Raw genomic sequence first — 60,382 nt, 5'->3', positions numbered from 1 at the left:
GGCATGTGCACTGACTGGGAATCGAACCGGCAACCCTGTGTTCACAGGCCAGAGCACAACCCACTGAACCACACCAGCCAGGGTGCTGTGTACATTTCTATAGGATGTGGTGCCTGCTGAATAACACCTGCTATAATGCTCCATGCAGGACATAGTGCCTACTCTATGCACTTTTTGCAGGGCACAATGCCTGCTGCATGTGCACCCTGCATGACACTGTGGCTGGTGTTTGGGGAATGAGGCACCTCTAGGGGGTATGCAATTGTCCACTTTGTGACATCCCTGGACCAGGCCTGATTTATTTCTGATGACCCACCAGGCCCCAGTCCATAGCCTTGTAAGTAATCAATGCTCAGAAGAGGATGCCTGCTTTCTCTGTCCCCCCTCCCTCCCCTGCCATCCTCTCTCCAGCAGGCTTAACCTCATCAAGGTCATGACTGCCTCCATCAATGATAATCCTTTGGGCCACTGGTCCACATCCTTTATCTTGCCCACACAGGCCATACCTCCCTCCTCCCAGAAGCCCTGTGTAATCTCTGGCACTCTACACCCATCTTTTCTCCCTCTGCCCTTTTCTGTCCACACTCACGCCCTGTGACCTCATCCATGACACTGAACACCCCCATGTGCCGAGGACACCCACATATCCACCTCTACCTAGACATGACTCCTTGGACTTCTGGCCTCTTCTGGGGACCCACAGACGTCTCACCCTACAGTGGTTCAGAAATGACTGCTGAACACACCCTCCCCCACCAGCCTGCCCCCTCAGTAAGTGAGGCACCTCCCTTCACCAGACACTCAGGCCAAGTTCCTGCCTCACGGTCTTCCCAACTCTTCCCCCGAGGGATCCATCAACAACTCCGGCAGACTCCACTCCCCAACAGCTAGGAGCCGCCCCCTGCTCTCACTTCCACCCACACTCCAGTTTAGCCCCTGCCCAGAACACCCGATGCTGCCTCTCACTGCCTGCTCGGCCCCACGCCTGCCCCCACAGCAGCCAGGGAGAGCTTTTCCGAAGCTAGAGCACCCTCTTCCACCTTCCTTGGCTCCTTCCCCGCCTCTGTCCTCATCCCTGCCCGACTCAGGCCACTTGCTCCACCTACTCCATCCCCTGACTCTTTATACTCTCTTAGTCCAGCCTCAGGACCTTTGCACTTGCTGTGTCCTTTGCCTGGGCTGCCCTTCCCACCACCTCCTGTGGTGATCATCTCCTCACTGAGGGCCTCCCTGATGTTTCTCCCGTCCGCAGTGGGCCTGGGCTGTTTCCTCTGAGCACCTGATCACAAGGTGACGTTATACCTGCCCAGGGGCTGCCTCCCTCCCTCACTAGCCTGATTGGCTGAGTGTTTCACCACTGTATTGGCACATATTTGTAATAAGTTCTCAATAAACATTGAAGAAATAAATGGCACTGGGTGGCTCTGTTCTGAGCTGCTCTAGGCTGGAGTGCAGACAGATCCGGTCCAGCAACCTCTCACTCCCTGTGGTCAGGGCTGGAGACCCATGGTAGGCTTCCAGGAGGAGGAGGCACTCAAGCTGAGCCTGGCTGAGGAGCAGTCCACCCATTGCCTTCTTGGTGCTCCATCTCCTCAACCTGCTTACCAGGGAGCACCTTAGGTGACAGTGAGGAAGGAGTGAGCAGAGGACGCCTGCTGCGTCCCCGTGTAGGCGGGGGACTGGGTGGCGGCCGGCTGGAAAGGGTTCGGTGGTGAGAGCCCTGGGGTAACCCTGATCTCGCCAGTCCGCGCAAAGAGCTGAAGTCTGTCTGAAAGAGTCGCGGTGGCCCCCTTGCCCAATTGGGGAAATTGAGGTAGGAGAGGGTGGGGCCACGGCCACGCAGAATTGAGACCTCTGGACTCGGGTCTGGCTCCAAAGCCGCTCACAGTCCGGGGGCCTGGCAGGGAGGGCAGGAGGCGGGGTGGGGCGCGTCCTCTGGTGACAGCGGCGCCCGGAAATGCGCTGGCCGGGAGTGGGCTCTCCGCCCCTTACGCCCAACTCCTAGGGCTGAGCGTTTCCCCAGTGCGCTGGGGGCCCTGTGCTTGGGGTGGCCGGGACCTGAAGCGGAAACCCCAGGATTGGAACTCAGGCGCGCAGGTCTCTGAGTAGGCTGACCCTGAGGGAAGGACCAGAGAAGGGGATAGTGGCTGGGAAGGGAGACCCTCGCGGGGACACTATCTGGACGTTAGTGGACAGGGAGCAGCGCCCCGGACTCCCGGAACCGGGGCAGGACGACCTCGGTTCTCTAACATTCCCGGGCCCTGAGCGAGGCGCCCGGAATAGCAGCCCCGGGGTGGGGTTAAAGACGGCCAGTCCCCTCGCCGTTCTCCCGCCCTGGGCTTCCCAAGGTCACCGGGACATGGACTCTCAGACACCAGACCGCAGTTCTGGGGTGCCGGGATCCGCGCGAAGCAGTCTCCTGCGGCAGATCCGCTGGGAAGCGCTCCACGGCCGCGTGAGGGCGCAAGGGGCCGCCGCCTCTCTGGACCCCGACCTGGGCGCGCCCTGGGAGGCCGGGTGGAAGGAGCCTCCCTCGGCTCCCCCCGCCCCTCCCCACGGGCACCGCAGCTTCGTCTCGCCCTGGGGCCGACCAGAGAGCCGGGACGCACCGCCAGAGCTCTAAGTCGCCGGTAAGCCCCTTTTCCTATTCACCCACTATCCGAGGCCATGTCTGCTCCTCCTCCCTGGGTCCAGTAGGGCTGTGGAGGGGTGGGGGCAGGGGGACAGTGAGGCAGCAATCCCCCAGGGGGAGAAAAAGCTCATCCCCACTTCCTCCCGGGGAGACTGAGGCCCAGGGGCGTGGCTTACCCTGTGATCACACCCACAGTCAGAAGTTCAACCAAAACCCGGTGTGAGTGTCCTGCTCTTTCAGAAGGGGGCTCTTGGAAGTGGGATGGTGGTCCTTCTAGCCCAGGGTGTCAAACTCATTTTCACTGGGAGCCACATCAGCCTGGTGGTTGCCTTCAAAGCACGCAATGTAATTTTAGGACTGTATAAATGTAACTACTCCTTAACTAAGAGCAAGAGCTCGGTGCTGCCCTGGGTAGAAACAAGGTGTTAGGCCGGATAAAACAAGGTGGAGGGCCAGACTCGGCCTGCAGGCCTTGTGTTTGCCACCTGTGCTCTAGCCCCTTATTTTCCATCACCTAGATTCCCACCTCATAGCCAGGGCTGAGTCAGGAGCGGGTGTTAGAAGGCCAACCCTTCTTCCCGCATCTTTGCTCTTCCCTCCAAATTCCTGCTTCATGGGCCAGCCAGGACCCTGGCTTCAGAGAGGATCTGAAATGCACCTGGCAGCACAGCTCTGGTCAGAAAGAGGAACCCCAGCTGGTGGTCTTCCAGGTTTTCAGCACCTGCAGCCACCTCAGCACCAGACCCCTGGTGCCCCAGGTCCAAGCGTCAGAGCCAGGACAACCTGAGATACAGGGAAAATGAGGCTCAGGAAGGGCCATGGGTCCGGCCAGGGCTCAGCCTCCCCCCACCCAGTGCCCAGGAGCTTGTCCTGCATGTCCTTTGGGTACTGCTGACTGCTGGGCTCCCTGGCTGTGGCCCAAGTAAGGACTCAAGGTTGACACTTCCCTCCTCCTTTCTCTGCCAATGTCATGATCACACAGAGGGTGTGGATGGCAAGTGGCTCTATTTTTCTCCTTACAGATGGGAAAACTGAGGCCCGTGTAAGGCAAAGTTGCCAGCCCAAACTGTCTCCCTCTTTTCTGCATCATCCTCATCAGGGGTCCCTTTCCCTTCACAGACCACCCTGGTGCTCCATTCCACACCCTCTGCTCATGAGGCCATGAGGCACCAGCTGGCCTAGGGTCAGGTCACCCCTCCTTGCCCCTCCCCAGTCCAGGGATTCCCTGCTGCCAAGGGTCTGGGAGCAGAGAAGGCACTGGAGGGACCCAGTCCCTGACCCAGCCCCCATTGGCTGCACCCTCTGCAAGGTCTCAGTGTCCTGGACTGACCCCAGATGATTCCCACTGCACAGATGGGGCAACTGAGGCCTGGGGAAGCGGAGTGGCTGGCCCCTGGCCACACTGGAAGGTAGAAGCAATGATGGAGAGAGCGGTGAGGGGCCCTGACCCTGGAGACACTTGTACACTGTCCTGGAATGATTTGTTCTGTCATTAGACACTGATTAAGCACCTACTGTGTGCATCACAAGACAATAACCAATAATAATGATAATGATAATATAACAATAACAATAATAATATTCTTTGAGCTCTTCATCTCCATTCCAGGCTCTGTGCCTCCTATTTTTCTTACCTGATCTGAAGGACCCCTCAAAACTTTCCTCTGAGGGGGCTGTATTTTTCAGAGATGAGAAGGGAGGCCCGGAGAGATTAAGTTACTGCCCCAAATCTCACAGTCAGGGCAGAGCTGGGGTTCAGCCCCCTGGCCTGCTGAACCTTTACTGCAGCACCATCCTCTGCTTCCCCAGACCCCTCACCCTATGGAAACTCCTGCTCCTGCTGTGGACCCTCCTGAACTGTGGTTTGGAGAGCAGTGCTCAGGTAAGGGAAGATATGAGCCCAGGGGACACTGGGCATGGGGACCCAGAAGCCATGTGGGGTTTGCCAGCCTCCCTTTCAGGCTGACCATGCTTCTCTCTCTCCAAGTAGGGGCCAGGAGAGTGGACACTATGGGGTTCCTGGAGCCGCTGTTCCAGCTCCTGTGGGCGGGGGCTCTCCGTACGCAGCCGGCGCTGCATCCGGTGAGCAGGATACAGCGTCTGAGCATGTTCGAAGGGGTTCCTGCCCCTCCTTCCCTGCCAGCCAGGCCTAGCCCCTGACCACACCCTTCACCTGCCCACACTTGCTGTGCCTTTTAATCCCACTGATCCACTGGAATGTGGGTAGGGTTGGGGGGTGGGGAGTGTGTGTGTGGAGGTTGTGCAGGCGGGCTCTGGGGAGGGGGTTACTAGGGGACCTGACCATACTCTGGCCACCCTGCTCCTCATAGGTTTCCCAGGGAGGAGCTGTGCTGGGGGGACACCCATGAGTACCGCCTCTGCCAGTTGCCAGTAAGCTCCGTCCATGTCCCATACCCTTGAGTCTGTCTTAAAGCCTTCTGCTTCCCCACTTATGGCCTCAGATATGTTTGCCACCCTGCCAGCTTCTCTGGGCTTCCCTGAGGCTGTCCCAGACTCTGACCCACCCATCCATGTCCCCAGGACTGTCCCCCAGGGGCCATGGCCTTCCGAGACATCCAGTGTGCCCTCTACAATGGCCAGCCTGTCCTCAGCCTCCAGAAGACTTACCAATGGATACCCTTCTATGGCGGTGAGTAGCCTGCCCTCCTGTTGGTCCAGGGGGAACAACTCAGAGCTGGCAGAGAGAAATAGCTGCTAGGAAAGAAAGGGGACTTGGAGGGTAGTAAGGAGAGTAAGCATCGGCACTTAGGGTTTGAAGGATAAATAGAAGTTGGTGAAGTGAAGGGAAAAAAGCACAGGTGAGGTGTAAAGCAGAGGCAGAGGGAGGCAGGGTCTGTTCTGCACGGGGTTGAACACCAGGCTGCAGATTTACTTAGAGCCATATCCAGAGGCCAACAGTTCTCAAACTTATGCCGGTAGCAGGAAATGTAGCCTGTATTGAGCTGAAAATAGCAAGTTATATAACTGTGTGCCTGAGGCAGTGTGCCTCCAGGTTTAAGACAGGCAGCTTTAGATGCCATGATGGGGGCAGACACAGATAAGAAAAGCTTAGAACGGAGAAAGGTCCATCTGTAACCTCATGGGTATTTTTTTTTTTTCCTTTGCTTTAAGAATTGGCCCACCAGGGCCAGCTCAGGCTCCATTCCAGGCAGGGTCAGCCAGACTCAGGGAGGTGGGAGATTGAGTGGGAGGAGCAGGAGTCAGGGTTATGAGCCCACATTTGAGAGTGGACTGCCCCTTGTCCCCCCTGCCAGGTAGAGGGGGAAACTGAGTACTAGGGAAGGCCAAAGATACACCCGGGCTATGTGCGACCCAGTCAGCACTGAACAAACACTTTTTATTGGGCACCTACTGGGTGCAATTCTGCTCAACGCTGAGCCTAGAAACGTGTCTGGAAAATAGTAGGTGTTCAGTGAGTATTTGAGGAAGGAATGAATGAATGCATGCATGCATGCATACATGCATGAAGGTCCAAGATACTTGCATGGGAGAGTCCCAGGGAGCTGGAGGCAGAATGCCTAAGTTCAGTCCTGGCTCTGCTTCAACCTTGATGTGTAGTATTGGCTGAGACTCTGGGCCTTAACTGCTCAAGAGGATGGATTTCTGGGGGAGCCTAGAAGGAAGAGGGCTGTAACTGGGATAGAAGACCCCTGATTTACCCTCTCCTTCTGCCCCCAGCGCCCAACCAGTGTGACCTCAACTGCCTGGCCCTGGGGCATGCCTTCTACCATAGCTTTGGCCGCGTCCTGGATGGCACTCCCTGCAGCCCGGGTAGCCAGGGACTCTGCGTTGGGGGACGCTGCCTAGTAAGGATTCTCCAGGCCCCGCCCACCTCCCATTGAGGCTCCGCCCTCAAAGCTCATTTATTTAGTTCTAGATCCAGTCCTCCCTCCTAGCGCTGTCCCTGAAGGGCCCTGCCCCCCCCATAGGCTCCTCCCCAAGCTTCCCGCCAATGCCCGTCCTTTTACTCTCAGGTCCCGCCCAGGCCCCACTCCTTTTGTTCCTTAGTCCCTCCACCTTCCACAGGCCCAGGTCCCGCCCAGGCCCCACTCCTTTTGTTCCTTAGTCCCTCCACCTTCCACAGGCCGTGCGCTTCCTTAGGCCCCACCTCAGACTTCTACCTCTGGACCCAGCCATTTACTCTCAGATTCCTTTCTTTTATTTCAGGCTCCACCATTGTCTCTAGGCTCCTCCTCCTAGTTCTCAGAGCCCTGCCCCCTACCAGCAGGCTGAGGCACCGAGTAGGGCTTGGGGCTCTCTGTGACGTGTGTCCTCCTCACTCCTTTAGAGCGCCGGCTGTGATGGTTTGATGGGTTCAGACGCCCGCGAGGACCACTGTGGACGCTGTGGCGGCGCCAACGACTCGTGCCTCTTCGTGCAGCGCGTGTTTCGTGACGCCGGTGACCACTAACCCCGTCCTCTCTAGTACAGCGGGCTGTTTAAGAACCTGTGGGCACGGAAGTAAAGTTTCGTGCTGATTGGGCAGTCTGCGGCCCTGCCCTTTTTCTTCATTCTGATTGGTCAATGCGAGATTGTCACGCCCTGACCAGAGTAGATGAGATTCTAACTGCTTCACTTAATCGATAATAATCGTTAACTCCAAACGTTTACGGAGTGTTTTGGGGATACCAAGGCCAAGACTAACCTCCGAAGTTGTAGCATCTCATTTAATTCTCAAAGCATCCTTCATACATCCCGTCTGCACTACAACACCCTTTTCCTCCTGCCCAGGAGCCTATGCCGGGTACTGGAATGTGACCCTGATCCCAGAGGGCGCCAGACACATCTACGCCGCCCATCGGAGCCGCAACTACTTGGGTATCGCAGAATCCGAGGGGGAGCGGGGAGGCGCCCTGCTGGCCGTCCGGGTGCAGCAGGAAGACTGAGGCTGGAGGAGCGGGACTCAAGGGTCAGGAGGCGGGAGGGGCGGGTTCCGGAGAGCCCAGGTTGACCCTTCCCTTGCAGCGCTGATTGGGGGCGACGGGCGCTACGTGCTCAACGGCAAGTGGGAGATCAGCCCACCCGGGACCTACGACGTGGCAGGCACCCGCGTAGTCTACACCCGCGCCACAGGGCCAGAGGAGACACTGCGTGCGGCGGGACCCACCACCCAAGACCTGCTTCTGCAGGTGCGTGCCTGGCCTTCAGGGGGCGGCTGGGTACGTGGTGGTGGGGGGGATTAAAGGATTTAGGGGAGACTAGGGGCAGAGCAGGGGAGGCCGGAGAGAGAGTGGGGAAGCTAGGAACAGAGGGTCAGAGGGATAAGAAGGTCAGAGGGGCCAGGCTAGGGCAGACAGTCAGAGGAGGGAGACTAGGGTAGAGAAACAGAGGGGCAAGGCAGGAGTGGAGAGCCAGAGCAGGGAGGATGGGCTATCAGTTCCGATTTCCACTCCTTAGCACCTGACCCTCCCCGCAGGTCCTCCTGCAGGAGCCCAATCCCGGCATTGAGTTCGAGTTCTGGCTCCCTCGGGAACTCTATGGCCCCTTCCAGGAGCAGACACAGGCCCTGAGCCTGTCCCTGAGGCAGCCACAGCCTCTGGAGGTGGAACCCCAGTCTTCTGAGCCCAACAAAGCCCCGGCTTTCCCCACACGGACCCCAAACCCCACCCCAGGTGAGGGGGAAACAACCACAACCAGGATGGGAGCAAGCAGGGAGGTGAGGCTTGTGCCCTAATGCTCCATCTCACAGATCCCTGCCCACCCTGTCCCGACACCCGCGGTCGTGCCCACCGGTTGCTCCACTATTGCGGCAGTGACTTTGGTGAGAGACTCTTTCCCCAACCCTCATCTGGCCCCTAACTGACCTGCACTTGGCTCCTTTCCTGCCCACATCTGACCCTGATTTGACTTTACCCTTGACTCCTTGACCTGACTCCAACTTGACCCCTTTTTCTGGCCCTAATTTGACTCCTTGATCTGACTCATTGCTCTAATTTGACCTCTAAGTCCTCATTGATCCTGACCCCAGTACCCTCTCCACAGTCTCTACTGGGCCCCCATGTCCCACCTGACCTCCAGTCCCTCATATGGCAATGGGGTGCATGGATGGGTGTTTAGGCTGGCCCATCCAATTGGCCTTAGCACCATTCTGCCCACAGTGTTCCGAGCTCGAGTGCTGGGCCACCTCCGCCAGGCCCAGGAGACCCGCTATGAGGTGCGTGTGCAACTTGTCTACAAGAACCGCTCACCACTGCAGGCCCTTGAGTATGTATGGGCACCAGGTCGCTGCCCCTGCCCACCAATGTCCCTCCATCGAGAGTACCTGCTGGCTGCCCAGCGCCTCGTCAGTCCCGATGGCACTCAGGACCGGCTGCTGCTGCCCCACGCAGGCTATGCCCGGCCCTGGAGCCCCGCCGAGGACAGCCGTGTACGCCTGGCTGCTAGACACTGCCCTGTCTGAGCCGCTAGACAGGGTCTCACCCACACAGCAAGGAAGTTGTGCCTGACCAGGCTCAAACTCAGCTTATTTCCCCTCTTGCCCTGGCTTCCAGGGAGCTCAGAAATATCTCCCACCACAACTCTGTGACTCTCCATCATATATACTTATACACCTTCACATGCAGTTAGATCCACTGTTGTGAGTAGGCAGGCAATGATGAAAACACATTGAGTTGCTTCTTTAACTCTTATTTCCTCTCTCATCATGGCTTTCAGGAAACTCATAGCTATCTTATACTCAAGAACTTTATGTCTGCTTTTATTCCCCTTGCCTCACCTTCATTTGCTTAGAGAAGCTCTCATAAGCAAGCAGGGCCCAGAAGACATACCTAAGCAGACACTGTGATGTACCGGCTTCCCTCCTTGCTTTGTCTGCCAGGAAAGTCATCACTGTATAACTCCCTGACACTCTACTCTCTCTCCTCACTGCCATTTGCCCACACACGCTAATATGCTCCGAGACATTGTCACAGACACGCCCCCTGGAAGACATGCCTAACCGGGCACTGTACTGTACTAACTTCCCCCGATGCGCTGAGTACCAGGAAGTTCAAAGATAACCTATTTTTTTTCTTTCAATTTTATTTTGTATTGATTTCAGGTGCACAGCTTAGTGGTTAGACATCGCATACTTTAGAAAGTGTTCCCATCCATATTTCCAGTACTCAACTGGCACCATACATAGTTATCACAATATTATTGACTATATTCCCTATGCTTTACTTTATATGCCCATGACTATTTATTAAGAGATGATCTTGACAGCCTCAGCAGTTCTGGCTGGGTTTCCTCTAGGCCATGCTGCTGTTCAATCCTTTTATATTTTATTTAATTTTTACAAGCACTCCTTTTTTTAACAAGGGCACCCCACTTACACATAGATGGCCACAAAGGTGAGGAGAAGCACTGGTAGTCCCATTCCCCAACTGTGCTCTTAGAGCACGCACATGTGTGACCTCTCAAACTCCATCCCCTAGTCCATCCCCCACCTCCCTTCAGCATGCCTGACCTTGTGTGGGAGATGAGGACATGGAATATATGAAGATGGGGGACAAGTGGAGGGTAAATGTGGCTTTTATAGGCCCCAAGCACCTTCTCTGTGCCTCCTTGGGGGCCACACATTCATCTCAGGTCACCCAGGGGACCCCTCCCCAGCAGAGGAGGCAGGCAGAGCCCTACCCTCAACTTATCCCCATCTTCATGTGACATCCTGGATAGATTCTCCTCATCCTTCTGGAGCAAGAAGCAGACCGGGGTGGTGTGAGAATTAAGGGTGTCTGTGCGGTGGCCCAGCAAACCCCATGAGGGGACCCTGGGGGGCTGCCTTCTGCCTCCCCACTCTGGATAGGAAGGCTCACTGTTGTCTGGGGACAATCTTGCTCTTCTGTACCATGTGGTCGTGGTTTTCCCTGGAGTGCGGGTGCTGCCAGTGGGCAAGGGGCACACAGCGTGCAGGTCTCAAGTGGATGGGCTCAGCCCCTGATCTTGTGGTGACCTTAGGCCAGGCCCTTACCCTCTCTGAGCCTTAATTTTCCATCTGCAAGTACCCTTCTAGCCCTCTGACCATGGGAATCACACTACTCTGGATTCCTTCTCCAGCCCCTCCATTCATTCATGCATTGCTGCAGTGTGTCTTTATTGAGCACCTACAGTATGCCAGGGGTTCAGCAGTGCCTGCACCTCCCAGGCCTGACTCTGTCATCTGCAACAAGTGCCTAAGCTGGAGAATCCTCGGAACCCCAACTCCTGCAGGCAAAGTGGGGTGTAGTTCTGGAGGGACGTGCGGGGCTTGGGTGCCCCCTGGTGGCAGGATGGGGAAACGATGGTTAAGGCGCCGGGTTACCTGCAGCCAGTTTGTACCTCTACAACCCCTTTGCTCATCTGCGCTTGCCTTCCTCAGTGTCAAGAGTGTAGTTCGTGATAGTCTTTCCTATAAGTTAGTCAGGTGATTGCTTGGCTAGCTGTCTGCTGAGCTGCTGGACGCCAAGCAATAGACAAGAGTCACACACAGTAACTATGTTATTCACTCAGCTTTTATTGAATACAGGTTCACTCAAAGTAGAACATCAACATACATTAATATCCTACTCACACTAACAATCTAAGAGAATTATAACACACACACAGCAATCAATGGGGGATAATGAGCCCGAGGCCCCAGAGTCTCAGTCTACAGGTCCAGGAGACAGCACGGTGGGCCAGGGAGTTGTCAGCCTCTTGCAAGGAAGGATTTCTGGAGCCAGGTGGGTTGCAAGGCAGACAAAGTCCTTCATCTGGCAGGGGAGAGCCTCTGGCAGCTAATGTCAAGGGAGATCAGTATGGAGCAGCACTCTGGTGTGTAAAGCTCGGCTGTCTCAGCAGTGGTCTGGAAACTGCCTCAGTTATACCTTGAAAATGGTGTACTCCACCCCTCTGGGTCTTTTTGATAAATGTCTTGGCACCCCTGATGGCAAGTGTGGAATTTCCCCGGGAGCCTATCTGTGGGTGGTTCCACTCTACAGACGTGGCTCTTCTAATCACATGTGCAGATATCTTGGGAGTGTCTTCTTGCCAGATGTGTCTAGCATGACTTAGGTAGTTTCCCTCTTGAACCAAAGTGTTGGCTACCAGTCAGCCATCTTGGTTGACATGAGTGACTCCATTTTGTTTTACATACTTTATGCTATCTTAACCAGACCAATGCCATTTTATTGGTCCTGCTCTCCACCCTCAGGAATGCCTCTCTCTACCCACCAGCCTCCTTACACCAGCACCCACCTATGGCTCCATTCCTCCTGCCATTAAGCCAAAGTTGTCCCCTCTGCCTCCCTGCAGCGTGTGGGTATGTCAGGGAATGAGTCTGGGGCCCTCTCATCCCCAGAGCTCTGACTCCCAAATCATCTGGACCCACTGGCATGAGGCACTTGCTCCAGAGAGGGGACAGCACAGAACCGTCTTCGACAGGCAGGATGGCCTGTGGGAGCAGTGACTTTCCCTTTACAGTCCTCACCAATATTCATTGTTTCTGGTAATGATCTTGTAACATATTCCCAGCAAACATCACATTGTTTTGGTTTGTTTTTTAGCTTTAAAACAATCTAACCATTCTAAAGATGCTTCTTTAGAATGCATTTAAAGGTGCATTCAAAAAATTCAGCAACTTTGTGGTTCAGGGCAGAACTACCATTTGCACTTGCCAAGCAAAAATATCACACTGTTTCACTGTTTTACATGGAAACACTAATAACTCCAGGGGACTACACAGAATGACAGAAAGTGACTTGTGTTTTTCCCTCTTTACAGTCCCCTGGCTCTTTTTTATTAGTTACTGTGTCCCCTCAGGGATGCACCATGCCCATCTGGGTTAGAGATCCACACATGGGGAAAGTGACCACAAATGGCTACCGGCAGAGACTTCCTCTTGAAGGAAACACATGGGGCGTGTGTCCTTGCTTGTCCAGAACCTGGGAATTCTCCAAACTGACTTCCCACAAATGGCAATGTTTATTAAAAGAGAAATAATTAAAACAGGCACATTTGAAACGTGCACCCATATTAGTAAAAAGAAAAAATTATAATTATTTCATTAGCCCCACAAAAAATTGTTTTCAACAATATTTCCAAACGCCAGCTCTGGGGGTCACTCATGCTTTTCATTTCTAATTCTGTGCAGAGGGCACCACCCTGTTGTCTGCCCTTCTCTCACTGACCCTATACCAGCCAGCTGACCCACGGGAAGACACATGTCCACTCAGAGGCCTGCGGAAGGCCCTGGACTGTGACAGCCTACAGGGTTAGGTGTGGGTGTGCAGGTGAGGTTGGCAGACTGCTTTGGAAAACAGTTTGGCTGTGTCTGCTATAGATAAATGCAAATCACGATAGTGAGTTAAATAGATACGTCCATGTCCCAACCCCCAGAACCTGTGAATGGGATCTTATTTGAAGAAAGGGTCTTTGCAGATGTGATTAAGGGTCTCAAGATGAGATCATTCTGGATTATCTGGATGGGTACTAAAACCAGTAACAAGCGCCTTTGTAAGAGACATGCAGTGGAGAGACAGAGAAGATGGCCATGGGGATGCCAATGGAGGCAGAAACGAGTGATAAGGCCACAAGCCAAGGGAGTCTGGAGCCCCCAGAAGCCCTAACAGATAGGAAGGACCCTCTGCTGGAATCTCAGGAGAGAGTGTGGCCCTGTAACTGACTCTGGCCTTCAGAATGGGAGAGACTAAATCTTTGTTATTTTAAGCTCCCCCCTCCAATATGTGGTAATGTGTTATGGTCATCCTACTCTCCAATCTCTGACAGGTCTATACCCCAGAGAAATGAAAGCTGTGCTCGCCGAAGGCCAGTTCTAGAATATTCCTAGTAGCTTTAATCACACTAACCCCAAACAGGAAACTACTCAAATGCCCATCAGCAATGGAATGGGGCAAGTAAACTCTGGCCTACCCACTGAATGGCACGCTATCCACCGATGAAAAACAGCAAACTACCAGCAGGCAATTCTCACAGTGGGCTGAGTCTGACTGCCACAGCTCTGAATCGGGCAGGAAAGGATGGAAGGCACTGTTGGGTCTGGGGAGTGCCTGGGAGGGGCTGGCCCTGTCACCCTACTATCTCTGAGTCACTGGTTACACTATTCTGTATGTTCAAATTAATCCAAGTCTGAGGGACTAAAGGTCAATATTTCCACACGGGAAGACAGGTATGTGCCTTCCCCACTTGTGTTCTCCCCACTTGTGCTCCCTGATGAGCTGACCAGGGCTGGGCCAGGGATACCTTTGGGCACCTGTTTTTCTCCCCCCCGGGGGTGACGGGGTGTGGTTGGTGCCAGGTGCAGAGTGAGGCCAGCACTGCCATCCCCTGACCCCAGACCAAAGCCAAACACCACATTCTTCAAACAGCTTGGCCAGTGATATAAGCAGATTATGAGATCCCTGTCCCCAATGCCCATGTAGACTTCTTGGCAAGATGGGGGTTCATTAATGATGACCTTCAATCTTCCCTTCCTCCCCCTTGACTAATCTTATGTCCCCAAGGAAAAGCCTTCTGGGTACCAGCATGGTCCACCCCCAGACTCACCTCCTCTCTTCCCCTCGCTCACTCAGCTCCAGCCATACGGTCCTCCCTGTTCTTCCTCTGTCCTGCCAGACACAGGCCTGGCTCTGGGCCAGGCTTTGTACAGGCTCTTCTCTCCGCCTGGACCACCCCTGCCCTGATTCCCACAAGATTCATGCCTTTACCTTCCCTTCTTCATGTCTCTACTCAAATGTCACTTCCTTAAACAGGCCTTTCCTTTGACCCTGACATTACAGCCCTGGCCTCCTCACCTCCCAGCTGCATTTTCCCCCCATCATTCATCTCCCTCTAACATGTCATACATTTATCATGCCAATTGTTGCCTCCCCAAACTCCCAGGAGTGGGGATTTTTTATCTCTCTAGATCAATACTGTCACCTCGGCTCCTGGATCAGGGCCTGGCATAGAGTAAGCGTTCAGTATCTGTTGAGTGATGGAATGAATGACTTGAACCCACTGCTCAGTGGTAACTCAGCACTTCCACCTCCCTTGTTAGAGTTCTCAAGGATGAGGACATGGGGTGGTGGTGTTGGTGGCTGCACAGGGCTGCCTCCTCTTTTTAGAGGAAGGGGAAACTCTTTTAGAAGAAGCCACCAGCAGCTGGGGACAAGCAGGGCCTGCTAAGGGGTGAGGGGCATGACATGTCAAAGGATTTTGAGACTCTGCTGATGTGTTTAGGCAGAAACTGGAAGTGTCTCCAGAAAACATTGCCCAACACCTCTGACACAAAATTGCCCCCAGCTGAGAATCACCAAGTTACTGCCTTGGGAGCACTTGCAGGGTGAGGGTTTGTGGCTCATTCTGCCAAACCTTCTCTTGTGTTTCTACCAGAAGTTGTGGCCCACTAGAGCCAAGGAGAAGCATAGCTTGGGATGGCAGGTGAGTGGTCAGAGGGGTGGACTGAAGGACACTGTGGGCCCCAGGTCCTCCCCAGCTGCAACTGCAGATGCCTTGGGGTTACAGCCCCCTCCCCAGGGTACAAAATCTGGCCCCTGGGGCTAAAGATCAAGCTCATTGTGTGTGCAGTTCAGGTTCCAGGCACCCCTGCCCCCGCTGAGAGCACCTCTTGATTCAGCTCCTCTCCTACCCCACCATACCCCCCAGCTTCCAGCTGAGGATCCGCCTCCAGGAACTTATACTTGCACAGGAGTGTTCTATACTTTGTATATTGTTGGATTGCATTTGCTATTCTTTGGATTTTTTTTTTCTTCTTTGCATCTATATCTGCACCAGGCTTGTCACCTTCCTTACATGTTCCATCTCTGCCTCATTTCATGATCAGGGTCATGCTGGCCTCACAAAGGAACCCTAGTGCAGGCTGTAGGAGGCCCCATCAGTGTCCACACATCTCCCCTCTCCCACTTTTCATGATGCCAGTCTGACATTGGCTGCCAGCCCCCAGGCCTCTTTGCTGCCTGCAGAGGGATAGTGGGTGGAATGAATGGCCACTCCTCTCCCAGTCACCAACAGATGGTGGATAGTCTGGCTCCCTGAGCACCTGGGCACAGTCTCAGGTGTGCATTGGGCACAGACTCCTGGAGCTCCAGGTGCCCACAGTTGTTCCAGGCTTGGCCATACCCACTTCTTTGGCTCCTTCTCCTACAGATCCCTACTGGAGCTTCCTGGGATCCCCTTCCAGAAGAAAAACGTGGACTTCTCACCTCTGATTCATCTTGGCCACTTGACCTCTATTCTGGTCCTTGTTTTCCTCATCTGTAAAGTGGGGCTTTTACCTTCTCATCTCTGATTAGATAGGATGGTCCCCCCAAAGACCCCCTTGTCCCTTCCCCCCTGGACAGATGGTCAGAGGAGGCTTGGCCAGATGTGCTTTATTGAGCCCTCCCCTAGCAGGCCAGGTGTTTCATCCGCCAGCAGTGTAGGTACTGGAGCCAGGGGCAGTGGTGGGGCCAGCTGCAGGTGACTTCAGTGGTGGACTCTGAGGTGAAATCCAGAGAGGACTCAGATTGGCAGGCGACAGGAAGCTCAGGAACGGAGGTGCTGGTTGGGGCTTGCGTTGGGGACCCTTTCTGCTGATGATCGCTAGACTTGGAGGCCTTGGGGGCCAGCTCCTCTGGTCCATTGGAGGTCTTTTGGGGGAGCTGCATGGAGATGTTGGTACCACTGGGACACGGCACAGTGGGGGTGCCCTGACTGGAGGGGGTGCTGGGCTGCTGCGAGGAGCCTGGTGATTGCTGCGGGGAGCCTGGTGATCGCTGCGAGGAGCCTGGTGATCGCTTTGAGGAGACTGATAATCGCTTTGAGGAGCCTGATAATCGGTGGGCTGGCTGGGAGGGCCCCAAGGAAGAGACAGATGGCCGGGAGTGCTGCTGGCCAGGGGCCTGGGGCTGGCTGGAGGAATTGGCTTTTAACCCAGGCTGGGCCTGGGACTTGCCAGGCAGCTTGGAGCCACTGGCAGCACCTGTGGCCCGGGACTGGCCCAAGGTGGTACGTGAGGTGCTCCCAGGAGCTGACGGAACAGTGGCGGTCTGTGCTGCAGAGTTAGTCGAGGGATCCGTGGAGGACTTGGGATGCAATGTGCCTTTTAGTTGTCTGTTCAGCAGGCCTGCTCGAGGGCTGGGCAGGGACTTCACTTGTCCTGCTGGAGCTGGGTTACGCTTACTTTGGCTGCAGAGAAAGAGCCTTGGGGTGAGGTAGATCTGGCCAGGCTCTCAGGCCCTGGGGTTGTGCTCAACTGCTGGAGAGTGGGATGAAGGCTGCTGGGAGACACGGTGGGGTCAGCAGCCAACCTTGGCAGGGACAGTCATCTAGGTGCACTCACACACATGCAGGTACTTATGCATGCACTCACACACAAATGAACTCATATAATGCACACACAAACCCACACATACACAGGCACACACACATGCACTCACACACACATACGTATGCATGCATGCACACACACAGGCCCTAGTTCCTAGGGATGGAGGTTACCTATGGTTGGCTCTGAGGGCACTGGGGGGCCCTCCACCACAGCTACTGGAGTGATGAGAGCCTGGCTGTGGGCCAGGGCCTGCAGGACTGGTTCCCGAGAGCATAGGAGAGAGAGGTGGACAGTGAGAGGGGCAGGCAGAATGCTTGATGCCAGCTGCCAAGATGCCAGATGGAGGCCAGAGTCAGGAGGAGGGGAGGCAGTAGTGAAGGTGAGTGGGGGCAACTAAGCTGGAAGATGGACAGACAGACTGAGACTGGGACAGATGGACACCCCCATGCCCTACAAGCACACACCGTCCCGGGTTATTCCTGCTGCCACGTCCAGGGCTCGCCCGCTGAGGTCTCTCATAATGCTGTCCACGGCCTCGTGATGTTTTAGAAACAGCGGACGTATGACGCGGCGATACAACATGCGAGCCCCGTTCCACGGCCCGGGAATCATGCAGAACAACAGGAAGGCGCACTGCAGGCATGGGCGGCCGTTATGCTTGGCTCCCCTGACCTGGGCTCCATGAGGAGGGGTTAGACCTCTCGCTGGGCTATGTGGACCTAGGCCAGCCCCATCAGACGCCCCTTAAGATGGGCCTGGCCACCCCCATCAGATGCCCCTTGGGATGGGCCTGGGCCATCCCCATCAGACCCCCCAGGAAGCAGCAGGGCAGGCCCCTCAGACCCCCCAGTCTCTGGTTATCTGCCTGCTCCCAGGAGGCCCTGTCGTGTGTGTGTTGCAGTGGTGCCCACCTTGCCCACGTAGTAGAAAGGGAACCAGGACAGGAGTAGATCGCTGAAGAATTCGGCAAGCCCGAATAGGCTGTACACTACCCAGTAGGTGAGCCATACAGTGTCGTCCTCCTTGCTTGGACTCTCGATTGCTTTGATCCTGGGGGGAGGTGTGGCAGGGTCAGGGGCTGCCCAGAGCCCCCAGACACCCCCCACCTGGATAGCCTGCAGGCACTCACGAAGCATATGCGGGGTACACAAAGCCGATGAGATTGCACAGTAGAGATGCCCCGTAACCGAACAGAAGATACAGGCTTAGCAGAGTGATGGCTCCTGCAGAAAAAAGGGGTGTGGGTAGAGGTCTGGCTCACTCCATGCCCAGCCTGCAGGGCACTCAGCTTCCTCTTGGCCTGGTAGATGCACCACACAGAGTGGCACGAGCCTCAGTGACCCCTCTAGGATGTTTGTTGTCTCACAGCACCTGGGAGACCCCCACTGTGGCCCTGAACCATGAGTCTTATGTCTGCAATTATTTAACATGGCCATCCCCTCTACAGTACTGTGATCTCAAAGGCGGGCAGGGTCCTTGGCCCTGATGGGTACAGAGTAGCTGCCCAATAAACATTTGTTGAATGAATAAGTAATCATCTGCAATTTTAACCACCTCACTCTGGGACCTAAAGGAGGAACTGGGCACATGATGCCAGTATTTTAATATAAGTAACAGAAAAAACCCTAAAATTGAAGCCATTCTGTTGTTAAGACGTGACTGCTGGTGAGCAGGCAAAGGCAACACAATTTAAAATTTCATCTTAGTGTGGGTGGGGTTTCTCAGTCTTGACTGACATGCAGGCCAAGTCATTCTCTTCGGGGGCCTGTCCTGGGCACTGTGGGATGTTGAGTAGCCTCCCTGGTCCCCACCTGCTCAATGCCAGAAGCACCCCCAGTCGTGACACCACAGATGTCCCCAGACACTACCCAGTGTGTTAATGGAGGCAGTATGGCCCTATTTGAGACCCCTTGCCTTAGCAGGAAGCAGCAAAGGGCAGTATAGTCTCTCAGACCTTGGGGAGCCCTCTGCTCTTCCATTCACTCACCATGCGACACTGAACAAGTCTCTACCTGCTTGGAGATTCAGTTCTCTCATTTGTCAATGGGGTGGTATTGGCCCTGCCTCTTAGGGTTGTTGTGGGGTTAGCTAAACACATTCCACAGAGTGCACTCGTCCTTTCCACACATTACTGAGAGACTTCTGGTCAGGAAAACACTCCCAGCAATGAAGCTCAGAGAATAGTGTGGGGGTGTGGGGAACCAGGAGCATTAGCCACTCTGAAAACAATTATGGTAACTGTCACATTTATTAAGTGCTTCTTGTTTGCTTCCCTGTTCTGTCTCATGCAATGGCCAGAACTAAGCTGTTGGGGAGAAGGGCTCGCCCAGGGTCACTCAGGAGCATTTACAGCCTCCCACCTCCCTCTCTGAGGCGATAATCTGCAGAGAGAGATAGAAACCACTCTGGACCAAAGGGCAGAGTCAACCTCACCCTTCCCTCCACTGCATTAGCTGTTATCCCAGAGTCTAGGGTCAAGAGTGGAGAAGAGGCTCCCTAGCTGACTCCTCTGGGTTTCCCTGTTACTTGGGGTTGGAGATTTGGCCATCTGGGGCAGGTAGAGCCCAAGAGTTCCCACATCTGGGTGAGGGGATAGGGGATAGTTCCCACCTCTTTCCCAGAAATTGCAAGTCGGGGAGCACTGGCTCTCTCCCAGGGCAAGCCTCCCCTCAATCCCTATTCCTGCAGCCTCAGCAATATGAGGATGACCTTGGACATGGGCTGAGGAGGGCATGGCCTGAGATCAACAACAGATGGGCCCAGGGAAGTGGGGAGGGGTGGATATTCCAGACAAGGCAGGTAGCAGGGGCGTCCTCCCACACAGCCCTTGCCTCTCTGGGCCTTAGTTTCCTCCCTGTAACTGCCAGCCTCCCTATCAGGCCCCACCTGGGCCCCTCCCCATTGCTCTATTACCAAAATTGCCCAACCACTGGTACCAGGGATGAAATCCAGGCAGGAGGTCAATGGCTTGTTCCCAAGAGCAGGTCCCTGGCTGAACAAAAATGAGTTGGGCACCAGGAATCTGGGGAGAAATTTTGGACCCTCTTTGGGCTGCCTGGCGTGAGGATCTCTCAGCTGGTGGAAAATGGGAGGAAAGTGGACTCGCAGCATCTGCACACAGAAGGTGCTCTCAATACACCTGGCACTGTCCTCACCCAGAGCCCACCCCCCACCAACGTCCTTGTGATTCACTCCAGGGGGGTCTTCCTAAAAGAGGAGGCAGAATGGATGGGCCTGGAACACTGCAAAAGAGGGAAGGAAGGCATTTAACAGCTTACTAAACAGTTTCTGAAAGTGGCAGGAGCCACCCCAGGTCATTGAGAAGGAAAGAGAGATTAGGATGGAAGTTACAGTCAGAGATGGACAGAGCCCCTTCTCCCTGGACTTCCAAACAACCCAACTCCAACTCCATTCGTTTACAGTAGACCAAAGCCATTGATCGGTGAGAGGAGAAGGCAGGCCAAGGGGATGGTACTAGGAGGTGGGAGTGACCCTCCTTCCTGGCAGGAAGCAGGTCTTCTGAAAAAAAGAAGATCTCTACACTTGCTTTCAGGCTGGGGGACATCTGGGAAGGGGTGAAGAGACATTCAGGAAATTGGCTGCCTCTCTGCCCCCTCCTCCTCTTCCCTACCCTTGGGGCCAGCAGGGCAACTGGAAGAACCGGACTTCGGCCCGGGCACCCAGTGCCCCAAGGGAGGGGGCAGAGGAAGGCCTCCAGACCAGAGGGCTAGAGTGGGGGTACTGCAGGAGCTGAGAGAGGGATTGGCCCTCCATCAAGGTGGCACGGCGGGGACAGGGGGAGGGGCTACGGGCTCATCCGAGGTCGCAGTCCACCACCCTTCCCCAGCCAGGATCTTGGTCTCCCTGCTGGACAATGGGGCGTGCCTCTCCATACAGCCCGGACCCTGCAGTCGGGGCAGGCCGGAGTGGAGCAGTGCTGAGGCTCAGGTGCCCCAAGGTTTCATTGCGCCCGTCGGTGAAACGGGGCGACAGCCCCGAGCGCCCCCGGACCGCTCACCCGCGGCTAAGTACCGCTTGTCGACACCGGTCTTTGCTTCGAGCGCCCCTAGTGCTTCCGTGGCCAAGTTCCTCTGTTCCAGAAGGCGCTCGAAGCGCTGACGCAGGCCGTCCATGGCACCGGCGGGCTGGGGGCTGGCAGCCCGAGCTGGACTTCAGTGCAGCGCACCGGCCCCGCCGAGCGCGTGCAGCCTTCGCCCTGAGAGAGCCGCACCGCTTGGCTCGCGGGCTGGTCTCTGCCCCCTGGCTGGTCTCCGCCCCCTGCCCCCGGCCCCGGCCAATGGGAGGGCAGGGCGGACAAAGGAGGTGGGGCCTGCCCCGTCTCCCCCGCCGCATTGCCCTCTGGCCAGCAGCGGCCGCTGCAGGGGAGACTTTAAAGGAGGGGGCGGGGCGCGGTGGCCGAGCGCACAGATTAGCCGCACAGTAGTGGGACGTAGCTGATTGGAGGGGCGGGGTCAAGGACAAGGATTATTGGCTGAGCGGTTGTGTAAGTGGAGCAGGGAGAGGAAAGCGGCGTGCCGAGGTAGGCGGAGCTTGTGGGAGGGGCCGGAGAAAGACCAGAGGTGATTGGAGAAAAGGGAAAGAATTAATTGGCAAGAACAGAGGAGGGGCGGGGCACATTATTCAGAGGAGGGACGGAATCTGAAAGGTGGGTATGGGGCGGAACTAAACTGAGGAGGTGGAATCTCTCTAAAGAACAATTCTGGTTGGACGGGAGGGGAGGCAGGGCTGTTTCTAGAGGGAGTGGTGTGCACGAAGGGGCGGTGCTAAATAAAGGGGCGGGGTCAGTCATTACAACAGTGAACTCACTCCTCTGGGTCAGAAGAACTGGGTCCTTGTACAAGTATGGCGACTGAAGTTCCCGAGAGTTTGGGTCTGCGTGTGTCCATCCTCCCATTTCTGTCGGATCTTTTCGCTCCTCAAGGGGAGTCGCAAGGGCCCCTGGGAGTTGAGGCTTTTCAGGGGTTGCTATGGCACCGGGAGCAGGGCGAGCGCTTAGGCTGACACGGCGGTTTGGCCAGGGGGTGGGGCTTTTGGAGGCCCCGCCCCCACCGCCATGCGGCCCATTCGGACTGCCCTTTGGCGGTGCCTGGTCTTGCCCCTGTGCCTGGCCCTCGTTTGCCCCCTCTCTGTGGGGTTGGTCTCGGCCCGGGCCCCCATCTATGTCAGCAGCTGGGCCGTCCGGGTGTCTCAGGGTTACCGGGAGGCCGAGCGTCTGGCGCGCAAATTCGGCTTCGTCAACTTGGGGCAGGTGGGTGGGACCCGGATGGACGGGAGGGGGCGGGGACTGGACGACCCAACACCCCAGACCCCGACAGGCGGGAGGTGGTCCATCAGGTACTCTAGATATCAAGAAACCCCAACCAACCCCTCCCTCGATCAACTTCAGATTCTGGCACCCTCAGAGGACACCTGAAACCCACAGCTGGGCACCTGGTTGGGGGAGGATACAAGCAAGGGGGCTGTCCCCACTCCGACCTAGGCTCCATCAGGGGAGTCGGGTCTCAGCGATGCGACTGCACCCCACATTCCCAGATCTTCCCTGACGGGCAGTACTTCCACCTGCGGCACCGGGGCGTGGTCCAGCAGTCCCTGACCCCGCATTGGGGCCACCGCCTGCGCCTGAAGAAAGACCCTAAGGTGAGCCTGGCCTTGAGGCTGCCTCCTGGGGGTCTTAGCCATTGCCCTGTTATTCTCCCCTACAGACACCGTTATTCTTGTGATTGTTATGAATGGCTGTGACCTTTGACAACTCACCTGCTCTCTCTGAGTCTTAGTTTCCACTTGGCTCTCCAGTCTAAACAGTGGGGACCCTGATGGGGAAGATCCATGAAGAGCAAGAGATCACACATGTGTGCGCAGTGCACATTTCAGGGCCTAGCACACTATCAGCATTCCTTGTCAAAACCCTACCTTCCCTACTCTATCTCATCCTGAAAGATTAAGGTTCCCAGGTACCCCATAAAGAGGGGTAGTTAACATTCTAGCTCATGGGATGGAAGGAGGGGAACTGTCCCATTTTGTGACAAAGGAAACTGTTCCAAAGAGGAGGACTCCTGTCTGCAGTCGCACAATGAGACTGTGGCTGAATTGGGACCAAGCACCCTATCTCCAGGCACTCAAAGAGATGACAGCGAAAAGGCCTTAGATGCCAAGCTGAGATTTTGAGGCTGAGTCTGTCAAGCCCTTAGGAGCCATAAAGGGGTATGAACTGGGCTAGGTGGCTGACTGGCAAGGAGGCAAGAAGCCTGACTGTTCGAAACCCTCCTGGAGCATTGGCAACAGGGAACACCGGCCAGTTGGAGATGCGGTTGCAAGAGAGAACCTAGGGCTTGCCAATGGATGAGACGCACAGGACAGAGGGAGAGAAATCAGGGCCAGCTCCAAGACTGGAGCAGAGCAAATGGGAAAACGATGGTCCTGATTGCTGAGATGGGGTGGTGAACATGAGCTGGCTTTGGAGGTGGGGTGGGAGGTAGGAGATCAATGAGGAAGAAGGAAGAGTGAAGATCTGAGGAACAGCAGCCTGGGCAGGCAGAACAACCTGTGCAAAGGTCCTGAATGAGGCAGCCACTGTGGCAGCAGCAGACGGAGACTAGTAGGGGCCAGACAAGCAAGGGCCTTGTGGGTCCTGGAGAAGGCAGGGTGGCAGGGAGCCATGGAAGGTTTCAACAGAGAGTGCTGCTGCTGTGTGTTGAGAGTGGGTTGGGGGTAGTGGGGGGCGGGGGGCTCAGCTAGAGGACCAGAGAGTGGTAGAGAGAAGTGGCTACTGCAGAGGGAAGATGGGCAGGTCTTTGGCAGAGAAATCTAGAACAGGGACAGGGAAAGGGATAGAGCTGGGATCCCAGAACCCCCAGTCATCCGAGGCTGTGGCCAATTGTCTGTGGGCCCTGGGGACAGGTGCTCCAAGTGCCTCAGCCCCCTCTGAAGGCAGAGCCCCAGGCATGTGGCAACCCTGAAGGGCAGCCCCAGAAAACAAAGGGTCCCAGGCCCTGCTCCACACTAGAAGGGCCCCAGGACAAGCAGTGGACAACCCAGGCCCACATTCCACTCCAACCACAGCCTCACAGACAATTGCCCTTTGGTGGACCCTGAGAAGAGGTCTGGGAAGACTAGGCACAGGCTTGGGTCCTTTAACCAGGAATTGGTGAGGAGGGCTCAGATGAGCAGGTCTTCTTCGTCCATGGGACAAGGCCCTCTAAAGTGCATATGGGTGTGAGAGCAGGATAGCTGAGGGGAGGGGAGGCTAGCCCCGTTGGCCCAGCCCCCCTCTTGGCACATGTCCCCCTCCAGGTGCAGTGGTTTGAGCAGCAGACTCTGCAGTGGCGGGTGAAGCGCTCAGTGGTGCCCACGGACCCCTGGTTCTCCAAGCAGTGGTACATGGTGAGCAGGCTGGGCCATGTGGCTGGGCTGGGCCATTCGGGAGCCCCACTAATTCTAGCCCATCTGGCACAGAACAGTGAAGTGCAGCCAGACCTAAACATCTTGCAAGTCTGGAGCCAGGGGCTGTCAGGCCAGGGTATCGTGGTCTCTATCCTGGACGATGGCATTGAGAAGGACCATCCGGATCTCTGGGCCAACTATGTGAGCCCGTGGTGGACTGGGGCAGGGGCTGCTCCACCCCACCCCCTACAGTCCCATGGCCCACTCCTACTTCCTCACATCCCCACCCCACCCCCAGGACCCTCTGGCCAGCTACGACTTCAACGACTATGACCCAGACCCCCAGCCACGATACACACCCAGTGATGAGAACCGGTGAGCCATGTGTCCCACATGACCTGGGGATGGCCCTTGTGCCCTGTGGGGGGCTGGGTGAGCTGTAACGAGCACCTGTCTCTACCCTGGCACCAGGCACGGGACCCGCTGTGCTGGGGAAGTGGCAGCCATAGCTAACAACAGGTTCTGTGGTATAGGCGTCGCCTACAACGCCCGAATAGGAGGTACTCCAGCCTACTAGGGAGGGAGGCTGGACCAGGTGGCACTGGGTAGAGGGTAATGCCAGGGACGGTTAGCAAATCCAGCAGGGGAGGAAGCTTTTTGGTATCCATGCCCTTGATGTTCAGCAATTCAGGAGCCCTAGACTCAGGGTAGGGACTGCCAAATGTCCCCACTCCCTGGGAACAGAGATAGGAGCTGGCCAGGGCATCTGGAGCTGGCTTGGACAGGCAGGGGCACTGTCAGGGCTGTCTGCAGAGGACTGACTGCTGCCTGTGCAGGTGTGCGCATGCTGGATGGCACCATCACCGATGTCATCGAGGCCCAGTCACTGAGCCTGCAGCCACAGCACATCCACATCTACAGTGCCAGCTGGGGTCCCGAGGATGATGGCCGTACAGTGGATGGTCCTGGCATCCTAACCCAAGAGGCCTTCAGGCACGGCGTGACCAAGGTGAGTGGGGGACCTGGGGCTTTGGAGGGTTTGTGTCTGCACGAAAGGCTGATGGCCCCATCCCCATCCTTTGTCCCATCTCCATCTGCAGGGCCGAGGTGGGCTAGGCACGCTCTTCATCTGGGCATCCGGCAATGGTGGCCTGCACTATGACAACTGCAACTGTGACGGGTACACCAACAGCATCCACACTCTCTCCATCGGCAGCACCACCCAGCACGGTCATGTGCCCTGGTACAGTGAGGCCTGTGCTTCCACCCTCACCACCACCTACAGTAGTGGCATTGTTACTGACCCCCAGATTGTGAGTGGGCCCCACCACCATGCTCGCCCTGCCTGGCCAAGCCTGCTTTCCCACCTTCCCTCTTACCTCACCCATCTTTTCTCCAGTCCCCGTCATCTTCTCTCCTATCCCCCTGCCTTCTTTCTAGTCTCCCACCTTCCTTCCTGTTCCCCCCACCTTCCCTCCAGTCCCCCTACCTTACCTCCTGTGCCCCAACCTTGCCTCTTGTGTCCCCACTTCCCTCCTGTGTCCCTACTTTCCCTCTGGTCCCCCACCTTCCCTCCTGACCCCTCACCCACTTTTCTGTCCCCTCATTTTCCCTCCTGTTCCCCCATCTTCCCTCCATCCAGGGATTGCTCCTGCAGTGCTGGAACATGGACATGGGTCCCAGGCCCTGCCCCACTGTTGTCCCCTTATACCCCCGGCCTGTGTTTCTGGGGTGTGGACGTGGGCAGCACTCAGGCCCCTCCTCTGGTGTAATGTTCTGTGATGCCTTCTTGAGTCCCTGGTTCCATGTGAACAAGGGCTGGGTTTTCGTGTGCACCAGGCCCCCTGAGTCCCCATCTCTGCCCCCAGGTCACCACGGACCTGCACCACCAGTGCACTGACAAGCACACAGGCACGTCGGCCTCTGCCCCTCTAGCTGCAGGCATAATTGCTCTGGCTCTGGAGGCCAAGTAGGTGACAGTGGGGGACCCTACCTAGCACTGTGGGCCACACCCTACCTACCACCGTGGCCTTCCAGTTGTAGTCCCAGCTTACCCTCTCACCTGCCTCTAGCCCATTCTTGACATGGAGGGACATGCAGCACTTGGTGGTTCGAGCATCCAGGCAGGCACATCTCCAGGCTGAGGACTGGAGGACCAATGGTGTGGGGCGCCAAGGTGCGGCAGGGCTGGGTGGAGGTGGGGACACCATGCCCACAGGGCGTATGACGGCCCTTCTCCATGCAGTGAGCCACCACTATGGCTACGGATTGCTGGATGCCGGGCTGCTGGTGGACTTGGCTCGAGCATGGCTGCCCACACAGCCCCAGAAGAAATGCATCATTCGGGTCTTGCACACCCCCACGTGAGCACCCTCTTCATTCCCCACCACTGTGGACACCTACCATCCCCTCATTACTTCTCCATGTCTGTCACCACTCCAGCCCACTCCCACGCCTATTAGTAACACCCAGGGGGCATACACGAGGGAGGCAGGCCCTGAGGCCTCAGTAATCCCAGAGAGTGGGCCCCATGACCTGAGCTCAGATCCTGCCAGCTGGCTGCCATGCCCCCAGCAGGCCAGCAGGAGGGACCCTGATGCCCCCCATGACACCCCTAGCCCCATCCTGCCACTGATGCACGTGAGGAAGAAAGTGTTGGCTTGTGCTGGTCGTGCCAACTACATCCGCTCACTGGAGCATGTGCAGGTGCAGCTGTCCCTGTCCTACAGCCGCCGGGGGGACCTGGAGATTTCGCTGACCAGCCCTATGGGCACCCGCTCCACACTTGTTGCCATCAGGTACAAGGGCAGGGACTCAGCCCCATGGTTTCACACAGGGAGGGGCTAGTACAGTGTGGGGTCTGGTGGGGTCTGCACAGGGAGGGGCCAGCTCCATGGGGGCCGGCCCTCCATCCAGCATTTGGCATTGCAGTCAGATACTTGCTGTGGCTCAGTGGCCCCTTCATGACTGTGGTTCCAGAGCCTCTCTTTTGCCCTACCCACACCTGTCTGTCCCAGACCCTTTGACATCAGTGGCCAAGGCTACAACAACTGGATCTTTATGTCCACCCACTTCTGGGATGAAGACCCACAGGGCTTGTGGACCCTGAGCCTGGAAAACAAGGGCTACTATTTCAACACGGGTGAGAGGCTGGGGGCTCTGAGGCCCGCCTTGGTTACCCCACTGAAGAAGGGCTCCCAATGGTCTGCTTGCACAGTAGGTGTCCAGTAACCAGAATAGCCATCCAGTTACCAGCCTGCAATGGCTACTGGGGGGCTGGGGCACTGTCTGAGTCTGAGGCTCCAGGATGGGGTTGGGGTGGCTGGGAAGTGTGGCCCAGATTGGCAGGATCAGGCCGCCAGTAACCTCTGCTGCTCATCCCCATGCTTACCATGACTCCTGCCCAGGGACACTGTACCGCTACACGCTTCTGCTCTATGGGACGGCTGAGGACATGACAGCAAGGCCCACAGGCTCCCAGGTGAGCAGCAGCGCGTGTGTGCCCAGTGTGGTGTGACCAACTAGCTGGCAGTGTGCATGTGCAGTCCAGGGCGTGTAGGTGGGCTGGAGCTGCAGGCTTCGGCCTCACCTCTGTGTCCATGTCCCCTTTGCAGAATGCCACAGTCCCATCTCCATCCTGGGCCACCTCTACCTCTCCCACTGCCCATCACAGAACTTCAGTCTCACCCGCCAGGCAGTGACTGCTGGGTCTGGGTGCCTGGCCACATGCACCCTGCAAGTGTGCACCAGCTGCCACTTCTCTTACACTTGCTGCAGTGGCTCCACTCAGCTGAACCACCTGCTGCCTGCCATACATACTGGACTAGCATGGGTGCTCCTGCTCAGGACCCACCCCCCACAAAGACCATCTCCAGCCCCCTGGGACTACCTACCCCTGCTGTGGAGACCATAGCCTGGCCCAGGCCATGGTGCTGACCCTGCTGGCCATAGCCTTTGGGAGCCCCCTCCTCTGTAGCATCCTCTCTACAGGCTGCTCACTCCCCTGTGTGGGCCCCTCCCCAATGCCGGAGGCCACCCCTGTTACCACCCAGTCCCGACTGCTGGCTGGACACCAGAAACATCCAGTAAGGAAAGCCAATGTACACCTTGGCTTAGGTCTTTGGCAGGCACTGCTGCTCCGTTCTCTCATTCCAGATCAGCAGTGGGCGTGAGAACCTGCTTCTGGATGGCCCTGGATGGCCACCAGACCTGCAGGCCTGGGATGGTCTGTGTGGAATCCTGCAACCTGGACTTGGAAGGTCCAGGTGAAAGAGAGAGATAGAGAGAGAGATGTCTAGTTACACGGTTAAGATGTTGGGATGGGGTGGAGTTGGATAGGGCAGAGGTCAGATCACAACTTTCACCACCATCCCTTCTCAGCCCCAGAATCTTGGGGAAGGTGGAGGGAGAGCCAGCGACACTATCCAGAGTCTTGGGCACCATGTCTGACTTGAGTTTGCAAATAAATGTTGAATAGGAGGTGTCAAGTCTGTAGGTGTCTCATCCCAGGCGACCCAGCGACCCACAAAGGGAAGGGGGTCAGCCTGGGGCCCAGAGATCTCAGGTGTGGGGGGTTGGAGATGGGTGAGGATTCCTAGTGATGCCCACATGCTTGGAGAGCTGAGCTTCTGGGACCTGGCCCACTTTCCCCCTTCCATCCCATTGACACTGACAAATAATCAAAGAGTATCTATGAACTTCCAATAATTGTTCTCCATTCTCTGAAGGTTGTGGGGAGGCTGAGGGAATTAATAGGTCTGAGGTACATTGCTCTCATCCCCTCACACCCTCAACTTCCCCATTTGCAAAGTGGGTTTCCCACCCATCTTTGGGGGACAGAAAGAGGCTCCTGAGGTGTGGGGGTGGGGGAGGAGGTACAGAGTAAGCTATTAAATGCCCCTCCTCTGTCCTCACTCACACCAATGAGGTAGGGACATATTTGTCTCAGTTTCCAGAGTGGGGAAGGGACCTCCACAAGGAAGTGAAGGTTGGCCTGTGCCCTTGACTATGGGGCTTCACTCAGGCTAAAGGGGCAGGCTTTGCCTTTTGTAGGAGCCCACAGGCCCCAGAAACCATTCCCTTTTGTGGCCCTGGGAACCTAGGAATTTGCTTTCCCACTGGGCTCAGGCTGGCCAACTTCAGGCCTTAAAGCAGGGAAGGATCTGTTGAGGGCTTTGCAGCTGGGCAAAGAGAGGCTTATGCCTCAGCACTTGGAACCAGACACCATTATGGACCCCTGGCCTAGATCTTGGAGGAAGAGACATGGGTGCCCAGTTGGACCCACAAGAAGCAGGTGGTCAGCAAGGGCAGAGTCTCATATCCCTCCTTTGTCCTCCCCAGCTGTCCTCCCAGTCCTGCCCAGGCACCCAGAGTCTTTCCTCACTTAGCCCCTAGCTCTGGATTTAGGTCTGAGGGTGAGCCCAGCCCTGGCAGGGCAAGACTGTGTGTTAAGGGGCACCTGGCCTCCCTCTCAGAGCTGCTGTGGCCTCCCCTGTGCCATGCACCAATAGCACATGTCTCACCAAATGCCTCCGAGTATCACAAGAGGCAGTTTTCCCAGCTGGCACACAGTAAGCACCCAAATGCACCAGCTTGGGGTAGGCCCCTGGGAAACAGTTGGGCAGGCTATTAAACACACCTACTTAGTGACCCAGAAATTCTGCTTGTAGGGATGTAGCCAGGAAAACTGAAAGCAAAATTTCACACAAAAACCCGTAAAAGTGTGTTCACTGAGCAGGATTCACAACAGCCAAAATATAGAAACAACCGAAGTGTCCATAGGCAGATGAACAGATAAACGCATAGGCCTCTAGTCCTCTACACACTGGAATATTACTCGGCCCTGAAAAAGATGGAAGTTTTTCAAAATGGATGGACTTTGAAATCATGATGCTCAGTGAGAAAAAGACACCCGAGGCCACATAGTGTGTGATTCCATTTATGTGAAATGTTCAGAACAGGCAAATCCAGAGACAATAAATGGATTGGTGGTGGGGGAGTGACTGCTAATAGGTTTCTCTTTGGGATGAGGCAAACATCCTAGAATTAGTCTGGTGATGGTTGCACAACTCTGTAAATTTATACACAAATGTTCCCAAACCACAGAATTGTACACTTTCAACATGTGGACTTTATGGTATGCAATTTGCATTCAATAAAGCTGTTACACACACACACACACACACACACACACACACACACGGCCCTGGCCAAATAGTTCAGTTGGTTAGAGCACTGTCCCCATAAGCAAAGGTTGCAGGTTCAGCCCCTCGTCAGGGTACATACAAGAATCAACCAATAAACACATAAATAAGGGAACAACAAATCAATGTTTCAAAAAAACATCAAATAAAAAAATTTTTAAATCGCCCTCTGCTCTGAGTCTGTCTTCCCATTCTAGCCGAGATGACCATCCAGAACCACCCACAGGGGAGGGGTTTTTAGAGGTCACAGGAGCGATCTTGACCTAGATCCAGCAGGCGAGATGCTGCCACGTGTCCTGCGTCCCTGGTCACCTCGCTGGTAATTCACGCAGCTAGCATCCACTGCGCGCTCACTGTGCGCCAGGCCACCTTGCGTGAACAGCAACTTTGTTCCCACGACAGCCACGTGGGATGGAGATTATCATTTTGCATAGATGGGTGCACCTTTTGCACAAAACCGGGCTTCTGGTGCTTTGTTACGCAAGAAGGGAAGCTGGGACTGGACCTCACGCCCACCCCTTAAGTTCCCAGGCTCCACGCGCCGGAGAGATTGAGGTCGCGCCCTCTCTGGATCTGGTTCGGTCACAGTTCCTTTCGTATAGCCCCAAGTCCCTCCCGGGCGCGGCCTCTTTAAGAGGGGGCGTGATCTCGCTGGAGAAGACCGGAAGCGCGTCAGTACCGGGAGGGAGTTGCCCGCTCCGACCGGAAGCAGAAGTAGCTTCTCAGGCGCCTGCTTCTCAAGGGGGCGCTCCTAGGTGAGGCTTGGTGGCTTCAGAGGGGAAACTGAGAGGTGGATCGCCCCCCCGCCCACCAACCTGGAACGATGAAGGGGCGAGGCGAGTCAGAAGGGGCGGGACAGGGCGGGTGTGTAGGAGTTCGCGAAGGGAGAGAGGTGGACTCCTCCTTAACGCTCCTTCGTTCTCTAGCCTCCAGGAATGATGGGCTCGAAGGCCAAGAAGCGCGTGGTGCTGCCCACTCGACCGGCGCCCCCCACGATGGAGCAGATCCTCGAGGATGTACGTGGAGCGCCCGCCGAGGACCCGGTCTTCACCGCCCTGGCCGCAGAAGGTAGGGGGAGCCCAGCACCAGCAGGGGAGAGGCCGCTCCAAGACGCCAGCAGCGAAGTGTGTGGGGTGGGGGAATGGGGGGAAGCACGCCCCAGCCGCAGCCCGCAGAAGCCGTGGATTTCGAGCAGAGGTTGTGGCACGATTTTACCTTCCCTGAGCCCCCTCTTCTCGCAATAAAGTGGGGCGCGTGTTCAGAGGAGCATCTAGCACTGGGGTCTGCAGCCAGATTCTCCCCACCGCCTGTTCTTGTAAGCCCAGGAAGTTTTCCGTTCTTAGGATGAGGGGAGACTATTTTGTGGCAAGTGGAAATGTTATGAAATTAAGGTTAGTGTTGGTAAATTGTTGATGCACAGCCATGCCTGGTTGTGGATGTGTGGACCTGACTGATTTCAGGACGTAATGGCAGAGCTGAGTAGTCGGGACAGACTGACTGGCTGGCTCTGCAAAGCCAAAACTGTGTATTGTCTGGCCTTTTGTGGGAAAAGTTGGTCAGTCCCTCGTGGAGATAGTAGCTGGTCAGTGACTGAGGGCTTTGGCCCGCAGTCGTTGGGTGAATTTTGTGTTCCTGGCTGTGAGGTTTGCTTACTCGTTAAACCTTCATTAAGAACCTGTTTATGTGCCAGGCTCTGTTCGAAGCACTGGGGTGAAAAGGTGAACCAAGGAGATGACAGCTCTGCCTTCGGGCCATAGGGACCAGAAATAGTAAACTGGAGTCTTGTGGGTAATGTGGGAAATATTCTTTAAAATTAAGTAATAGTAAACAAATTCAGTTATTTGCTTCATGTAACCATGTTTCAAGTGCTCGAGAGGCACTTGTGGCTGCTGCTATATTGAACAGCTCAGATGGAGGACTCTTCCATCACCGGAAATGCTCTGTTGGATGGGCAGCCTTAGGAGCGCAAATTGTATTTAGCCCCATCCTGGGTAATCTGAGGCTTCTGGAACCCTAGCTGAAGAGTCATGTGCAGGTCTGCCAGCATATGGAGGGTGGGGAAGCTGAGGCACAGGCAGAACTAGGGCTGCTCAAAGGAGAGGTGCTTTCCCTGCTGGCCCATGTTCTGATCTGGGACCACACTTAGTCTCCATGTGTGCTGTCTGGCTTGTCTCCCACTTTGTTAATAAAACAGGTGGGGGAAAAAAGTGATTGATAAGTACCAGAAAAAAGTGATTGATAAGTACCTGGCTTGTCTCCCACTTTGTTACTAAAACAGGTGGGGGAAAAAAGTGATTGATAAGTACCCCAGTACCAGGGCCTGTTCCAGGCCTTTGTCCTGCAGGGGTATGACAGCAGACAGTTGCCGAGCAGGGCAGGCCATTTTGTTCCCATTCATACAGGACCAGGTAGAGCAAAGAGGACCTGGACATGTCTCTGGGTGACCTCAAGGCTGTGCTTTTTCTGTCCTGCTCCCCTCCACACACTTCCTTTGGCTGGGCACACTGTTGTTAGGAAGTGGGGTCACCTAGAGACATGTTTCCACACCCTTCTGCTTTGTGGCCTCCTGACTACCAGTGTTGGATTTTGCAAAGTTACAGGGCCGTAGAATAGTTTTTCGGGGAGCAGGAAGTTGCATCCTAGGCTTTGAGAACAGGCACAAGTGCCAGCCTGTTCAGTGGTTCCATTGTGGGGTCAGTGCCTTTTACAGAAGTTGTGTCCAACCCCCAGCAGGGCCTCTTCTGTGACCTACCCTCTCTGGTCACATGCTTTGCTAGGGAGATAAATTGAGCCTTCACTCTGCCCCTTTCCTGACCAGCAGGCTGTGTTCTGTCCCCAGATACTTCAGACCCCTCCTGGAGGGCTGAGAACCCTGAGGCCCAGCGGGAGCAGCTCTACCAGCAGAGCCAGGCCTTTGTAGCCACCAATCATCGGCTGAGGCAGGCGAGTGAGGAGCTAAGACAGAGGTGTGATGACCTTCGGCAGGCCAGCCAGGAACTGGAACAGGACGTCATCCAGGTGAAGCAAGTGGCACTGCCAGGGGCCTTGGCCACCTCCTCAGGTTGACCTGGCCCTCGGACTCATCTGAGCACACAGCTCCCAGACAGTGCACCCCACAGCCTTCTGGAACTTTTGGTCCTGGCCTGGCACACCTCAGACATGGGCCCCCGGGTCCCGGAAGCAGATTCTGGGCTCTCTGTTTCATGGACAAGCCCCACCCTAGGACCCAGAGACCCCAGGGTACAGAGCCTGCCCTGTGTGTGGTTGCAGCAGGAACAGTGTGGAATGAGGGGGTGCACCTGCCTCACCCAGACATAGGCCCTTACCAAGGGTCAGGGTAGGCTTTGCAAATGCCGTTCACCCTCAGGTTTTTCTTCTGGGCCTGATTGCTGGGAGCCTGGACTTGGTATGGGGCATCAGAACCCATCCTGCCCTCTCTTCCTTCGGGGACCCTGCTCCACTCATCACCCATTAGACTGAGCTTGTCTCTGTGTGAACCTCTGTGGGGCCCTCAGAGGTTCCAGAAAAGGATGGGGGTTCTGTCCCTTCCTTTGCCCATAGTGGTCTTGGCCATGTAGGAGCAATTGCCCAGCAGGGCCCCGATCTGAGAGGGGGCCTCCAGTGGCCCCAAGCACTCAGATGGAAGGTGCGGGCTCTCCCCCAGGGCAACACTTGTCCATCTGGTTCATGGTTGGGATGCAGGACTGACCTATAGACTGTGGGATCCATCAGACAGGGGTGCTGGCCTGGGCTCCCAAGATAGAAGCTGTTCAGTTACTTGCCTGAAGCTCTCACCTGGCCACCTCCATCCTGGCAGGCCAGGCCTGTCATGGGTGTCCCCACTAAGTCCCTCAGATGAAATCTCCCGCCATCAGCCATCTGGCAGTGTCTCTGTGAGCTGCTCCTTTCCAGGGTTCCCCTGGAGCTTAGGGAAGCACCTAGACCCAACAGGGCAAGTCCTTGACATGGGTGACCCAGCATCCCGGGCGTTTTTCTTTTCTTTGAAAAAAGGATGCCTGCTTAAGGCTGAGAACTGAAAATGCTGGTTTGGCTCCAGTTAGGGCAGTAGACACAGAGGTTACATTGTCCAGGGCCCCTTAGCCCATCTGCTAATATCTTGAAGGTGCCCCGCTGCCCTGGACTGAGAGGTCACCCCTCCCTACATATCCCTGGCCTTCAGGTGGGGCTACTTGAATCTGATTCTGGGGGCTCTGAGCATGCCTCCTCCTCCCTGGTATCAGGAGGAAACACTTCAGCTACCTTCCCCTGCACATCCACAAAGTACTCCAGTTCCACCCTGTCCTCCCCCATGTGGAAGCGGGGCCATGTAGAACAAGATTCAACAGCTCCATTTATTAAAGGTGCACATGAGATGCCTGGTTCTGTGCCTTCCCTCCACCAGACAATGGCTTTAGGTTGAATGGGGTGGGAGAGGGGAACAGGGCTATATTTATTTACACATGTCCGTAACACTTCAGGGACCCAGGGAATAGACTCGAGGGGCACAGAGATAGATGGACCAAAACAACCAGGCTCAGGGTGGGTTGTTATGGCCACTGGCCAGGTGACAGACTGAGGGCAGAGGGGGTGAGGTAATGCTGTACTTGCAGGAGCGTTGCCTCAATCCAGTACTTGGCTGCTGGTGGTTTCCCAAGGTCATGGGTTGAGGGTGCTCTGGAGGCAAACAGGGTCCCCCTCAGCATGGCCAGGTGGCCGAGCAGCCCTGAGGGGATCAAGGCTTCATGGGAAATGTCCTTTGGGTCCTAAGACTTTAGTCCTCCAGCTCCATCCTAGAATTAGTTGTCCAGTGACCACCACTCTTCTCAGGGCCCAGGGCCCCCACCGCCCCACCCCATGTGGTTGTGAGGTGTGGCTGTGCCCTCGTCATGGGAACAGAGAAGGCAAATGTGGCTGCAGGACATGGATGGGGCATGAGCTCCCTGTGTGCTGGCCTAGGTGGGAGCCGCCCCCGTCTGAGGATAAGGGGCAGGTGGAGGGGGCAGCCAGGGAGGGTCTGGGCATCTCACCCAGTTGCAGCAGCCACTCTGGCTCTAGAGGTAGCTCTGGGAGTTCTCCTCATGGCCCACATGGGGAAACTGAGACATAGAGCGTTGAGAGCACCACCCAGGGTCTCACAGTGCATGGGTGCTCCCACCTATAGGCCCCACCATGGATCAGCAAGCTTGGTGTGCATTTGCATGTCTTCTCCTCCCACCAGGCCATTTTGGGGGGCAGCTGGCCCATGGCCAGTATAAGAGCATACATCTGACAGCCCCTGCACTTCAAGAGTTGAGATCACCTACTCCTGCCCCTTCAGGCTAAGGATAGGGAAAAGGACTGGTGATTTCTGAGATGCATCTGAGACAACCCCTGCCCCAATGTATCCCGAGGGGTCAGCTGTGGGTGTGTCCAACATGCTGCCAAGCCCTCATTGCCATGATCCACTGTGTGCCAGCTCATCCTGGGAAGTTTGGTTACAGGAGGAGTACTTGGTACATCCAGCCATTCCTGCATCCTGCCTGTGGCCTTCAGGGGTAGAGTCCTGGCGTCTGTTCTGCAGGACAGAAGTTCCAGGGCTTGTAATATAGCATGACAGAGATGTATCAGCAGCAGCAGCAGCAGCAGCAGCATGGTCCTTGGGGGGCTGGGATCAAATGTGGCCCGTGGAGCTGAGGATAGTCCAGCAGAAGCACTTCTGCTCCGGGGTCAGCTCCTTCCATGGACAGGGGACAGGAAGGGACAGTGGTGCTTGTGGGCAGGGACAGAGGCTCCTTCTGCACTTCCATCCAACTGTCAACCATGCTTCCCCACCTCCCAGAGAAGGTGCCTAAAGTCTAGTTGTTAGCGTGTTGCCCGTCTCCCCAAGTGCCATCTGCTCCCTGGCCCCTCCTGGGCAGCTCTCTGCACTGAGGCTGGGACAGCAGATCTGCGAGCCTAGAGCAGCTCCTTCCCAGAGCCAGACTTCCCCAGAAAAGAGGTCATTTGCTCTATCTGCGGAAAGCCGAGCAGGAACCTCAGCAGTCTCCCCTGCATGCACGCACGCTGTCGGGGGCCTGGGTAAGCCCACCAGGCTCCCCGTGCCCCTCCATCTGAGCCTTCTCTGACACCAACATTCTAGCACTGCGGAAGCCCTGGCCTCCACACATCTAGCTGGCCTAGCCACAGTCCTAGGGCTGTAGCCCTGCCCCTCTTCCAAGGCCATGTTGCCAACTCCACCGCAGTCTCTGCAGTCATGCCCTCCCATGGATCCGGGCTTTTGTGCGTCACCAGGGTAAACCGGATTTGACTATGACTCTCATTCTCCTGCCCACTGCACCTCACCCACCACAGCTGGTCCTGACTCCACCTACCTCCCTGAACTCTTCCTCCTCTACTTGAAACAAGCACCCAATCCAGCCAGGAGTGGGGATGTGGGGTGGCCCTGCATCACCCAGCCCAGTCTTCTTTTGCCCTGTTCTTGCTCCTCTCCAGCCTGTTCCAACAGCATCTTGTCTATCAGCCCCTGGCTTAGCACCTAACAGCGGGGAGGGTGGGTGGAGGGGAGGCCTGCCTCACTGTTGGGCTCAGCCACACCCCTCCCTCAGCTGGGAGTAAGAAGGCAAACAAACCAGTAGTTATCATTAACAAATTACTCGGCTGCGCCCATAATTATGGGCTTTGTTCTCCACTGGATGCCTTGGGCCCAGCTGGCAGATGCTAGACCGCACTACCCTCTGCAGCCCTATCCCCCACCTCAGGGGAATACTGTAACCTCCCTTGGCTCCCTAGAGATGAGGGTCCTGCTGAGGCTTAGGCCCAATGGGGCTGTGCGTAGGTGGTTTCTGCACATGGGTCAGGCCAGGACTTGAAGTCCAGCCAGCAGCCCATTCCTTCTCAAGTCCCCACAGCACAGAAGCAAGGGTGAGATATGAGGCCCCCTCGGGCTAGAGTGGGCTCCGACAGTTGGGCTCGGGTGAGCAGGCGGTTCCTGGGACTACTCTCAGGGCAACCAGATGGCCAGCGAGAGAGGATGTTCCAGAAGACTGGTCCAGGCAACTATTCTAGGAGGTCAGTGGGCGCAGGGGCTTTTTCCACCGCTGAGTCAGTGGTTGCCACCACCATGGGGCTGGGTACATAGTTGAAAGGGGGTACTCGAGCTGAGCGGCTGGGGGAGCCATGCCGGCTGGCAGCAAAGCCCCCCACAGCCACTCCCAGGCCCTCATGGATGAAGGGGGCCAAGGTGGGCCCCTTGGCAGGGCCAGGCCTATCCACATCACTGCTGAGGAAGGGTGCAGGTCTGCCAGCTGGGGCCTGGGGGGGCCCCCTGCTCTCCAGGCTCGGGGATGTGCTGGAGTTGGTCTTGGTGGTAGAGAAGTCCTCGGTCTGGACCACGGCATCACTGGTCTTGCGCTGCGGGGGGCCACCAGGGCACTCCTCAGGTGAGGTGCCTATGAGTGGAAGGGCAGTGGCAGGCAGTGTGCTCCGTAGGATATGTGGCACGTCCTCATCCCGAATTCGTCGCCATGTGGTGCCTGGTGAGGCCACCCTCGGCAGAGGTCGGGCCTCCCCACTGCTGCTTTGGTGGGCATCATCGGCTTTGGGACCAGGGGCAGCACCCTCAGGCCTTCGGGCCATGCTGATATGGGGCAGAGAGGCATAGCGCTTGACTGCCTGTGGTTGGGTGGCCTGCTTGCGGATGGGCAGACGGGATGGGCTCTCAGAGCTAGTGCGCCTTGGTGGCCGCTCCCCAGGGCCTGGCTGAGCTGTGAGGGGCCGTTGGACTGGTGCTGGGGGTGCCCGCAGTTCCTTGCAGCGTGAAGAGCAGAGGAAGACAGTAGGCAGCGTGGGCCTGCTGCGGCGGGGGGAGCTGCCCTGGGAGGCAGAGGAGGTGGCTTCAGCAGTGGACAATTCTAAATGGCGCCGGTGCAGCAGGCCTGGCGATTCCTTGATGAAGGTCAGCTGCCTTCGGAAACCCGAGCAGTTGGAGGACTCGCTGCCACTGGATCGGGCTGAAGCCATGCGCACCAGGCCCAGGCGGCCCCCCCGGGCACCTGGGCACCCCTTGGATGCTACCTGACCCCTGGGGCCTGGCTCTGGGGTTGCCCTGGCCAGGGGTGGTGGTCCCCGTCTGGTGGGTTTCTGCATGAAGGGGATTCGCACGGGCGACTTCTGCGTTTTGTGTTGCTTGGCCAGCAGGGTCCGCATGGGTGTCTTGGGCACCCGGGAGGTCCCAGGGCTGGGCAGGGGCCCTGAAGCATGGGAAGCTGGGAGTGACTTCTTAGGCAAGGGTTGGGAGGCAGGGGAGGTCTGGGAGGAGCTGGATGAAGGAGTCTTAGTGAGGCGGGCTGGTGGAGTGGCACTCCTCTGGGGGGTGCTCAGGGCAGCAAGCTCTGAGATCTTGCCAGGCCTGTGCAGGCTCCTAGACCGCTGCTGCCCGGGGCCCAGGGCTTTGGTGGGAGCTGCTGGCTGTGTGGGGCTCAGGGGTCCTATCTTCCTTGGTGTGGTGCGGGAGCCAGGGGTGCCTTTGGGCTGGGCCCGGCTGGCCGGGCTGGGCACATAGATCACTGTCCTTCCTCGGAGCATGGCTGGTACCCCAGACACTGTCTTCTGAGCACCACGCAGTTTCTCAGGGCCGCAGGGCAAGCAGGGGCTGCTGCTGCGCTGGGCCAGGGTCATTTCCCGTTTCTCTGGCCGAGTGGTACTGCTTACCTGTCCCTCTGCCCGTGGTCGCCGCCCTTTCCTGTGTGGGGAGGGCTGCAGGGTGGAGCCTACAGACAGCCCTGACATAAAGGACAGGAGAGAGTCAGACTCAGATGAGGCCTCTTGGGTGTCTGCCACTGCTGCCTGGTGCAGCCAGGTGACAATGGAGTTGGCACCCTCCTGGATGGCACGCCACTCGACGCTGTCCAGGTCTGAGGCGTGGTCTGACCCTGCTGCCTCCTCACTGTGCTCCTGGGTCCCCTCTGCTGGCCGTTCATCCAGCTGGGCATCTCGGGGCTTGCAACACCGTGGATCTGATGCCTGCGGCCAGCGCCTAGGCATGGCCGAGCCAACACAGCGCCGCAGTAGCTCCACCTTGGCCCGAGGGCTGGGATGGCCATCTTTCCTGCCTCCAGGGCCTGGGTCCTTGGTGACCACTGGCTCACGGGCTTGGAGCCTGCCTGCTTCGGGCTCGGGTTCACTGAGGGAGCTGGTGGAGGAGCTTAGGGAGTAGCATGGCGGTGTCTCATCGGCGATGAGGCTGGGCTGGGCTCTGGCAGGCATTGTGGCCTTGGGCATAGCCTGTGCCTTCTTCCTGCCAGCCAGGCGCTCCTTCTTCCCTGCCTGAGGAATAGCGGGTGCCCACAGGGAGGGTGCCACCGCTGCTGTTGTGGATGGCTCCTCATCCGAGCCATTGCTGTAGAAGCAGTACACAGTTTCCTCGGTGGGTGTGGTGAGGCACAGGGACTGCATTGCGCCCTCCTCATGGGTTCGACCCACCTGGGGGCTGTCCCTGTCCACACAAGCTCTCAGGGGCTTTCGGAGGGGCAGCTCCAGCCCTGCTCGCCTCCTTCCTGTCCCCCGAGCTGGTTCCGTGCTGCGGCCCACACCCCTAACCCTGTGCCGATGCGCAGCAGCCTGCCTTGCAGGAGCCTCTCGGCCTGCTGGCTTCTGCCTATCCCCACGCCCACTGGGCAGTTTCCTGGGAGGTACTTGCAGTGTCTCGTCATTGAGTGAGGCCACATTGAAGTGGACTGGTGTGCCCTCAGCCAAGTCACTGTATGAGTTGTCCTCCCGGGCTGGGGCGGGCACCAGCATGTAGACGGGCACAGGCAGTGCACAGCGGCCAGGCACCAGTGCTGAGGCCACCTTGCAGAGTCGGGTAGGCATGGCTGTGCCCAGGCAATCCCGCAGCATCTCCAGCTCCTGACTGGTGGCAGGTGGCCCCTCAAGGCGACCACTGGCCTCATCTCGCCGACGGTGTCCAGCAAAGTGCTGGCTAGGGCCACTGCCACCACCAAGATCAGGGCAGGCCGGGGGCAGCAGCCGCAGCTCAACATCCTTCTGAACATAGTGCTCATGCAGGGCCAGTGCACTGAGGCTGGAGGCACAGGAAAAGTTTTCATCCGGCTTCTCTACAGTGAAGCGCACACTGCCAGCATCCAGCTCAGAGGGCAGCCAGCAACGCTCCCGGCAGTCAGCGATGTCCAGGAAACGTTTCACATAGCTTTCCCACTGCAGGCTGAACTGGGTGGTCTCACGCTCACCTGGAGGCGGGGGGGCCAATGGTGGTGTCTTGCTGCGGCTTGGTGGCATGGTCTGCCCAGGGCTATCAGGCAGCTCACTGGGGCTGACAGTGCCACTGCCTAGCCCGCTGCAGGGGTCACTGGGAATTGAGCTGGCAATGGATGGGCTCTCAAAGCTTCCCAGCGAGCTCACTGAGCTGCAGCGGCTCAGCACCAGTGGTGTCTCCTGCACGCAGTTCTCTGAGGAGCTAGATGGTGTGGCATCTTCTACCCCCAGGGTCCGGCCCGGAGGTGGCGCAGGGATAGCCATGGGCAGGGAGGTATCCCCTGGCCCATGCCAGGCTTGGTCCAACTCTGCCTCGCTGGGGCTAGCCTCCTCCAGTCCCTCCAGGGATGAGTCACTGTCATTCAGGTCCCCTGCCTCGCTGGGGCCTGGGCGGCCAACCGAGGACAGTGAGGACAGGGAGCTACAACGTGATAGGCAGAGTGGTGCTGCCTCTACCACCAGCTTCTCAGCCACTTTGCTCACGCCCTCTGCAGGCAGCCAGGCCTGCTTCCTGTTCCCAGAGACCAGGAGCCCCACACCAGCCTTGGTTGTGTCCTCAAGCAGTGGCACATGCTGGTAGGTGGGTGACAGTTTGATGGTGCGCACACATGCATCAGTGGCTGTAGCCTCCCGGGCTGCTGGCTTAGCCTGACCATCCAGTAGGTTGAGGTCAAGCTGGCTGGGCCGCACCTGGCCACATGGCGGCCCCTCTCGGTGCTCAGCCAGCGAGGCCAATGGGCAAGGCCGCGTGTGGTCACGGGGACAGTGCCCATCACTGGTGCTGCCGCTGTTAAGGCTATCATTGGAGAGGCTGGCGTGGGCTGCCTTCAGCCGCAGCAGTGGATGAGCTCGGCTGCTGGCCTCCCGCTGCCCGCCCTCAGGCCCCCAGCAAGGAGAGTAGGACTGGGCTCGGCCCTCCCTCGGCACCTCCTGCCCAGGGTCCCCAGAGCTGAGGCTGAAGCTGTCATCAGATGATGTGTGCAGGGCTGAGATATCCTCCACCAGCCGGTCAATCCGTGCCACTGCCAGTGCCAGCTTGGCCTTGGCCCTAGCTGCCAAAGATGCCTCCCCACCGGCCTCCTTCTCTACCTCTGGGCCACTACGGTGGGCAGGTGGGGCACGGGCCAGTGCCTGGCCTTGAAGGAAGGAGCTACCCAGAAAGAGGGACAGCACAGTGGGGCTGGCAGGCTCGGCAGTGGCAGCCACAGCGGCCAGGGAGGGCACGTCGTCATCATCGAAGCACCCGGAGTCCGAGGCATAGTCCTGGGCCAGCCCATCCAGGTGCCGCAGGGGTGGCAGTGGCTTCTTGGAGGCAGCCTCGGCCTCAGCCTCAGGCAGGTCCTGCTTCTCCAGGTGGTCAAGCGCCTGGGCCAGGTGCCGTGCGTCCAGCTCAGCCTCTAAGGCCCGCTGCTTGCGTACGTACAGGCTGGGCACACAGGTGCTAGGGGAGACAGCAGTGGCCGCTGCCTGGTACTTGGCAGGCCGGTGGGCCAGCAGGTTGCGCAGGGCGGCAGCGCTGCCCATGGCAATCATTTTGTGCTTGGAGTGCACAAGGTTTCGCAGCATGGCCACGGCTCCCAGGTCCCACAATAGTTCCTGGTCACGTGGACTGCGGGCAGACAGGTTCCAGAGCGTGCCACAGGCATTGCTCACGATGGTCAGGCTGTGTGACGTCAGGTGCTGCAACAGAGTCTGCAGGCAGTTGTGGTCCCGCAACACCTGCCTGCATCACGGAGGGGCGTGTCAGACAGGGCCACACCTCGTCTCACCAGGAGCAGGGTGGCCAGATTTAGCAAATAAAAATATAAGGCACCCAGCTAAGTTCAAATTTCAGAGAAAGGAATAAATCTAAATAGTATAAATAGTATAAAGAGTATAAAGAGTATACTAAATAGTATAAGTCTATTCCAAGTATCGAATGGGATATACTTGTGCTAATTATTCTTTTACTTAAAAAATATGTTTATTAAATAATATACTAATAAATTAATAATACTTATCCCTTTTTTAAGATTTTATTTAATTTTAGGGAAGGGAGACAGAAAGAGAGAAAGAGAGAAACATCAATGTGCAGTTGCTGGGGACTGAGGCCTGCAACCCAGGCATGTGCCCTGAATGGGAATCGAACCTGTGACACTTTGGTTTGCAGCCCACGCTCAATCCACTGAGCTATGCCAGCCAGGGCAATACTTATCTTTTAAAATAAAATTCAGTATATCTCATTTTAACACAATATCTCATGTGATGTTTGGGACAGACATACTATAGATAAATTTTATTTGGTTTTAAAAAGATTAAGTATCATGCCCTGGCTGGTGTGGCTTAGTGGACTGAGTGCCAGCCTGCAAACCAAAGGTCACCGTTTCAATTCCCAGTCAGGGCACATGCCTGGGTTTCGAGCCAGGTACCCAGTAGGGTGCATGTGAGAGGCAACCATGTATTGATGTTTCTCTCCCTCTCTCCCTCCCTTCCCATCTCTAAAAATAAATAAAATCTTTAAAATAAAAATAAAAATATTAAGTATCATTTGTAAACTATTAGTATTATTTAATAAGTGTTTTATTTATTTTAATAAATGAAATCTTTAGCAAAATATATCTCATGCACTATTTGAGAATACTTGTACTAAAAAAAATTAGTCCCTGAGGACAAATCAGGAATGACCACTTGCAGGAGGACAAACCAGGGCTGCCTCAGTGACAGTTCTCTGCAGAATGGGATCTGCTACTCCCAGGCCCAGACCAGATCTGGGGGTCCACCTTCCTCCAGCACCCTCCATGGCACCCTCTACCCACTGTGACTGGGGGGGGCAGGCCCACCTATAGTCCTCGCGGGTGGCGATGAGGCTGGACACATTGCGCAGGATGCCCCCGCCGCTCTCGATGATGGCCAGCGAGTTGCTCTGGCACTTATAAGTCAGCGTGCTCACCAGGAAGCCCAGGGCACCATCCACCTGGCAGATGGCTGCTTTATTCTCTGTGCTGTGCGCTGACAGGTTCCACAGGGCGCTGAGCACACTTTTCAGGGTGGACTCCTAGACACAGGGTGGGATGCGGGAAGGTCAGTGGAGGGGACTCCAGGTACTGGCCCCACCCATTTGGCCCTCTCCATCAAGGTGCAGACAAAAGGCTGGAAGAAAAGGCACCCAAAAACATTTTCAAGTAAAAGTGAAAAAATAAACCTGGCTCTCACAGGATCTCTGAATTGCAGGGTTGGAAGCCCCAGGCCTGTCTGAGGAGTGCCTGCTAAGCTAAGCAGTGACTGTTCGGTTTGATTTCCTCACGATGGAGAACCTATCACCTGTTGCCAGTGTCTCCCTGCCCTGCACCCGGCATTAAGCAGCCGTGCCAGTGCCCTCTCCCCTGGGTCTCAGGTGCATTTCCGCCCCCCCCCCACCACACCCACCCAGTGCCCACCTTGGAGGCTCGCAGGACACACTGCATCAGGGCGGTCATGCTGCCAACCTCCCTCAGGACCTTCTTGCTGTTGATGTCAGCCCGCCACGACAGGTTGCGCAAGATGCTAGATACCACCTGGGGTGGGACAGGGCAGGCAAGATGGACCCAGGGCCCCTCACCCTCAACCTCACACATAGTGGGTCTACAGAGAGACTGGGGAGGACACCCATCACACCCACGGGGGAGAGGACTCTGTTGGCAGGGGCCCTGGGCAGTGGGACACCCTGCAAGGCTCTCCCCATGCCCCACCCAACTCCATCCAGGTACCTGCTGGAGATCCTCACTCTCCGAAGCCAGCTGGGCCACGATGGCCTCCATGCTGCCCCGCCGGGCACACAGTGTGGCCTGTGGGGTGCCATAGGATATTCACGCCATGGTCAGTGGGGCAGTCTTGAGGGACACCATGCCCCACCTTCAGGATCTCCCCCTGAGCCCCAGCACCCCATCCTCACCACCATGGCAAAGGGACAGCAGTCATCCTGTTGCTTAGATGAGGAGACTGAGGCTCAGACAGGCACAGACACCCAGCCTCCCCCGGCCCAGAGGCCCCACTCTCTACAGCAGAGCAACCAAGCAGATGGCAGCCTGGCCGACCACATCCAGTCATAGCATGTCCTCTAGCAGCCCTCTCTGGGCCTCAGTCTACCTTATAGTTGGGGACTTATAAGTTGGGGGCTTATAAGTTGGGGACAAGTGTTTCCACCTCTCAGGCCTGTTTGGAGCCTCAGAAGAGGGTGGGGAGGGCACGGACGTCACCTGCCCACCCCAGGCACCTTATTGGCAACATCCCCGAAGGTGAGGTTGGTGAGGGTCATGCCAGCGTATCTGCGCAGGGCAAGGTTCAGCGGGTCCCGGGTCATCTTGTACATCTCATAGTCCACCTGTAGTAGCTCTGCCACAGCCTGCAGCCCACCTGTGGGAACATGGGAGGGGGCACAGCAAGGCTATATACAGCAGGGGGCACCCCAAACAAACCCCCTGCCTTCTTCCCAGCCTCTGTCCATGCCATTCCCCTGCTTAGGTGCCCTCCATCCTATCCTAAGATCTGCTCTGCTCAAGTCCACCTTCGAAACCCAACTCCAAGGACACCTCATCTAGACAGCCTACTGCCAGGCTGGCATGATTCCCTGGCTACGCTGTGACCTCCACACCTACCTCCTTTCAGTCCTCCACCTCCACTCACACTTCTTCCAGCTACCGGGCCTTTGCATGGAATGCTTTTCCCTGCTATTTGCTCAGGTTCCTGCCTCCCTTCTATTCCCAGGTCAAGAAGGCCTTCGACACCCCAAGTGTGAACCACCTAAAGACCATTAGACCTCAAGCTTCTGAAGGCAGGGCTGGTCCCAGGGGCAGGGCCTAGACAGCAGGTGTTCAGAGGCTACTGATTATGCCACACACGCAGTTCTTTACTCACTACAAAAACTAGGCTTTCACTTTTTTACAAAGAGTAAGCGAACGTGGGGGAAAATGGTCAGGGTAAGTAGAAGAGAAAGAACTCACAACTCAAATGGAAAGCACCCTGCCCCCTTCACTGAGCAAGGACAACAAAGACAATTTGTGCATGCAGGGGCTGGAGCGGCCAGACACTTCTGTGGTTTCCAGATCTGGGGCTTTATTTGGGCTTGTTGCTGCCTTCCTCATTTTTCTGCATCTTCTTACAGAAATCCAACCAGGGGATAAGTTCCCCAGCCGGGAAAGGAATGACTTAAAAAGTGTACACTTTCCTAAGTGTCTGCTGCCTTGCTAGGGTTGCAAATGCCCATTTTCGCACAGCCAGACAACAGAAAATCTGACGAAACCTTTGAGTGTTTGACCATCTGCTGGGTGAGAAGGAGTGATCTCATTTTGTATTAATTGAAGTAACATTAAGCACGTTGATGGCTTTTTCCCCCCCATATTTCGATTACGTTAAGAGATGTAGTAATGCTTTCAAATCTAAACCTGACAACCTCACCCCCTCCCTAACCACCTGGTAGCTTCTGTGTATTAGATTGGACCTCTCACCTCTGCCCTTGGCTTTCTGGCCACTTACTTTCCTGTCCTCTGAGCCCCAGGACCATTAAAGATAAAAGGCTGCTCCAGACTGAATGAGGCCTAGAAGCCTCAGGCCAAAAGGGGGTATGGAGGAGGCAAGGGGCGCACTCACCCAGTTCATTCATGGCACGGCGGTATTCCTCATCGAATGACAGCTTCATCACCGCACAGGTTGCCTGGCAGATCTGAGGCTCAATGGGGACCGGGGCTGTGGGCCAAAAAACCAGGGCAGAGCCCTCCCAGTCCATGAAATGATCCCTATTGGGTCCCATGCCTCCCCGTCTACTCCAACCTTCAAAGACACCAGGGCTCTGCAAACCGCAGCATGCGCACTTGGCGCCTGAGGGGTCACTCCCAGAGCAGTGGCCTCCTTTTCCAACCCTTCCTAAAATGAGTAATAAGGGGCCTGCCTCGCACAGAGCTGAGATGGGAGGTGAGGTCATGCTGAGTGCGCAGAAACTTTTGGCAGTGCTTTTGTCATAGATTAACTTTGTGATCAGCTGCCAAAACTAGGCATCTCAAAGTCTGCACCCACGTTTCTGGTTACCCACAATCAATCCATGCATTCAGTGACTGTTTCTTGAGCTACCCTGCAACTAGGGCATGGGTTGCAGGTCACTGTCCTTTTTGCTATTCTGTCATGGCAACATTGCCATAAGGCCTCAGCCAGCACGGGGCACAGACGAGGTGCACAGAAAAGATTATAACAGTATCTTTAGCAGTGACAACGACTAATGATATTGCTCTGTCACCTGAGAAGCCCAGACTCTGTGCCCATTGTGCAAGTACGGCCAGAGAGGCTACCCACTCACCATGGCCCGCCCTGTCTCCCTCAGACTCTCCATCCTGGGCCTGCAGCCAGTCCCAGCAGGTCTCACAGTAGGCGCGGATCTGCTCCAGCACGTGCAGGACGCGCATCTCCTTGCGCGCCAGTCCCTGGTCTGGCTGGGAGAAGATGATGTTGTGTAGCGCTGCATTGGCATGCATGCGTGCGTCCTTGGCTCCAGGTGCTCCAGACGTCCCGTTTCGACCCCCAGCCCCAGCCTCTGTGCCATGAAGGATCTGCAGCAGCAGTGGCAGGCAGCCTGAGCGGCGCATGGCCACACAGCTCTCAGGAGAGCTGGACATGGCGAGCAGTGTGCGAGCTGTGTCCTCCTGGTCCCTCGTCGCCAGCATTGACAGCAGCCAGAAGACCACTTCCACCTGTGGGGGTGGGCAGGGATGGAGTCAGGGTGGGGAGCTTCACCTGGTGTGCCTGGCCCCAGCCAGCCTGCTGCCCTCCCCAGCCAGGGGCAGCCCCCATACCTGGGGTGACTCACCCTAAACACAGTAGGAGTCTTGTGACCCCAGCCTAGAAGAACCACTTCCTTGGCCCCTTGCCCTCACCTTGCATCCCCCAGGGGCACCACACACACACACACGGGGAGATGGGTGGGGAGCCTCAGTCACTGTGGAGATGCCCCCAGCCCATGAGGGCCAAATGCCCACTCTACCGGCATCACTGGGTTCTGCTAGGGATAGCCCTACATCTAAGTGCCCTCCTAAACACACAGGACAGTTATCTCTGCTCACATTGCCAGGCTCCAGACCACATGCTGGCCCCACCAGCTTCAATGTACCCCAATCCAGCTGGCTACCCACTCCCCATCCTGCCTTTCAGTGCCCCTCCCACTGGACTGCCCCTCACCTTGCTGTTGCCTGGCTGAGGGGCACCATCCTCCGGGTGCATGGGACCCTTAGTCTCAGCGTCCTCGTCCACTGGCACTGATTTTACTGCGAGCAGGGCCTGTGGAAAGAACACCAGCGCTAGGGGTTACAAGAGCACCCCACAAAGCACCCAGGTTGGTGATGCTGGCCACAGTCCTATGGTGATGTAGTAGAGGCTCCACCTATTCCTGCACTCTGGGTGGGGCCCTCAGGGTCCCCGCCTTGCCTGGGGTCATCACCTCCCCCAAGGGCGCTGACTCTGCCCCTCCAGTACCTGGGGCTCCGTCTGCTGCACCCGGTCCTGTGCAGAAAGTAGCTCCTTGTCGATCTGCTCCAGGCGTGAAGCGCGGATCTACGTGGGAGAAAGGCACAAGGCTCACTATGGCTGACCCATCCCTGCTTTGACCCTGTCCACTCTCTGATATGGCCCACCCCCCCACCTCTGACTTCGCCCACTCTTCTAACCCCACCCCTACTTATTTTATATTGCAGGACCCACTGTTCAAACCCACCCTTGGCTCTGACTACACCTATTCCTTGATATGACCCACCCACTCTAAACTGTACCCTGACGTTTGACTCCACTCACACCCTGGCCGGACCCATGGTCCATAGCACCCCCTCTCCCTAGGTTCTGGCTCCACCTACCCAAGATTTGGTACTATTAGCTGTCTAGACCCTGCTCTATTTTTCTAGCCTTGCCCCCTATTTGGGCCCCACTCTAGACGCACCTCCTTCCTCATTTGGTTCCATCCCAACTTAGACCCATCCTTCCGGACCCACTCACTCCCTGATATGGCTCTGCCCACTGGCCAAATCACCCACCGTTTGCCCCGGCCTCAGTGTTCTTTGCCTCTGAGCCTAGCCCTGCCCTTAGGGTCCTCTGGCTCTGCCTCTGGAGCCAGGCCGCGCCCACAGCACTCCCTGCCCACTGATTATACCAGAGGCACATAACTTGGTCCCAGACTCTTTCCACAACTATCTCTGCACTCCAATTTGCACACTATATGTTGCCCGCCTGCCTCGGCCGCGCCCGTTGCCGCACCTGCGCCCGCTGCACCATCTCGTCAGAGGTACCAAATCGTTCCTCCATTAGTGAACGGATGTGCTGGGATTCGAACTCAAGCTGCTGCCGGATCAGGTCCATCTGCATGGAGAACTGCTGGGAGGGGCAGGCAGGCCTCGGTGAGGCGCTGCGGGAGGCAGGGGCCCAAGGGTCTGCTCACCACGCCCCTGGCTGGGGGCGGAGCCGACCCACGGCACCTCCCCTTGCCGCCCGCGCCCTCCCCGCGCGCTCCCCGCGCGCTCACAGTTTCCATATGCGGAAGCTCATCCAGGCGCTTGGACAGGCCTTGCAGCTGCGAGTAGTACCAGAGCTTCTCTTTTTCTTCCTTCTCAATCTCATTCAACAGGAAACACCTGGGGGAGGGCAGGCAGGTGGGCCCGGCCCGCAAAGGAGCCATTAATATGGGTGGTGTATTTTCATTTTTGCAATCGCTTGTTGGGTGCTTAGTGTATGCCAAGTTTAACAGGCAGCATCGCAAAGTCTTGCCCCTGATGCTCCCCAGCACTAGGGTAGGGTGGGTGGGGCACAGAAAGTTATTTAAAAAGAGAAAGTAGTTCCTTGTTAAACTGTGGCCCTTGGAGAACCACCCTGAAGGGGGCTGTTCTGACTCTAACACCTATCCCACACTCCCTAATCTCCCTCCAGCCTACACAGGGAGGCTTTCAGGCTCAGATTGCTCTAGTTGCAACCGTTTCCCTCTTAACACCCTGTGGGGAGACACTGCTACTCACATTTTACAGAGCACACGTTAGAGGCTGCGTGGGGCTAGAGGACTTGCTTGAGTCACACAGCAGCAGCGCATGGACCTCCAGGTCTCTCTGACCCCACACAACCCAGCCAAACTGAGCAGAGCGCCTGGACCCCGCATCCCTCTGCTGGCCCCCCGCCCAGGTTTCTTGGGCTGCAGCCATCTCTCCACAAAGGCTGCCTTAAGTCCCTCTGGCTCCAGGCCTGATTCTGAGCCCTGGCACTGGACACAGCCCTGTTTCTGGTGACGACGACTGGGTGTTGGGGACCTCTGGGGAGGGCTCTGGGAGCCCTCCCCTTTGGCAGGAATGCCCCCTTCTCTTTGTCCTCCAGCTGAGGTCAGCTGTGCCAGGAAAGGGGGTGGAAGGGCCACAGAAGGCGGTGGCCCGAGAGGTGGGTGGGACTGGGGAGCATGCAGGTGGGCCAATCAAGGAGCAGAGACTGCTGGGGTGGTATCTGGCTGGGGGCAGGGCTACATGAGAGCTGCCAGCAATCAGTTTCCCGTGGTCTCACCGTTCCCTGTCCAGTTCCTCCAGCAGCCGAATGGTGGCCCGGCTCAACTCCCCAAAGCTGTCCTTGGAGGTCCCAGAGCCATGTACCGGGCTTCCCTCAGGGGTGCGGGCAGCAGGCTCAGGGCCCAGAGCAGGGGGCTGGAACTTTAGGTTGTACAGGCTGGTGATATCCATCTGCAGGGCTGGATGAGTACAGAAGGAAGAGGCAAGGTCAGTACCCCTGCCTGCCTCTCCTCCTCCCAGATCCCTCTGGGGATGGATGGAGTCACCCTGGTGCACAGACAGGGGCCTCAGGCTGGCCCCTCACCTTTCAGCTGCTCCAGCACCTCAGTCTGCCCTGAGGACACCAGCACTCGGGCCTCCTGCTCCAGCTTGCATTGTAAGTGCTTCAGGACCTCCTGGAGATGGGAGCAAGAGAGAGTGCTGGTTGGCATGGCCACTGCCCTGGGTTGCCCCAGATCTGCTACTCTGTGAGATGCCCTTGGCCCTGCCTACCCATCTCAGGGGTCCAGTGCCCTGGTGTTTGTCCCTGTGACCCAGGCCCATGTCCTCTGCCCAGCCCCTTCACCCCACCTTCATGCCAGATGTCTCCGTCTCCAGCTTAGACAGGTGGCTTGAGTTGTCTCGAAGCTCCTGTCGCAGGTGATTGTTCTCGGCCTTCAAGGCCTCCACCTGCCGTACCAGCTGCTCATAGGATGCCACAGAGCTTGTCATCTTCTGCTCCTGCAGTGACTGCAGCCACAGGTCACATGAGACTCTGAGGAGAAGGCAGCCCTGGACCTAAGCCCTAGTCTTCCCACCCAACCTGGAGCTGGGTCCCAGGCTGGAGAGGCTGGTGTGGACTGCTGTGGGCAGGATGATGCTGGCCCAGGGAATCCCAGAGACAGGTTGCACGGCAGATGGAGTGACAGACACAAGCAGGAACAATGAAAGAGAGAGACAGAGCCATCCCATGGGCATTAAGACACACAGACAACCCAAACACCCAACTGACCGACAGACACAGATAGACTTCCATCCTCACACCTGTGCTCCCAGACACATGTGCCTATAGATGGCCGGACAGCCAGAGAGACTGACAGCTGAGGCCCTGATAGTCTAGCCCAGCAGATGGACTGGCTAACCCAGTGCCATCAGGCTCACAGACACGGTCCCAGCCAGACACAGATGGACAGCCAAGACACATCCCTGCAGCAATGTAACTGCCCACAGGCTGGGTGGACAGACCACCAGCTGGCCCAATTGCTGGACAAAAAGAATGTCATGAATGTTCTAAGAAGCCAATGGACAGACTGACAGTAGAGCCCCAACCCAAGTCCACCACAGTCACCCTGGGGACTGAGAACCTGGATACTCTGCAGCCCTCACAGCCTCTCCATCAGTGGCTGTATCTGGGTAGCTACCTGTGTAGCCCAGGGGCCCTGCAGTCAGCCGTCTCCCAGCCTCTGTGGCCCTCAGTGGCTCAGGCCCCATTGCCTGGGCTCCACCACTGCCGCCTGCTTCTTTGTGTGTTTGGCTGTCCTTTCTTGCTCAGGCCCAGCCTCCTCCCTCCGTCTAGCCGGCCAGTGCCTCTTCCCTCAGCTTGGCACTCCTGCCAGAGCCTTCCTGCCCACCCACCTTCCCTCTTTGTTCCCTTAACATCAGCACTCCCCCTCCCTCCGCCTTTGTCTGAGGCTCACCAATGGCAGCCCTTCCCCTTTGCCACCTCCTCCTGGGAGACATCTCCCTGCCCACCTTAACCCCCTCCCCAAATCAGCCAACCCTCCCCTGCCTCCCTCCCCTACTTGGCCACACTTTTTCTTCCCTTGCTTATTCATTTTCCTCTCTCTCTTCCTACCCCAGAAGGTCCCTGCTCACCCTGAAGTCACCAAGGACACAGCTGGGTCTGGAGTAGGGGTGGGGGGCTCGGCCCCAGTGGTAGGATGAATCAGGCCATCCAAACTAGCTCAGAGAAACTATTGAATGCCTGGCTCTGTCATGTGGCTTTCTTGTCACAGTCCCGGGTCTTAGGGGCCGCCATTAAAGGGAGAAGCTCAGGCCAGGGGCACAGACATTGGGCATGCTCAGAAGTCCAGGCAATGCTGGCAGCACACAAGCCCCGCCCCCTCTGCAGACCTCAGTTTGCCCATCAGAGGAGTCAGGGGAACTTGGTCTGCCATTCCCATAGCGTGGCTGATGCAAGGGTCAGGAGGAACAGTGGTCATCGAGCAAACTCAAGTCACAGGGCAGAGGAGACAACACCACAAGTCACAGGTCAGAAGGGGAGACAGTATAAGATGGGGAAGCCAGCTGCTTGGGGACCATGGCCTTTGCCTACCACCCTAATATTGATCCTTCCCAAGGCTCAGTCAGGAGTCCCAGCTGAGGATCAGGCCTGGGGTTGTGGTAAGGTCCCTGTGGTCTGGCCAGAGACCTATGTCCTGGCTGAGGCCACAACGCTGTGCCCAGTGCAGGAGAAGCACTAGGTGAAGCCCAAACCCCTGTATATTCCTCCCATTCCCCAAACCCAGACTACCTTCTCAAGCAACCCCGGACTCAAGCCACCCTTGCAGGGCCAGCCTGGGATACCTTCATTCCCTCCGACACTCTACATTCTCATTAGATGTAGCTTGGCAGCAGGGCCCCCACAGGGTTCCCCCACATTCTGGCCTGGCTCCCTATTCCACTCTCTCACCAGCCCCTCAAGCCCTGCCCAGCTGGACCCTAGCCCCCCACATCCCTCCCATCAGAGCAGCCTCACTGGCCTCCCACAGTCTGCTCCTCATGCACAGACAAAAGGAAGCTTTGGAAGTAACTGGTCAGATTCCATTCCTCCCCTGCTCCAAAAGCTGCCATAGCTCCCTAGTGTCCTTGACATTAGACCTGTCTCCTCCACATACACTCCATGTTCTTCCCCCAGGCCCTTGCACACTGAGTTCTCCTGCCTGGAGGACCTTTCCTGACTTGCTATCTCTCACACAGTAGCTTCCTCAAGGAAGCCCTCCAGCCTGCCCCTGACCCCCAGGCTGCATCAGGGGCCTCCTGGGGCCTCCCCAAGATATCTTCATCACCAAAGGGAAAGCACCAATAGCTGGAGGTTCCTTTAATTAAGGAGTGAATGGCCAAATTTCAGCGGAAGGTAGCACAGATGTGGACCAAAGGGGCCTTGTCTCTCCTTCAATCCAAACCCCCACTTTACTGAAAAGAAAACACTCCCAGGGAGGGGCAGCACCCTCCCCCAAAGCACACAGCTGGCCTGCCCTCAGACTCTGGGATGTCCAGGTGTTGTGTTGCCTGAGACTGACTGCAGCGACGCAGGCACCCACCTCCCTGGGACTTAGTTTACCCTCTGGCTCCACCCTGGAGAAACGGAGGCTCCAGAGTGTGCTCAGCAGAGAGAAGGGGGGAGATGGAGACAACCCTGCAGAGGCGGAGGCCGCGCCCCCTGCCTTTCACCCAGGAAAGCACGCCGCTTACTTTATCTCACTCAGGCTGGGCTGGGCTGGGCTGGGCTGGGCTGGGCAACGCACCAGGCTGCGGGCCTGGGTCCTCCTCCTTTGGTGCAGCTCCCAGACCCCTCTTGAGATCCTAGCGCTCCTGGGCCAGGGCGGCCACAGGGCGCGGGCTCCGGGGTTCAGGGGTCTTGGAGATGCGGAGAATGGGCTCCGAGGCGGACAAAGGCTGGTATGGGCCTGGCAGGAGGCACCGCCACTCAGGGCGCTGGGCGAGACCACCGCGAGTGGGGGAGGATGCTGGATGCAGGATGCAGAGGCTGCAGCCAATGGTGGCGCGGGAAGACGGGCAGGTGCCATGGCAACAGCCAATGGGGGCCCGGGGCGGGGACCGCCATGGGCCGCAGGGTGTCTGGTCATCTCGCGGGTTCAGGGGCTGCAGGTGCGGGGATGGGGGTGGGGAGGTGAAGTCCCCAGGGCAAAGGGGCTCCCCAAGGACTAGGACCCAGGGTCCCCCACCTCATTGCGGGATGAAACGCCTCAGAACCTCTCGCGGCTGGATTCACAGAATTTTAAGAGTAAAACATCCAGTCTTGTGTATTACATCAGCATCTTGTGCGGGGAGCTCCTGGGGCAGGAGCTGTGACAGGAGCTGGGGCAGGGCCTGTCAGCCTCCTCCCCTCGGATCGACCTGACCTTGTGAGGATGGGCCAGGGTGGGACAGGGTTCAGGATCCAGACTGGACACCGCAGGGTCTTGGCTGGTGGGGGGAGTGGGAGGATGGGGGATGGGTTGGTAAACTGGGGAGTGCCTGGGACCCTGCTCCTTGTCTCCTTGGCAGAGCATGAGCTCCTCCGTGGGCATCTGCCTTGACTTCCTGTCTCTTCCCCCCACCATGTCCCTCCATCTTTCTCCATCTGTCTCATCTCTGTCTCCCTGTGTCTCTGTCCCCCATGGAATCCCTAACTCACCCTTATAGAAGGGAAGCCAGAGGAGGGAGGGGCCTTGGGTCCCAGAAGGACATGTCCCCAGCTGTCTCAGATCCTCAATGGACCCATGGAGGCCACTTGAGGATTTAACACCCAAGGCCAGAACCTAAAGCTCCAGCCCAGTCATCCCTGCCACTTGACACATGCACACCCCAAAAGACAGGGACACAGAGACATGGGTTTGGGGCCTCTCTCTGTCTTTTCCCCGTGTCTGGGGCCAGGGAAAGTTGTTCACTACATGACCCTGTGTTTCTTCATATGTGAAATGGGGAGGCAGCTGCAGTGTTCACAATGGTAGGTGCCAGAGACCACAGGAGGGACAGCCAAGAGCACGGGACCACGCTGTTTCCTGCTCGGTCTACTGCAAGAGGCCCTGTGTGGCCATCCTGGGCCAGCAATGCTGGGGGCCCCAGAGGACTCAGGCCTGACTGCCCCAGAGCTCCAGAACTGGACACAGCTGTCCCCAGCCTGCGGGATTGGGGAAGGAGTGCAGTGAGCAGAGGGGCTCTTTCTGGAGACTGGGAAGGCTGAACTGAGCAGGCAGCACCAGTGCTGGGCCTCTTCAGGAAGAACAAGAATTGGCCCTGGGGTCAAGGAGGGAAAAGGCATTCCAGGCCAAGGAAACAGCATGTGCAATGCCTGGAGCTGTGAGAGATTAGAGCTCATTCAGGGCATATGGGCTTCTGGTGGAGCCAAGGAGTGCAGCATGTAGTAGGGCCAGACCGGGGGAGTTCTGAGGGGTTTAGAGCTGAAATGGGGGAGTGGAGGGAACACAGTCCAGGGCTCTGGTTTCAGCTCCACCTTGCTATCCCTGTGTAACCTTGGGTATGTCTCTCTCTCTGGCCTAAGTTTCCCATTTTATTCACTGGAAGGTGGGCTGGAGAATCCCTGCCCTTATATCCCACTGAACTAAGTCACCTCCCCCACTTAGTCTTAAGATGACACTGCTCCCCAGACCCCTCTCAGCCAGAACCTTAATGATGGTAGGGGCTTGTAGGGTCTAAAGGCCAGTCCTGCCCTCATATAAATGGGGAAACTGAAGCTCAAGGCAGGGAACACGTTGCTTGAGTTCATGCAAGAGTCCCACCAGGCCTGGGGCCTCCCTCCCTCACCCATCTGGGTATGATGGGGGCCTGGAAGGCTGAGAGGATGTGGGGGCTGAGACCGCAAAGCAGGATGGCCTTGTCCACAAGCCTCTTGAACGTTATGTCCCTGACATTCTCCCAAATCCTTGACCCTATAAATCTTTGAGCCACAGTACACTCAGGCATCACTGGAAATTCTAGAACCACTAGAGTTTCAGGAACGCCCCCCCCAAGACCCCAAGCTCCATTTTGAGGGGCTGAAAGGCCCCCACACACACACTGCACAGTGGCTAGGCCTAGCAAAAGTGGCCCTTTCCCAGCCCCCCACTCACTGCTCCTAGGTTCTGGAGAAAATTGAATTATGGTGCTTGCTTCTTCACATTCCTTGAGGCACTCTTCCCTTCATCTCAGCACACTGCAGCATTACTCATGGAGTGTTTTTGGGCCTTCTGAGGCTGACCTCAGGAGTCTCTATCCCCTTAATCTCCGTCCTTCTCCACTGAGCTTCTCCACTGTGCAGAACCAGGGGTTGGGGGCAGAACCAGGGACATCCTCCATTATGAACTGGGTGGAAGGTTGGAGGGAAGCAGGGAAGAAGGAAAGCACCACACGTCCTCATCATTTGACAACCACAAGCCTGGGGCTGGGTGACCTGGCCTTGACAGGTGAGGAAAGACTGCCCTTGGCTGTAGGGGAGGGGCCGGTGAGTCCAAGCCGTGCCCCCAAAGCCCGACCCTGAGTGGGTCGCCTGACCAGGGTCCTGGGCCTCACTTTCATGGGTAAGGAGGGGTCGGGAGTGCGGTCCTGTCAGCACCAGGGACAGCTCCCCACAATGTTCAGGTAGTGTCTGAGCGTGCTGCCTCCGCCTGACAATCAGGCTCCTGGCCCCGTTCGGGAGTGACCTTGGGCTCCCCCCAGCCCCTTTTAAGAATTTCCTCTTAACTAGGGGATGTTATAGCTCCAGGATTCAGAACGACTACGGACACCTGCAAAGAGCTTGGGCAGGTGAGATGGCTATTATTAGGAAGAACCTTAGCGTCGGCGAATGTCAGGGTCGGCCCTACGCTCGGCGCCCAGAAGGGGCAACTAAGGCCCGGATAGGCACAGGGCGTGGCCCAGGCCCCCACACAAAGCCTGTTCCGGGAGGATCCTCGGCCCAGAGCTCTCCTGCCGTAGCCACCACCGCCCCAGCCGTCTCGGAGTCCGCGCAATGGGTCGGGTCTGGAGGTCTCCCTCCCAGGCCAAGTCCGGGGCCCAGCGAGGCTACGCTTGAGCAGACAGGGGGAGGGGATCTCTGCAGTACAGAGGAGGGACTCCCAGACCTGCCAACAGCCTAAGGCCGTTTCCCAGGCAACGATCTCCACGGCGACTGAGCGAGACCCCAGACTCATCAAGTCTGTGTACTCAAGCCTTTGCGTCCCCTGTCGCCGGGACCACTGTCCCCGCGGTCCGCACCCTCTAACTGCACCCAAGGCCGTATCCCCCCGCCCCGCGCCCTACCTGGTCCCTGAAGAAGGCCGAGTGCAGCGAGCTCAGGAGCCCTAGGAGCCCCATGGAGCCGCGGCTACCTTGGACCAACCCTCGCCCCGCCCTTGGCTGGGGGAGTGGGGAAGGCAGGAGTGGGGGGTGGGGAGGGGAAGGACGACCGAGACTCCCTGCGCCTGCGTGGAGGGGGCAGGGAGGGTCTTGGAGCAGGCCAGAGCTGAGACTCTTTCGGGGAAAGGGGAAATGAGGGGGTCTTAGGGACCTCGCAGGGGCGAGAGGAAGGAGTCTCGCGGGACTGAGTACCCCGGAGGGGCGGTGCAGGGAGATCCCGAGGGATAAGGAGGGCGCATTAGCAGAGGGGTTCTGTGCAGGCGGAGGAAGAACGGGCAAGGGCACCTATGATTGCTGGGGAGGGATACGTTGTGGGGTAGTGCGGCCCCACGGAGGAGGGGGTCCCACCGGGAATGGATGTCTAGGTGGGAGGCGCCGCTCTGCAGCTGTAGTCAGCTGCCCGCTTGGACAGAGTCCTGCGGAAGCCCAGGCACCTCTTCGAGTTTGCCCAGGCTGGGGCTATGCGCTCAGTTCATTAGTCATTCAACTATTGGCTACTGGCTATTGGCTGTGTGCCTGCTTTTACCAGGCTCTGAGTTGGGTGCTGGACATGGAAGGGCCTGATGTGGCCACAACACCCGTAAATATTCAGTCATTTAACAAACATACATTAAGCACCTAGTGTGTGCTTATGTGCTGGACCCTGTGCGTTGAACAAAGTCAAAACCCTGAGGGCAGGAACTGACATTGAGGGGAGGGGCCGACAGTCAATGAGAGGACAATGTGTATACTAGCGGTGAGTTCGGAGGAGACAGCAGGGAGGTGGGGGTGCTGTTGGGAAGGGCACTTGAATAGAGACTGGAGTGGTGACTCAAATGGGAAGAGTGTCCCGGCTGAAAGAACACCCAGAGCAAAGGGAGGGTCAAGTCGTGCAGGGTCCCAGTAGGCGCTGGAGGACTCGGGCTTTTACCCCAGGGACCTGGCAGTCATGGAGGGCTTGAGCAGAGCAGGGGCATGTGGACTAGGTGTTCTATGGCGCCTAGATGATGGCTGCAGGGAGAACAGGGTGTCAGTCTGAGGACCAAACCTGAGTCATGCTCACACACAGCCCTCTGGTGGCTGCCTGGGAGAACAGACGGTAGGTGCGGGGAGACCAGGGCAAAGGGGACTGTGCTGGTCCAGGAGGGATGGTGGGGGTCACAGAGGGAGTGCTATTATGCACCGTACTAAGTCCTGGGAGGGCAAAGAACAAGTGGCAAGAAGAAAAAGCTGGTGCTGCTTTGGCCGGGATAGTGAGGGCAGGCCTCGTGAGCAGTTGCCATGCATCCTTGCAAAGGGCATCCAGGCAGGGGGCAAAAGCCTGTGCGAAGGCTGGGAGGTGAGACAAGCCGGGAGAGTCTGGACAGCTGCAGGGAGGCAGGCTAGGTGGATGAGGTGGGCAAGGGGAGGAGAGGATGGCTGGCAGGGCTTCCTGGGCCATGCAGGACTCTGGGTGATATTATGGAGCTTGGGGAAGTCAGGAGAGGATGACTTCTGTATTTTTTTCAAATTGATGTCCAGGTAGGAGATGGTGAAGGCCTGGCCATGGTGTAGCCATGGGGGAGATGGGAAGTGGCTGGATCCAAGACAGGTTCTGAAGACATCTGACAACTGAAAGAGGGTGACTCAGAAAGGGAGGGAGCTGCCTGACTGAGATGATGGCAATGGGGTTGGGGCAGGTTTGGGGAAAGTGGGCTGGAGCCCAGGGAAGCGAGACCAGAGGGACAGACTGGGGAGGGACAGACCACAAAGGCGGGAATGTGGCTGGAAGGTTTGAAGACAGAACCTGAGCCATAGGACAGGCGAGGGGCCTGGTGGTGAGACATCTGGCCCTACAAAGGTTCCTTCCAGCCTCCTAGACTCCCTGAAAGTGCTCCTGGACTAGGGCACCCCCTGGGAGCTGGGATGTGCACCTCAGTCTGAGTGTGCACTATTCTCACACTATTCTCTTCATTTGTAATGATGCCTGGTGGCAGGCACCTGGGCAAACCAAGTGAGACCTCAACTGGATCCAAGTCCTTGTCATGGAACAAGAAGAAGTGGAAGAGCATGACAGAGATTTACCAAAACACAGCAAGTTTACTAAAGCTATAGTATGCACTCCAGAAACAAGAGTGGGTGACCTTGGAGAAGAGAACACGCTGATGGGTAGGGGTAGAGTGGTCCTCTACTTCTGATGCTAGTGGGGCAACTGCCTTTGCCATCCATTCTTGTTCCTCCTCTCCAGATATCAATTTTTTTTGGAGAGGGTCATTACAGGAAATTGAGGAGGAAGAATCAGATCGGTGAATGTCGCATCTGTGATGTTCCAGCCAAGATGGAGAAGGGGAGGGTAGAGGTTGAGGCCTTTGTTCCCAATTCTAACTTTCCTGCCTCATAAATCCCCCTGAAAGATTTCAATCCCATAATCATATGGGGAGATGAAGGGTTGCTGATCAGTCTTCTTCAGTTGCTTCAGGCTGAGATTGGCCACAGACCCTGCCTAGCCTGAGATCAAAAAATCTCTTTCTGGCCCTGGCTGGTGTGGCTCAGTGGATTGAGTGCTGATCTGCAAGCTGAAAGGTCGCCCGTTTGATTCCTGGTCAGGACACATGCCTGAGTTGTGGACGAGGTCCCCCATTGGGGGCGTGCAAACTGATGAGTGTTTCTCTCATGCTTCGATGTTTCTCTCCCTCTGTCTCCCCCTCCCTTCCCTTCTCTCTAAAAATGGATAAATAAATAAAACCTTTTTTTTTTAAGAAAAATCTCTTTCTGCCTATCTAAGGGCCTGAACTCTATATCCCCTGGTTGTTGAAGTATGGGCTAGAATCCTTGAAAATGTTGTAACCTAGAAGATACATACTTAACAAGAAAATAAAAACAGGCATGGACTAGCCCTGGTTGGTGTGGCTCTGGATTGAGTGCAGGCCTGCAAACCAAAGGGTGGCTGATTAGATTCCCAGTCAGTGCAAATGCCTGGGTTGTGGACCAGGTCAGGTCCCCAGCAGGGGGCGCACAAGAGGCC

General features: G+C 56.8%; 6 protein-coding genes across 19 annotated transcripts in view; 3 read left to right on the top strand and 3 right to left on the bottom strand.

Moving 5' to 3' along the window:
- The window catches only part of PLK5 (polo like kinase 5 (inactive)), a 21,983-nt gene extending 15,002 nt beyond the window's left edge, over positions 1-6,981 (bottom strand). Inside the window, exons 1-2 of the mRNA XM_036032138.1 lie at positions 6,892-6,981; positions 6,134-6,266 (exon numbers count right to left, since the gene is read on the bottom strand). Of these exons, the coding sequence (XP_035888031.1) occupies positions 6,134-6,139 (6 nt within the window). The 5' untranslated portion in view covers positions 6,140-6,266; positions 6,892-6,981. The remainder of the gene's footprint in view (positions 1-6,133; positions 6,267-6,891) is intronic.
- ADAMTSL5 (ADAMTS like 5) lies at positions 3,727-9,670 on the top strand. 2 transcript variants are annotated; one of them, XM_028520324.2, is made up of 12 exons: positions 3,731-4,041; positions 4,442-4,514; positions 4,623-4,714; positions 4,963-5,023; positions 5,174-5,282; positions 6,332-6,459; positions 6,942-7,053; positions 7,385-7,471; positions 7,619-7,782; positions 8,070-8,265; positions 8,343-8,414; positions 8,752-9,670. In XM_028520324.2, the coding sequence occupies exons 1-12, from the start codon at positions 3,968-3,970 to the stop codon at positions 9,051-9,053; spliced, it is 1,470 nt and encodes a 489-aa protein (XP_028376125.2). In that variant the 5' UTR covers positions 3,731-3,967; the 3' UTR covers positions 9,054-9,670. The 2 variants fall into 2 exon arrangements, with proteins under 2 accessions (XP_035888032.1, XP_028376125.2); XM_036032139.1 differs by lacking the exon at positions 8,343-8,414 and having other exon boundaries at positions 3,727-4,041.
- A 6,296-nt stretch (positions 9,671-15,966) lies between these two features.
- On the bottom strand, positions 15,967-21,359 carry REEP6 (receptor accessory protein 6). Of its 6 annotated transcripts, none has more exons than XM_028520327.2 (6): positions 20,938-21,180; positions 18,049-18,142; positions 17,831-17,969; positions 17,384-17,552; positions 17,090-17,176; positions 15,967-16,777 (listed from the first exon to the last, which is right to left on the bottom strand). In XM_028520327.2, the coding sequence occupies exons 1-6, from the start codon at positions 21,050-21,052 to the stop codon at positions 16,740-16,742; spliced, it is 642 nt and encodes a 213-aa protein (XP_028376128.1). In that variant the 5' UTR covers positions 21,053-21,180; the 3' UTR covers positions 15,967-16,739. The 6 variants fall into 6 exon arrangements, with proteins under 6 accessions (XP_028376128.1, XP_035888035.1, XP_028376129.1 ...); XM_036032142.1 differs by lacking the exon at positions 20,938-21,180 and adding an exon at positions 20,737-20,912; XM_036032140.1 differs by lacking the exon at positions 15,967-16,777 and adding an exon at positions 16,798-16,869 and having other exon boundaries at positions 20,938-21,185.
- A 213-nt stretch (positions 21,360-21,572) lies between these two features.
- On the top strand, positions 21,573-28,799 carry PCSK4 (proprotein convertase subtilisin/kexin type 4). 4 transcript variants are annotated; one of them, XM_028520323.2, is made up of 15 exons: positions 21,578-22,188; positions 22,473-22,577; positions 24,231-24,320; positions 24,393-24,521; positions 24,619-24,695; positions 24,792-24,880; positions 25,157-25,329; positions 25,421-25,633; positions 26,189-26,289; positions 26,393-26,481; positions 26,566-26,683; positions 26,939-27,118; positions 27,338-27,462; positions 27,728-27,801; positions 27,935-28,799. In XM_028520323.2, exons 1-15 carry the CDS (start codon positions 21,994-21,996, stop codon positions 28,019-28,021), a joined length of 1,845 nt encoding a protein of 614 aa, XP_028376124.1. In that variant the 5' UTR covers positions 21,578-21,993; the 3' UTR covers positions 28,022-28,799. The 4 variants fall into 4 exon arrangements, with proteins under 4 accessions (XP_035888022.1, XP_028376124.1, XP_028376123.1 ...); XM_028520322.2 differs by having other exon boundaries at positions 21,582-22,188; positions 26,393-26,496; XM_036032129.1 differs by having other exon boundaries at positions 21,573-22,188; positions 24,231-24,521; positions 26,393-26,496.
- A 2,377-nt stretch (positions 28,800-31,176) lies between these two features.
- On the top strand, positions 31,177-34,898 carry C8H19orf25 (chromosome 8 C19orf25 homolog). Of its 3 annotated transcripts, none has more exons than XM_028520148.2 (3): positions 31,177-31,278; positions 31,450-31,591; positions 33,363-34,898. In XM_028520148.2, exons 2-3 carry the CDS (start codon positions 31,459-31,461, stop codon positions 33,587-33,589), a joined length of 360 nt encoding a protein of 119 aa, XP_028375949.1. In that variant the 5' UTR covers positions 31,177-31,278; positions 31,450-31,458; the 3' UTR covers positions 33,590-34,898. The 3 variants fall into 3 exon arrangements, with proteins under 3 accessions (XP_028375949.1, XP_028375950.1, XP_035888021.1); XM_028520149.2 differs by having other exon boundaries at positions 31,218-31,359; XM_036032128.1 differs by lacking the exon at positions 31,177-31,278 and adding an exon at positions 31,298-31,313.
- Positions 34,862-57,407, bottom strand: APC2 (APC regulator of WNT signaling pathway 2). 3 transcript variants are annotated; one of them, XM_036032127.1, is made up of 15 exons: positions 57,304-57,407; positions 50,872-51,030; positions 50,606-50,696; positions 50,300-50,480; positions 49,284-49,392; positions 49,019-49,135; positions 48,248-48,325; positions 47,954-48,052; positions 47,079-47,469; positions 46,379-46,474; positions 45,006-45,145; positions 44,500-44,577; positions 44,191-44,307; positions 43,594-43,808; positions 34,862-42,497 (listed from the first exon to the last, which is right to left on the bottom strand). In XM_036032127.1, the coding sequence occupies exons 1-15, from the start codon at positions 57,355-57,357 to the stop codon at positions 37,559-37,561; spliced, it is 6,864 nt and encodes a 2,287-aa protein (XP_035888020.1). In that variant the 5' UTR covers positions 57,358-57,407; the 3' UTR covers positions 34,862-37,558. The 3 variants fall into 3 exon arrangements, with proteins under 3 accessions (XP_035888020.1, XP_028375948.2, XP_028375947.1); XM_028520147.2 differs by having other exon boundaries at positions 49,019-49,132; XM_028520146.2 differs by lacking the exon at positions 57,304-57,407 and adding an exon at positions 53,755-56,703.
- Positions 57,408-60,382: the final 2,975 nt, after the last annotated feature.

Source organism: Phyllostomus discolor, chromosome 8 (genome assembly GCF_004126475.2).
Source record: "Phyllostomus discolor isolate MPI-MPIP mPhyDis1 chromosome 8, mPhyDis1.pri.v3, whole genome shotgun sequence".
NCBI classification, from domain to species: Eukaryota; Metazoa; Chordata; class Mammalia; order Chiroptera; family Phyllostomidae; genus Phyllostomus; species Phyllostomus discolor.
This window is presented reverse-complemented; position numbering and strand designations above follow the sequence as displayed.

Bases quoted from the DNA above. Each gene is read 5' to 3' on its own strand.
- ADAMTSL5 (XM_028520324.2), top strand. From the start codon at position 3,968: ATGATTCCCACTGCACAGATGGGGCAACTGAGGCCTGGGGAAGCGGAG. The intron at 8,266-8,342 runs GTGAGGGGGAAA...TCCATCTCACAG, and splicing joins GACCCCAAACCCCACCCCAG to ATCCCTGCCCACCCTGTCCC. The intron at 8,415-8,751 runs GTGAGAGACTCT...TTCTGCCCACAG, and splicing joins CTATTGCGGCAGTGACTTTG to TGTTCCGAGCTCGAGTGCTG.
- REEP6 (XM_028520327.2), bottom strand. From the start codon at position 21,052: ATGGACGGCCTGCGTCAGCGCTTCGAGCGCCTTCTGGAACAGAGGAAC. The intron at 17,177-17,383 runs GTGTGTGCTTGT...CTCGGGAACCAG, and splicing joins AGCAGGAATAACCCGGGACG to TCCTGCAGGCCCTGGCCCAC. The intron at 16,778-17,089 runs GTAACCTCCATC...CTTTCTCTGCAG, and splicing joins GCCCTCAGAGCCAACCATAG to CCAAAGTAAGCGTAACCCAG.
- PCSK4 (XM_036032129.1), top strand. From the start codon at position 21,994: ATGCGGCCCATTCGGACTGCCCTTTGGCGGTGCCTGGTCTTGCCCCTG. The intron at 24,696-24,791 runs GTGAGCCATGTG...CCCTGGCACCAG, and splicing joins ACACCCAGTGATGAGAACCG to GCACGGGACCCGCTGTGCTG. The intron at 27,119-27,337 runs GTACAAGGGCAG...TGTCTGTCCCAG, and splicing joins TCCACACTTGTTGCCATCAG to ACCCTTTGACATCAGTGGCC.
- C8H19orf25 (XM_028520148.2), top strand. From the start codon at position 31,459: ATGATGGGCTCGAAGGCCAAGAAGCGCGTGGTGCTGCCCACTCGACCG. The intron at 31,592-33,362 runs GTAGGGGGAGCC...TTCTGTCCCCAG, and splicing joins CACCGCCCTGGCCGCAGAAG to ATACTTCAGACCCCTCCTGG.
- APC2 (XM_036032127.1), bottom strand. From the start codon at position 57,357: ATGGGGCTCCTAGGGCTCCTGAGCTCGCTGCACTCGGCCTTCTTCAGG. The intron at 48,326-49,018 runs GTGCGGCAACGG...TCTCCCACGTAG, and splicing joins AGATGGTGCAGCGGGCGCAG to ATCCGCGCTTCACGCCTGGA. The intron at 45,146-46,378 runs GTGAGTGCGCCC...ATGTTCCCACAG, and splicing joins CCGTGCCATGAATGAACTGG to GTGGGCTGCAGGCTGTGGCA.